General features: G+C 40.4%; 1 protein-coding gene and 1 long non-coding RNA gene across 2 annotated transcripts; both read right to left on the bottom strand.

The window, feature by feature from the left end:
- Positions 1-12,091: 12,091 nt before the first annotated feature.
- Positions 12,092-37,750, bottom strand: LOC140715107 (uncharacterized). Its single transcript, XR_012096061.1, has 2 exons — positions 37,645-37,750; positions 12,092-12,887 (listed from the first exon to the last, which is right to left on the bottom strand). It is a non-coding gene; the product is annotated as an uncharacterized lncRNA (long non-coding RNA).
- A 7,232-nt stretch (positions 37,751-44,982) lies between these two features.
- Positions 44,983-50,885, bottom strand: emx2 (empty spiracles homeobox 2). Its single transcript, XM_073027849.1, has 3 exons — positions 49,741-50,885; positions 48,307-48,491; positions 44,983-46,165 (listed from the first exon to the last, which is right to left on the bottom strand). Exons 1-3 carry the CDS (start codon positions 50,126-50,128, stop codon positions 45,998-46,000), a joined length of 741 nt encoding a protein of 246 aa, XP_072883950.1. The 5' UTR covers positions 50,129-50,885; the 3' UTR covers positions 44,983-45,997.
- Between the last annotated feature and the right edge of the window lie 21,204 nt (positions 50,886-72,089).

The following is a 72,089-nucleotide window of genomic DNA, read 5'->3' as shown; positions in this document are numbered from 1 at the left end:
CATCTAGTCTCTGTGGAACCATTTAAATTGCCTACTCCTGTACCAGGACTAAAGTATAGCCCTCCATATCCCTCTCATCCATGTACTTATCCAAACTTCTCTTAAACATCGAAATTGAGCTTGAATACACCAATTGCATGGCAGCTCGTTCTACATTCTCGCGAGTGAAGAAGTTTCATAGAAACATAGAAAAACCTACTGCACAATATAGGCCCTTCGGCCCACAAGCTGTGCCAAACATGTCCTTACATTAGAACTACCTAGGGTTACCCTTAGCCCTCTATTTTTCTAAGCTCCATGTATCCATCCAGGAGTCTCTTAAAAGACCCTGTCGTTTCTGCCTCCACCACCGACGCTGACAGCCCATTCCACGCACTCATCACTCTCTGCGTAAAAAACTTACCCAACATCTCCTCTGTACCTACTTCCTTGCACCTTAAAACTGTGCCCTCTCGTGCTAGCCAGTTCAGCCCTGGGAAAAAGCCTCTGACTGTCCACATGATCAATGCCTCTCATTATCTTGTACACCTCTATCAGGTCACTTCTCATCCTCTGTTGCTCCAAGGAGAAAAGGCCAAGTTCACTCAACCTATTCTCATAAGGCATGTTCCCCAATCCAGGCAACATCCTTGTAAATCTCCTCTTCACCATTTCTATGGTTTCCATGTCCTTCCTGTAGTGAGGTGACCAGAATTGAGCACAGTACTCCCCTCATGTTCCCCTTAAACTTTTCAGCTTTCACTCTTAACCCTTGGCCCCTATTTGTAATTTCATCCAACCTGGATAATGCAGCATTTTTTAATTTAACTTTGAAACTTCAGATACCTTAATTGCAGGTGCACTTGAATTAACAGCTTGTTTTAAAAAATACCAGCTCATAGAAAGACTTAAAATACTGTCATAAAATTTGGAAGCCACAGTGATAATATTAATTTGTCAACTATGAGAACCAAACCTTCTCTGTCTCATACCATTGTAAGTCATTTTATTTATTCCTAATGAGTATTGGCTCTTCCTGCAAAATGCATGCCTATGTGTTGCAGGATAGATCTGCACTCTTAATTAGATGTCATTTTTTGTAGTATTGATGTACTGTGCACATAAGCACATATATATATAGGTAGGATGCTTCAGACTTTAGCACAATACTGTATTTGTCAACGTGGAAAGCAGAGCGAATTTGTAAATCTGGATGAGCAAGAATGTTGGGAATGGTGAGGGTGGAGGACAACGGGAGGAGTGTGGGATAGTGAGCAGAGAAGGATTGCTATGTGTGAGGGCTAGTGCTGCTGTAGACACACCCAACCAGGCAAGGTCACTTGATTCCAAACTATTGATCATTACGGAATGTCTCTCTTCCCCTTCCCCTTTTCTCAACCATGATTCCCCTCTCCCTGCATCCATCCCACTCTCATCCACAATGGCGACTCAGGTTTCTGGCACCAAGTCTGCCTTTGTGACTCAGAAGAGAAGGGGGAAGAAGAGGCACACTGTGGTGATAGAGGAATGGAAAGGAGATTCTGCAGGTGAGAACAAGATCCCCGATGGGATATTACCTCCCGGTTGCTAAGGTCCGGGATATCTTAGATTGAGTACTCAGCATTCTTAAGCTAGAAGTCGTGGTCCATGTAGGTACCAATGACATGAGTGGGATGAGTAACAAGGTTCTGCTTAGGGAGTTCAGAGAGTTAGGTGCAGGTCCTCCAGGGTTGTGATCTCAGGATTGCTACCCATGCAAGGTGTTAGTAAGGCTAGAACTAGTAAGATAAACACGGCTAAGGAGTTGGTGTAGGAGGGAAAGCATAAGATTTTTGGATAACTGGGCTCTCTTCCAGGGAAGGTAGAACCTGTACAGAAGGGACAGTTTACACCTGAACTAGAGGAAGATTAATATCCTAGCGAGATCTGTTAATGCTGCACGGTGGGGTTTAAACTAGAGTTGCAGGGGGATGGGAACCAGAGTGCCAGAACAGATAGTGGAGAGATTGTGGAGGCAGATGTTGGTAAGAACTCAGACAAAATTAGGAATCAAAAGGTTGAGCATATTGTGACAAAATCGAAAAGGGTGAATACAGAGCTGAAGGTGTTGTATCTGAATGCCCGCTGTATACAGAATAAGGTAGATGAACTTGCAGCACAGTTGCAGATTGGCAGATATGATGTTGTAGGCATTACTGAATCATGGCTGAAAGGTTATAACTAGGAGGTTAATGTCCAAGGATACACATTTAATCGAAAGGATAGGCAGAAAGGCAAAGGGGATGGCATTACTCTGTTGGTAAAAAATGAAGTCAAATCATTAGAAAGAAGTGACATAGGATTGAAAGGTGATGAATTATTGAGGACAGAGATAAGGAACAGCAAGAGTAAAAAGACCCTGATGAGAGTTGTATTCAAACCCCCAAATAGTCATAAGGACGCTGCCTACAAATTACATGGGGAGATAGAAAATGCATGACGAAAGGGCAAGGTTACAATAGTCATGGGGTCTTCAATATGCAGGTAGTTTAGGAAAATCAGGTTGGTGCTAGATCCAGGATGGAGAATTTCTAGATTGCCTACATGATGGCTTTTTAGAGCAGCTTGTGGTTGAGTCCACGAGAGGATCAGCAATTCTAGATTGGTGTTGTGCAATGAATTAGAATTAATTTGCTGATGACACAAAGGTTGGAGGTGTCGTGGATAGTGTGGAGGGCTGTCAGAGGTTACAGTGGAACACTGATAGGATGCAAAACTAGGCTGAGAAGTGGCAGATGGAGTTCAACCCAGATAAGTGTGAAGTGGTTCATTTCGGTAGGTCAAATATGATGGCAGAATATAGTATTAATGGTAAGACTCTTGGCAGTGTGGAGGATCAGAGGGATCTTGGGGACCGAGTCCATAGGACGCTCAAAGCAGCTACATAGGTTGACTCTGTGGTTAAGAAAGTGTATGATGTATTGGCCTTCATCAATCGTGGAATTGAATTTAGGAGCCAAGAGGTAATGTTGCAGTTATATAGGACCCTGGTCAGACCCCACTTGGAGTACTGTGCTTAGTTCTGGTTACCTCACTACAGGAAGGATGTGGAAGCCATAGAAAGGGTGCAGAGGAGATTTACAAGGATGTTGCCTGGATTGGAGAACATGCCTTATGAGAATAGGTTGAGTGAACTCAGCCTTTTTTCCTTGGAGCGACGGAGGATAAGAGGTGACCTGACAGAGGTGTATAAAGTGATGAGAGGTATTGATCATGTGAATAGCTTTTTCCCAAGGCTGAAATGGTTGCCACAAGAGGACACAGGTTTAAGGTGCTGGGGAATAAGTACAGAGGAGATGTCAGGGATAAGTTTTTTACTCAGAGAATGGTGAGTGCATGAAATGGGCTGCTGGCAATGGTGGTGGAGGCAGATACAATAGGATCTTTTAAGAGACTTTTGGATAGGTACATGGAGCTTAGAAAAATAGATGACTTTAGGTAAGTCTAGTAATTTCTAAGTTAAGGACATGTTCGGCACAACTTTGTGGGCCAAAGGGCCTGTATTGTGCTGTAGGTTTTCTATGTTTCTATGCAATGAAAGACTTTAAGGTAACAGAACCCTGAAGGGCAAGTGATCACAATATAATCAAATTCAATCTGAAATTTGAGCAAGAGAAGCTGAAGTCGGATGTATCAGTATTACAGTGGAGTAAATGGAATTACAGAGGTATGAGAGAGGAGTTGTCCAGAACTGACTGGAAAATAAAGGGATGATGGCAAAGTGGCAATGACTGGAATTTCTGGAGGCAATTCAGAAAGCACAGGATATATACATTGCAAAGAGGAAGAAGTATTCTAAAGGAAAGATGACACAACCATGGCTAACAAAAGAAGTCAAGGCCAACATAAAAGCCAAAGAGAGGGCATATAACAGCAAAAATTAGTGAGAAGATAAAAGATTTGGAAGTTTATAAAAACCAATAGAAGACAACAAAAAAAAAATCATTAAGAAAGTAAAGATGGAATGCAAAAGTAAGCTAGTTAATAATATTAAAGAGGATTCCAAAAGTTTCTTCAAGTAGATAAAATGTAAAAGAGGGAAGTGAATAGATATTGGAGTGCTAGAAAACGATGCTGGAGAGGTAGTAATGGGGAACAATGAAATGGCAGATGAACTGAGTAAGTATTTTGCATTAGCCTTCACTGTGGAAGACACTAGCAGTATGGCGTAAGTTTCAGGTGTCGGGTCATGAAGTGTGTGAAGTAATCATAACTAGCCAGAAGGTTATTGGGACTCTAAAAGGTCTGAAGGCAGATAAATCACCTGGACCAAATGTTTTACACCCCTAAGTTCTGAAAGAGGTTTTTGACAAGATCATTGGGGCATTAGTATTGATCTTTCAAGAATCACTAGATTCTGGAATGTTTCCAGAACGGCTTAATTCTACTCCTATGTCTTATGCCACTTGCAAATTTCTACAGATGTACTGTGGAGAGCAAACTAACTGGTTGCATCACCATCTGGCAAGGGGTGAAGGGCACTGTACAGGATCAGAAAAAATATTATGAGAGATACGGTGCAGAATGAGGCTGTTTTGGACCTTCGAACCACACTGCCCCAGCAACCCCCAATTTAACACCAGTCTAATCATGAGACAATTTACACTGACCAATGAACCTTCTAACCAGTATGTCTTTGACCTGTAGAGAAAAACGGAGCACCCAGAGAAAACGCACGCATTCCATGGGGAGATGTACAGATTCCTTACAGATGACATCGGAACTCCGACGATCTGAGTTGTAAAAATATCGCATTAGCTGCTACGTTATTGTGTATCCACTGGAAAAACAAGGACAAGTGATTTGAAATAGTGGAGGGAACTGGAGGAAGACAAAATACTGCGAGACAATCATGTACGTCCAACAATCCAGTCTATACATTTTGTAAATCAGATTCTACTTTTTATGGCAGTAGAGTATTGATCAGATGCATGGCAGGTAATATATTAATTAAACATTAGTCAGTATGTTGCTGTATTGATATTTATCTTTCTGGGTATGTGTACAGCTGCTCATTAATACAAGTACCTAATCAACCAATCATGTGGCAGAACCTCAATGCATAAAAGCATGCAGACATGGTCAAGAGGTTCAGTTGTTGTTCATATCAAACATCAGAATGGGGAAGAAATGTGATTTAAGTGACTTTTGATTGTGGAATGATTGTTGATGATAAATAGGGTGATTCGAATAAATCAGAAACTACTGAAGTCCTGCGATTTTCACGCACAACAGTCTCGAGTGTTTCCAGAGGATGGTGTGAAAAGCAAAAAAAAATCCAGTGAGCGGCAGTTCTGTGACTGAAAACGTCTTCAGAGGGGAATGGCCAGTCTGGTTCAAGTTGACAGCAACTCAAGTAGGCACACTTTATGGTAATGGTGTGCAGAAGGCCATCTCTGAATGCACAAACTATGAACCTTGAAGTGGATGGGCTACAGCAGCAGAAGACTACAAACGTATACTCAGTGTCCACTTCATTACGTACTGAGTGTAAATTTTCTATGCCATGAAGCACTTAAATTATGTCAATTTAAGAAGAACTGGAGAGAGAGCGAGAGCAATACTGAATCAGTTAATGGAATAATTTTAGTAAGATACATCATAAAGTGATGCTGCAGTTAGAAAGATGCAATAAGAAAAATAAAAGCATTGTTTAATTATTGATTAAGACTTTATTCTATAATGGTTTTGCTGATTGATGATCTACTTAACTAAAAAATAGTGAAAGGAATTAATAAATAACAGGAAACAGCAAAACCTAGCAGTGGTATGTATGTAAATAAACACAGATTGATATGCCATCTGTTAATTATAATTTAGTATGCAAGATGAATCAGTTTGCACTGAGAATAGTTATATAGGGAATTAATATATGAACATATAATAGCAGGACAGCCATTGTGTTGGGAATTTGCATGGACAGTGAGATTATCCTGGATGATCGTGCCAGTGAGAAATGTCTATTTGTGAAATTGCTCCCGATTAGGTTCACTGAGCTGAAGGAAGTCATGCCATTAATTAAAAGCAAGAGGAATGCCTGCACGGTTCACACTGTCAGACAGAGAGAGATACAAACAGGAGGAGTCTGTAGCTGGAAGCTGACAAACTAGGAAAAATATACAAAATGTAGTGGTGCGCTTACTACCCACGGGGTTAATGGGAAGGTTTACAGAGGCGATTGCCGCAGTGTTAATCAAAGCACCATGGTGTACAAAGCAGTTTCAGAGCAGGGGGAGGGATTGGACTACAAAGGCTGTCATCCCAGAGGAATGAAGAGGTAGAATAAGAAGGTGAGGTGAGGAAAGGGAGTACAAGCTGGCAGGTGACAGGTGAGTGGAAAAGTGGATGGATGGGAGAGGGGGAAGATGTGAAAAACTGGGAGGTAATAGATGGAAAAATTAAAGGGCTGAAGAAGAAGGAGACTGGACCATGGGAGAAAGAGAAGAAAGAGGGACACCAGGACAAGGTGATAGGCAGGTGAGGAGAGAATAGGGGGTAAGAGTGGAGCCAGAATGTAGAATTGAAAAAAAAGAGAAGTGGAGGAGGAGAAATTACCAAAAGTTAGATAAATCAATATTCACACAGTCAATTCAAAAGATTCAAAGGATTCAAAGTACACCTATTATCAAAGTATGTTTAAATTATACAACCTTGAGATTTGTCTGAATAAAAGCAGCCACAAAGCAAGAAACCCGAAAGAACCCATTTTAAAAAACAAGGACCACTGCCAATGCATGGAGAAAGAGGGGAAAAAACATAAAAGCAAACAACGGCATTCTGAACCAAAGTGAGTCCATAGATCTGAATTCCTGGAACAGCTAGAGTCTCCATTCATCAGAACCTCAGATGGAATATGAGGTGTTTTGCTTAAATTCCTCATTCAATTTCTTCCACTACTTGTTAGCTTTTACTTAACCAAATTCCTTTAGTGGAATTTCATCCTATTAAACCCTTTTCAATTTTGTGATATAAAATAACAATAGGAAAAGGCATCATTTTAGGTTGTTCCAGGGTGATCAAAGTGTGTATCCATTCCATGGTGACTGTGATCAAAATGTGGAAAAGAAAATGGGCCTGAAGCTGGAGAATATCTCGCATAAAGTGACACGTTACTTTAGTTGTAGAGGCATGACTATCAATAGCTTTTGAAACATGTACAGTGTATAACAGGAAAAATGGGAGATGATTATACTGGGAACACCACAGTAGCGTAGCAGTTAGCGCAACACTATTACAGCTCAGGGGGTCGGAGTTCCATCATCCATAAGGAGTGGTCTGCACGTTCTCCCTGTGGAATGTGTGGGGTTCCTCTGGGTACTCCAGTTTCTGCCCACAGTCCAACAACGTACTGACGAGTAGGTTAATTGCTCATTGTAAATTGTCCAGTGATTAGGTTAGAGTTCAGTTAGGGGTTGTTGGGGGTTAACGGACGGTGTGGCTCAAAGGGCTGAGAAAGCATACTCATGCTGTATCTCTAAATAAATGTGTTAATGCAGTTGGAAGCATAACTACTGATGGCTATCAAAAGATATGTATATATATATATAGCTGGAAGCAATGGGAGCTGAGAAAATCTATAATAATAAACTTACTATTGTTTGAAATGAAAGGATTAACATATGAGAATTGGAATCAGCTTTAATATTATGGGCATATATCATGAAATTTGTTGTTTTGTGGCAGAAATACATTGCAATACATAATAATAAAAACTATAACATAGAACACAGAATAGTACAGCACATTACAGGCCCTTCAGCCCACAATGTTGTGCCGACCCTCAAACCCTGCCTTCCATATAAACCCCCACCTTAAATTCCTCCATATACCTGTCTAGTAGTCTCTTAAACTTCACTAGTGTATCTGCCTCCACCACTGATTCAGGCAGTGCATTCCACGCACCAGCCACTCTCTGTGTGAAAAACCTTCCTCTAATATCCCCTTGAACTTCCCTCCCCTTACCTTAAAGCCATGTCCTCTTGTACTGAGCAGTGGTGCCCTGGGGAAGAGGCACTGGCTGTCCACTCTGTCTATTCCTCTTAATATCTTGTATACCTCTATCATGTCTCCTCTCATCCTCCTTCTCTCCAAAGAGTAAAGCCCTAGCTCTCTAAATCTCTGATCATAATCCATACTCTCTAAACCAGGCAGCATCCTGGTAAATCTCCTCTGTACCCTTTCCAATGCTTCCACATCCTTCCTATAGTGAGGCAACCAGAACTGGACACAGTACTCCAAGTGTGGCCTAACTAGAGTTTAAATTACTATAATTTACGTAATAAATGTGCTGAGAGAGTGAGTACAGCAAAGGCCCTTCTGGCATTGGAGAAGGTTCAGAGGAACTTCACCAGAATGATGCTGGGAATGAAAGAGTTAACATATGAGCAGCATTTGATGGCCCTGGGTCTGTACTCTCTGGAGTTTAGAAGAATGAGAGGGGATCTCATTAAAACCTATCAAAATACTGAAAGGCCTAGATAGAATGGATGTGGGGGAGATGTCTCCTATAGTAGAGGAGTCTAGGACCAGAGGGAACAGGCTCAGAATAGAAGGATGTCCTTTTAGAACAGTGATGAGGAGAAACTTTTTTAATCAGAGGGTGGTGATAGCTGAGGAGGCCAAGTCACTGGGTATATTTAAAGCAGAGTTTAACAGGTTCTTGATTAGTCAGGGTGTCAAATGTTACAGGGAGAAGACAGAAGAATGGATTTGAGAGGGATAATAAATCAGCCATGATGACAGAGCAGACTGATGGGCCAAATGGCCTCATTCTACTACTAAGTCCTATGGTCTTATTACTGATGGCATCTAAAAGAAAGACAGCTTCTTAAATAAGATAGATTAGGGAAAGTATAACATGATCAGGGGTCACAAGCACGAGAAATTCTGCAGGTGCTGGAAATCCAGAGCAAAATACATAAAATACTGGAAGAACTCAGTAGGTCAGGCAGCATCTATGGAAAAAAGTACAGTCAATGTTCAGGCTGAGACCTTTCTTCGGGGCTGCTAAGGGAGCTAAAACAGATTACAACAGCTGTATACAAATATTGGAACTAATTGATATGCAGTGGTTATCAGTCACCAATTCAACTCATGAAGCATTGAAGAAGAGGAGATTTTACATTAGATTTGGTACTAACAGCCCAACAGAATGAATTAGTAACATGTAATAAAAGATGTGTTGTTTCTGATTAATTATAAAGTAAGATTTTCTAAAGTAAACTGATGCAAAGTGTAGCAATTCCAATTTATCTAACTTTAGATGGACAAAGTCTTGAGCTGGAAAAAAGTATTGAACAGGATTAAGTGGAGAGTAGTATTAAAAATGTCTCACAACTGTTGAAAAATATGGTTGTTTCCCAAGATTGTTTTTCAAGTATGTGAAAAAGAAGTACTCGATGAGCTGATGTGATAAAGAAAAGGAGCAAGACCAAAACCATAATGACTGAATAGGAAGCATGAAAATAGCCTTGAAGTTAAGCATAATGTTTTAAAAGCATCAAGACAAAAAGTCCTGAAGACTGGGTAGATAAAATGATACGAAAACAAATGTTGGAAGAGATGAATAAAATTCTGATAATCCAGCACCATCCAGACTTATAAAGTAGATAAAGTGATTAGAGAGCTATCTTAAGCTTGAAAAACGTATCTAATAATTCCTTCAAAGATAAATTCAATCAAAACTATCATTGAGAAATGACAAACATGCTAAGTGAGTTCTTTGGATTATTGTTCAAAAGAATACTGTTCAGTATCCAGGCAGGCTGGCTTTGGCTCCTTTGAAAAACACAATTAACGAGAAAGTATGTATTTAGAAGGAAATACAGTGGCATATTTCAGATTGGCATTAATATGATTTAGCTTATCATGTAATCATAAATGCACTTACATGTCAGTCAGGCAGCATGTGTTCATTCTAAATTTATTGTAATAACTTGCATAAATGGATGAAAATGAGCTCTTTGATGAGATAAATAATGTGGTAACAAATAAACGAGGCCAAATGGATATCACGATAAAGATGGCTGAGTAACCATGCTTGATAACAACTGGATGGTTCCTTTCTCAATAATAATCTAAACATATTTTTTGAAATTCAGCTTCCATGGCTTTGTGGTTAACTTACTGGACAAATTCCCAGAGATTTGGGATCTCTATCTTGAGAAATGAGGATATTTGTTTGAATCCCATCACAGTAGTTGGAGCTCAAGGAATATGGTGTCAGTAATGGGCAGCATGAGACATCAGACTGTTTTAAAAGCCCATTATTGTCCTCAATTCACCAGTGCGATCTGGCCTCGGTCTGATATAAAGCAATATGGTTGACTTCTCTTTAAAATGGCCCAGCCAGCCATTTGTATAGAGATGCTTAGTGCTGGGCCAGGAATGTTTGCCAGTCCGAAGCAAATAAAAGCAAAGTGTAAATATCATAGTTAAGCATCAGAGGATTCAGGTATGTGTTACACCACAAGCAGCAGAAGTACACTTTCCCAACCAATTTTTACAGGAGCACCCTTGGGAGTGCCCTGACCAGATGCATCACTGTCAAGTGCAGGAATTGCAAGGCATCTGACCGCAAGTCCCTGCACAGGATTGCATAGGTTGCTGAGAGGAGCAACGGAGTCTCTCGTCCATCCATCAGAGATATTCATCAGGAGAACTCATAAGCAAAGTTCCTGGTGTTGCAATGATTCCTCCCATCTGTCCATCAATCTCTTTGACTCTCCACCGTCAGACAGGAGGTAGCATAACACGAGGCCAAGAACTGTTCAGATGAGAAACACCTTCTTCTCCCAGGCTGTAAGGCTATTAAACTCCCTGCCAACACCCAGGTCTCATCATGTATGAAGTACCAGTACTGTTAGACTGTTTATTGTTTAACCTGTATTATATACACAGCTTATTATTTGTTAATTCATTTGTGGTAATATTACTTTGTGCTATGTGTGTAACTTATATGTACTGTGTTGTACACCTTTGTCCGGAGGAACTTTCTAAAATATGGAATACATACTTTTAAATGAGCTATCTTCCAATACAATGCAGGTTTCTGTAAATATTGTCTATGGTGTGCATCACTGAGTAGTGTAACCAATATCCACTTATAAATAATTCATATCCGTGTCTGTATTCCGTATTTGAAACTGGTGTCCATAAATTTTGTTCCCTGTCATCCGTTTCCAGTGACCTTACACTTCTGTTCTCATGGTCAGTTAACATTATCATTGAAATAAGGTTCTCAATTTGGCCACCAATAAATTATTTGTTCATTACTGAGTATATATTCAACTGGGAAGAGGTCAATGATATGGCTTTTGGCGAGAGGACTTAAAAGCAGTCACCATATAATGGTCTTCAGAAAGATGTTTTCTGACTAAGGGAAAGTTTCTTCTATCTCATGGTGGGCCTTCTCTTGAAGGGTTTACAACAACAATGATGATCTTCCAGGCTGTAACTAGTGGTCAATTCAGCCACAAGAGTGCTGGCAATACTCTTAAACCTCCAAAGTAGGCAAGTTTTGCTTCATAAAGCACTGTGCTAGTGACCAGACAACTAATATGCAATTAGATTGAGCAATATTAGCAAACTGAGATGTTTGCCTGCCTACTGTGATTCTTGCATTTATTTGAAACCAATAATTTTCTTCCATCCTACTCTGATGTATTCCAGAACCACCATTATTTATTTGAAGCTCCCACTACAAGTTCTTCCACAAATAATTGTTCAAGGATGTGCATTGACTAATTTAATTTTTTTCCAGGTTTGTCATCTTGTGCTCTTCTCATACATTTCACTGACATTTCATGTGCTAATGGAAATCTTATAAATACAAAAGATTCTGCAGAAGCTGGAAGTCGGAGTAAAACACACAAAATGCAGGAGGTATGCAGCAGGTCAGGCATGGAGAGGAATGAAGAGCCGCTGTTTCAGGGTCTCAGCCTGAACCATCAGCTCTTTATTCCTCTCCGTAGATGCTGCCTGACCTGCTGCATACTTCCAGCATTCTGTGTGTGCTAATCTTGTGCAACTTGCCTGTTCAATTGACTGGATATGATCACGATAGATTCTTAAATATTTTGAAAATGTAGTGTTTAATTTCAACATAAATATTCAGAGCAGTGCATTTATGTCATTTAAACTCACCATAATTATTGCAATGTTCTTCCATGTATGTATATTGTTTTGTATATAACATTCTGGGGTCACCTATTGTGACCAGTACTTCTGATGCGGCCTCTTGTATATTGGTGAGACCCATCATAAATTAGGGGGCTGCTTGTCAAGCACCTCTACTCTATCCACCAAAAGCAGGACATCCCAGTGGCCAAACATCATAATTCCAATTCCCATTCCCATTCTAACATGGTCCATCCTGAGTGCTCCTCTTCCACTAGGAGTTGTCATGGACCAGTGGCTTCCAAAAGGTAGCAATAATAATAATAACAACTGTATTTACAGAGCACTTATCATACAGATGATGTCATTCAAAGCACTTTACAATGGGATAAAAGTACAAACATGAAAATAAAAGACATTAGTTTAGATTTTACAAGGGGAGCCAAGTTCCCAAGTTTATCAAGAGCTTTATCACTCTTGGCTTTGAAACCAATCAAAAGTATTTCATTTGGTGGGGATGTTACATTTCTTCAAGGAGACTTTGAGCATCATCTTGAACTTCTTTCTCCATTTGTGTGATAACCTCTTGCGATGACAGAGCTTGACATAGAGTCTAGTCTAGGCATATGAACCATGGGCTGATGCAAAGATTTAAAGATTAGCTTTATTTCAAATGCGAGAAAATCTGCAGAAGCTGGAAATCCAAACAACACACACAAAATGCTGGAGGAACACAGCAGGCCAGGCAGCATCTATGGAAAAGAGTAAACAGTCAATGTTTTAGGCCAAAACCCTTAATCAGGATATCATTTGTTGCATGTATATTGAAACATACAGTGAAATGCATCATTTGCTTCAATGACCAACACAGTCCGAGAATGTGCTGTGGACAACCTGCAAGTGCTTCTGGCGGCAACAAAGCATGCCCACAACTTACTAATCCATATTTCTTTGGAAAGTGGGAGGAAACCCACATAGTCACATGGTCACTGTCCCTTTACAGACAATGATGGGAATTGAAGCCATTCTACCCTGGTTCCCCAAATACAGAGGGAGCAGGGATTACTGCTGCCTGGTAAACCATAGGTTGTGTGCCAGCTCTGAGGCGGTATTATGAACCTTTTTCTCAATCAGGTTATTAAGAAGGCAAATGCAATGTTGGCCTTCATTGCTAGAGGAATTGCATTCAAGAGCAGGGAAGTCATGCTGCAACTATACAGGATACTGGTGAGGCCACACCTGGAGTACTGTGTGTAGTTCTGATCTCCATACTTGAGGAAAGATATACTGGCTTTGGAGGCGGTGCAGAGGAGGTTCACCAGGTTAATTCCAGGGATGAAGGGGTTAACCTGTGAGGAGAGATTGAGTCGCCTGGGACTATACTCTCTGGAGTTCAGAAGAATGAGAGGGGATCTTCTAGAAACATACAAAATTTTGAAAGGGATAGATAAGATAGAAGCAGGAAAGTTGTTTCCATTGGAAGGTGAGATTAGAACTAGGGGACATTACCTCAAGATTCAGGGGAGAAGATTTCGGACGGAGATGAGGAGAAACTGTTTTCCCCAGAGAGTGGTAAATCTGTGGAATTCTCTTCCCAGGGAAGCAGTTGAGGAGTTCTCACTAAATATATTTAAGAAACAGTTAGATAGGTTTTTACATAGTAAGGGAATTAAGGGTTATGGGGAAAAGGCAGGTAGATGGAGCTGAGTTTACGGACAGGTCATCAATGATCTTATTGAATGGCAGGGCAGACTCAATGGGCCGGATGGCCTGCGCCTGCTCCTATTTCTTATGTTCTTAATCAACCAAATTCATAACACAGTGACAGGAGCTCACTTCCTAAAGCTGGAACAGTACTGGTTTTGGATAGGTGATGCAACTACCTTGGTGACTCCACATATAAGAATCATAAAATTCTGAGAGATGTTCTTTAGTTAGTCTTGTGAGACCATGGATTTGTGCCTTGGAAGATTTCAGGACGCAGGCCTGGGCAGGGTTGTATGGAAGATCTGCAGTTGCCCAAGCCTTCCCCACCACCACACTTCGTCCACACCACCGATATTGTCCAAGGGAAGGGCATTAGGACTCATACAGCTTGGCACTGGTGTCGTCGCAAAGCAATGTGTTGTTAAGTGCCTTGCTCAAGGACACAAACACACTGCCTCAGCTGAGGCTCGAACCAGGGACCTTCAGATTACTAGTCCGATGCCTTATCCACTAGGCCACACGCCAACACAGGCAACCCCAAAATTACAAACTGATCATTTTATTCCAAACAGTATCATAAGCATCTTGCACCCATAAGGCTCAAACTTCCAGAGCGTTCTGGGCTTTCTTAAGACTATTCCAATGGTTTCTTTATTTGCTAATAAAATATATAGTAGCTTGAAAAAGTATTCAGCCCCCAACCCTTTGTTCACATAAATGAATATTACTGCTGAGGATTTTGATTGATTTAATTGAAGATTTTTATTTGTGAATCATATGCTCCATTTTATTCACAGTAGAACACAAAAAAAGGAAATTATAAAGTATGAAAAACTAAAAATTCATAAACCGAAATGTCAGCAGTTCAAAAGTATTCATCCCCTTTTGCTCAGTTCTTAGTTGAACCACCTCTTGCAACTATTATAGCCAATAGTCTTTTTGGACAAGTCTCTATTAGCTTTGTGTAACGTGATGGAGCAGGGTTTGTCCATTCCTCCTTGCAAAATTGCTCAAGCTGTGCCAGGTTGGTTGGGGAACAGTGATGGACAGCAGTCTTGAGGTCTTGTCAGAGAAGTCCAGTCGGGTTGTCAGGACTCTGGTGAGGCCACTCAAGGATATCAATTTTCTTCACTTGAAGCCACTCCATGGTTGATCTGACAGCATGCTTTAGTTGTTGTCCCACTGAAAGACAAACTTCTAGCCAATTTAAGATTTCTGACAGAGGCTAGCAGGTTCTTATCCAGGATCTCTCTGTATTTAGTAGCATTCATCTCCCCATCAACCCTGACCAGATTTCCAGTCCCTAATGCTGAAAAGCATCCCATAGCATGATGCTACCTCTGCCATACTTTACAGTAGGGATGGTGCCTGATGTGCAGTATTGGATTTACACCACATGTGACACTAGAAAAAAAGCATATCCTTCCTGTAAAGTCTTTGCAAAGTGTCACTTAGAAGACACTGTAAAGATGCGGAAGGTCTTGTGGTTGGATGAGACATGGCAGAAATCTAATACTTGTAATTTGTAAAAGCTAACATTAGATGCGCAGTCTGGAGAAGTGACCCAAAGGCACTTTGCTTAAGGTACCCACATAAACTTTGGGGAAAATAAATGTGGCGTCTTGATTATGCCTTCAGAACATGTAATAATTCCCTTTGGACAAATTTCGGCGCTTTTGGATAGTTACACAACAGAACCTGAGACAGCTCACAGGATGGCAAGAGAACATTGATATAAATACTCTGGGTAACCCACTCCAGAGACTGAAAGGCTGCAGAAATTACTATACCATTTTGGTAAAGTTATGTTCTTTCATAAATTTCTGTTGTCCCCTCGCCATCCAAGCCGAAATAAAATTCCAGGAATTTCAGAGCTAAAGGTCTTGAAATGTTTTTAGTTGGTGTTTACATGGGAGAAGTCATTGGGTGAAACAGAATTAAAAATAATTGGCTTGTGGGTGTAATTTGTTTTCAATATGAAAGGTGTCAGTCTGCCTCCATTATCAGCTCCTGGCCACATATGACATGAAAGAGATGCTCAGATGGTATTTTCCTCCCAGGTGCCAGAGTCAAGGTCATCTCAGTTCAGACCCACAGCATTCTAAAGGGAGATGTTGAGCAGTCTTGGTACATAATGGAACCAATGACATAGGTAGGAAAAGGGAGGAGGTCCTAAAGAAAAAGAATTTAGGGAGTTAGGTTGAAAGCTGATAGTGGTAATCTCTGGATTCCTGCCCACGGCATGCGTCAGTAAGGGTAAGAATAGGATGATTTGGCAGGTGACTGAGTCGCTGAGGAGCTGGTGCAAGAGGCAGGTTTATGGATCTCCTCTAGGAGGTACGACCTGTAATAAAGGGATGGGTTACAGTTGAACCCAAGGGCAACCAATATCCTGTCAGCATGATTTCTAAAGTTGTTGGAGGTGGGGGTTAAACTAATTTAGTAAGGGGATGGGAATCAGAGTGATAGGGCTGAGGATGTGGCAGTTGGTATACAACTAGATGCAGTGTGTAGTGAGACTGTGAGGAAGGTCAGGCAGATGATAGGGCAAAATTGCAGTCAACAGGATGAGTTGCAATGTAACTGAGACAAAATCAAAAAGGGTGAATACAGGACTGAAGGTGTTATAGTCGAACGTGTGCAGTAGACAGACTAAGGTAGATGAACTTGTATTACAGTTACAGATGGGCAGGTATAACATTATGAGCATCACCGAATTGTGGCCAAAAGAAGATCATAGCTGGGAGCTTAAGATCTAAGGATATACAATGTATCAAAAGGACAGGCAGATGGGCTGAGGGAGTGGGGTGGTTCTGAAGTGGTAAAAAAATGAAATAAAATCCTTAGGAAGAGGTGACATAGGATCGGAATCATTGTGGGTAGAGTTAAGAAACTGCAAGGGAGTTATATACTGAACAGGAGCCAGGATGAGAGCTACAAACCAAAACAGGAGATAGAAAATGCACATCAAAAGGGCAATGTTACAAAAGTCATGGGGGATTTCAATATGCAGGTAAATTGAGAAAATTAGGTTGGTGCTGGATCCCAAGAGAGAGAACTTGTAGAGTGCCTACAAGATGCCTTTTTAGAGCAGCTAGTGGTCAAGCCCACTAGGAAAGGGCTATTCTAGTTTGGGTGTTGTGTAATGACCTGGATGTTATCAGGGAGCTAAGGTCCTTAATAACCCTTAGGAGACAATAATCATAATATGATAGATTTCACCCTGCAATTTAAGAGGGAGAAACTGAAGTCAGAAGTATCAGTGGAGTAAAGGGAATGAGAAAGGGGCTGGCCAAAGTCAATTGGAAGAGGACAACAGCAGGGATGGTGGCAGAATGGTGGTTGGAGTTTATGGGAGAAATTCAGAAGACTTAGGATAGATGTATTCCAATGAAGAAGTATTCTGAAGGTAGAATGATGCATGTTCGTTGAACAGGTCCATGGTTTTTCTTTGTTTCATGGCTGTCTGTGGAAAGATGAATCTCAGGGTTGTATACTGCATACATATTTTGATAATAAATGTACTTTGAATCTTTGAAAATGGATCAGCCTTGATGAAATGGAGGAGCAAACTCGATGGAGCGAATGGCCTAATTCTGCTCTTAACTCTTAAGGACTATGGTATTGGAACCTGCATGTAAATATTACACTGTGATTACCCAAAATGCAGCAGAAAGATAACACTGATATATTGAGTTTTCACCATAATTATTAACAGCAAATCGAAAGGTTGGTAGAAAAAAGAGATACAAACAGAGATTTTAATTCACTCTGCTCCACAGAAATGGGTGATAGTGAAGTCATAAAAGATTTCTGGATCATTGGGACCTCTTTTGGGGTAGGCGCAACCTGTACAAAAAAGACAGGTTGCACTTGAATCCCAAGAGGACCAATATCCTGGCAGGGATGTTTGCTAAGGCTATTGGGGAGAGTTTAAACTAAAATTGCTTGGGGGTGGGAACCGAATTGAAGAGACAGAGGAAGCGGCAGTTGGCTCACAAATAAAGAAAGCTTGGAGACAGTGCAAGAGGGAGAATAGACAGGTGATAGAGAAGTGATATGCTCAGATCGATGGTTTGAGATGTGTTGCTTTTAATGCAAGAAGCATCATGAACAAAGCGGATGAACTTAGAGCGTGGCTCAGTACTTGGAGCTATGATGTTGTGGCCATTACAGAGACTTGGATGGCTCAGGGGCAGGAATGGTGATAGACTGCCAGACTTTAGATGTTTCAGAAAGGACAGGGAGGGAGGCAAAAGAGGTGGGGTGTGGCACTGCTGATCAGAGATAGTGTCATGGCTGCAGGAAAGGAGGAAGTCATGGAGGGATTGTCTACTGAGTCTCTGAGTGGAAGTTAGAAACAGGAAGAGGTCAATAACTCTACTGGGTGTTTTTTATAGACCACCCAATAGTAACAGGGATATCAAGGAGCAAATAGGGAGACAAATTCTGGAAAGGTGTAATAATAAAAGGGTTGTCGTGGTGGGAAACTTTAATTTCCCAAATATTGTTTGGCGTCTCCTTAGAGCAAAGGGTTTAGATGGACTTGAGTTTGTTAGGTGTTCAGGAAGGTTTCCTGACACAATATGTAGATAAGCCTACAAGAGGAGAGGCTGTACTTGAACTGGTACATGAGTCAGGCCTCTCAGTGGGAGAGCATTTTGGAGATAGTGATCTCAATTCTCTCCCCTTTACTATAGCATTGGAGAGGAATTGGAACAGACAAGTTAGGGAAACGTTTAATTGGAGTAAGGGGAAATGTGAAGCTATCAGGCAGGAACTTGGAAGCATAAACTGGGAACAGATGTTCTCAGGGAAATGTACGACAGAAATGTGGCAAATTTTCAGGGGGTATTTGTGTGGCATTCTGCATAGGTACATTCCAATGAGACAGGGAAAGGATGGTAGGGTACAAGAACCGTGGTGTAGAAAGGCTGTTGAAAATCTAGTCACAAAGAAAAGCTTATGAAAGATTCAAAAAACTAGGTAAAGATAGAGATCTAGAAGATTATAAAGCTAGCCAAAAGAATGAAATTAGGAGAGCCAGAAGGGGTCATGAGAAGGCTTTGGTGAGCTGGATTAAAGAAAACCCCAAGGCATTCTACAAGTATGTGAAGAGCAAGAGGACAAGACATGAGAGAATAGGACCAATCCAGTGTGACAGTGGAAACGTGTGTATGGAACCAGAGGAGATAGCAGAGGTACTTAATGAATACTTTGCTTCAGTATTCACTATGGAAAAGGATCTTGGTGATTGTAGGGATGACTTACAGTGGATTGAAAAGCTTGAGCATATAGACATTAAGAAGGAGGATGTGCTGAAGCTTTTGGAAAGCATCATAAGTCTCCAGGACTGAACAAGGTGTACCCTAGGCTACTGTTGGAGGTGAGGGAGGAGATCGCTGTGCCTCTGGCAATGATCTTTGCATCATCAATGAGGACGGGAGAGGTTCCAGAGGATTGGAGGGTTGCAGATGTTGTTTCGTTGTTCAAGAAAGGGAGTAGAGATAACCCAGGAAATTATAAACCAGTGAGTCTTACTTCAGTGGTTGGTAAGCTGATGGAAAAGATCCTGAGAGGCAGGATTTATGAACATTCGAAGAGGCATAATATGATTAGGAGTAGTCAGCATGGCTTTGTCAAAGGCAGGTCATGCCTTATGAGCCTGATAGAATTTTTTGAGGATGTGACTAAACATATTGATGAAGGTGGAGCAGTAGATGTAGTGTATATGGATTTCAGCAAGGCATTTGATAAGGTACCCATGCATGGCTTATTGAGAAAGTAAGGAGACATGGGATCTATCGGGATCTTGCTTTGTGGATCCAGAACTGGCTTGCCTACAGAAGGCAAAGAGTGGTTGTAGATGGGACATATTCTGCATGGAGGTCGGTGACCAGTGGTGTGCCTCACAGATCTGTTCTGGGTCCCCTTCTCTTTGTGTTTTTTATAAATGACTTGCATGAGGAAGTGGAGGGATGGGGTAGTAAATTCACTGATGACACAAAGGTTGGGGGTGTTGTGGATAGTGTGGAGGGCTGTCAGAGATTACAATGGGACATTGATAGGATGCAAAACTGGGCTGAGAAGTGACAAATGGAGTTCAACCCAGATAAGTGTGAGGTGGTTCATTTTGGTAGGTGAAATATGATGACAGAATATCATATTGACAGTAAGACTCTTGGCAGTGTGGAGGATCAGAGGGATCTTGGGGTCTGAGTCCATAGGACTCTCAAAGCTGCTGTGCAGGTTGACTCTGGTTAAGAATGCATACAGTGCATTGGCCTTCATCAATCGTGGGATTGAGTTTATGAGCTGAGAGGTAATGTTACAGCTATATAGGATCCTGGTCAGACCCCACTTGGAGTACTGTGCTCATTTCTGGTCACCGCACTACAGGAAGGATGTGGAAACTATAGAAAGGGTGCAAAGGAGATTTACAAGGATGTTGCCTGGATTGGGGAGATGCCTTATGAGAATAGGTTGAGTGAACTTGGCCTTTTCTCCTTTGAACAGCAGAGGATGAGACGTGACGTGATAGAGGTGTTTAGGATGATGAGAGGCATTGATTGTGTGGATAGTCAGAGGCTTTTTCCCGGGCTGAAATGACTAACATGAGAGGGCACAGTTTTAAGGTGCTTGGAAGTAGGTATAGAGGAGATGTCAGGAGTAAGTTTTTTATGCAGTAAGTGGTCAGTGCTTGGAATGGGTTCCGGAGGCAGTGGTGGAGGCTGATACGATAGGGTATTTTAACAGACTCCTGGATAGGTACATGGAGCTCAGAAAAATAGAAGGCTATGGGTAATTTCTAATTTCTAAAGTAAGGACATGTTCGGCACGGCATTGTGGGCTGAAGGGCCTGTATTGTGCTGTAGGTTTTCTATGTTTCTATGTTTTCTATGTTGAACTACTTCTTCATAAACTCTCAGCAATTTATAAACACAAGAGATTCTGTAGTCGCTGGTATCCAGAGCCACACACAAACAACTGGAGGAACTCAGCAGGTCAGGCAGCATCCGTGGAAAGGAATGTACAGTCATCAGGATCTCTCCAAAACGTTGACTGTTCATCCACTTCCACAGATGTTGCCTAACCTGTTGAGTTCCTCCAGCATTTTGTGCGTGTTGCTCCCAACAATTTTCCTCCAGACTATTGCTGGGAGAATGGGAAGAGGGTAGTGGGAACATAAAACAGTACAGTGTAGTGCATTCCTTCCAACCCAAAATATTGTGCTGTCCATTTAACCTAATTTAAGTTCAAGCTAACACTTCTGTCTGACATAGCCCATAACCCTCCATTTTTCTTTCATCTAAGAGTGTAATTGTGGGATGTGGGCTCATAGGGTCAGAATGGCCAATTCATGTGCTGTATCTCTAAATAAATAAAAAGAATCTCAAAATATATTTTAAAAATACAGTCATTCCAACGGCATCGGAGGATACTTTTGGAATAAGAGGTTATTCACCTAAGCAACTGTGTAATACAGGATTTTATGTCCTAAATTCCTCATTATAGAAAGGATGTGTAGAGAGATTTACTAGGATGCTGGCTGGATTACCCAACAGATTTCACGGAGAAATGTTGAGGGAGCTAGAGCTTTCCTCTTTGCAGCAAAGGAGGATGAGAAGTGACTTGATAGAAGTGTAAAAGATGATAAAAGACATAGATAAAGTGGACATCTAGCACCTTTATCCCAGGGCAACGTTGGCTAATTCCTTTTAAGGGTGATTTGAAGAAAGTATAGGGGAGATATCAGAGGTAGCTTTTTTACACTAAGTAGGAAATATCTGGTGGTAAAGGCTGATACATTATAGAATCTACATTAGGGACTTTTCACCACTGTTTGTGAGGAGTTTGTACATTCTCCCTGTGGCTGTGTGAGTTTCCTCTGGGTGCTTCTGTTTCCTTCCATGTTCCAAAGACGCACCAGTTAGTAGGTGCACAGGTGTACCTAATAAAGTGGCCACTGCATGTAATGGTTTAGTGCACCAAAGTCCAATTCTTTACAATCACTTTGATGAAGCTATTCTACAACTCTGGGAATGGTGCTGAAAACAATAAGGAAATTCAAGGTGATGACTTCGGATTTCTTTGATTTATGTACTAAATTCAAATTCATAACTTAAACATGAACTTATTATTAGGTCTCACATAAAACAAATTGCTGGAATTTCAGGAAGCCAAGGAAATATTGCAATCACTGATGCCTGCAAGCTGAATAAGGCTGAAAATAGAATTGTGCAGAACCTACATGTTTGCTTTTGATAATGTTGGAACCCTTGGCAGAGAGCAATCAGTTCCACAGTTTGTTTTCATTGCTCTTGAGGTTTGGTTGATTTTCATTTTTGGCTACTTCTGAGAGTGGAAGAAATGTACTAATGAGTGAATGAGCAACACACATTGAGCTGGAAAATGTAAATGTGATGCTAATTCCTTGCAAAAAATTCATGTCTCTTTCTTAAATACTTAATGTTCAATAGTAAAATTGGTGATAAAACCGTAAACCATGGAAACATAAATTGGAAATAAACTTGAATTTAACAATTTTTGCTCAACAGCTACTTCCATCAATTTAGCTATTTGACAAACATTGTGCTACCAAATGGCTTTTTGATATCTAAAGTAGATCAGAAGCTGTATACTGTGATATTAAATGTGCATCATCATAAAACAGAAATTCCAAAGTGATTGGGTTAATGGTGTAATTGCACAATAATTCTTCAATCAGTACCTAAACTTTTTAAAAAAACTTATTACATATTTTACAAAATTTTTGACCTTTATCTAGGTCCTAAGTAATTGCAGTTTAACAATACTTTAACAAGCTATAACAAACATTGCATTTACATTGGTTCCTGCTTTGCAATGCCCAGCAGAGCATTGATTTCTTACAGCATTCTTGGGCTAGTTTGAACACTCAAAGGGTAGCATAAGCAGCTGTTCCACAGATAAGGACATTTGCTCACATTGCTTTGTGCTGAGGTGCCGGGAACCTGGTGTAAACCCTTGAACTCCACAGGGATATGCATCACTCACTGTTCCTGTGGAGAAGCTGCCCATGAGGGCTGGTGTTGGATTGGTGGAATTGAGCAGAGTGGTCATTCAGCACTGAGATGGGCAGCTGGGTACTGTGGTGAATTTGAGCCATTGCTTGTGGTGCCAACTGGTCTTCTACACATTGACAGACAACTTCAAAGCCTGTGAAACATTAGCTCTCACAGGCAGACTCTCCACACTGTGCCACATGGCACCATGTTTTAGACCAAAACCCTTTATCTGAAACATCATCTGTTTACTCCTCTCCACAGATGCTACCTCACCTGCTGAGTTCCTCCAGCATTTTGTGTTTGTTCCTCTGGATTTCCAGCATCTGCAGAATCTTGTGCTTATGGTTTGGTTTTAAAATCAATGGGTCATAATTTCACGCAAGGTCAAGTGCTGAAACCGAGGAATTCTTTTTATGATGCTCAATTCATTTAATCAACAGCATACTGCTCACACAGACCTATCAACCAATGTTAAAACAGTGTAATCACAAAAAAATAATTTCAGAACTTGAATCTGAAGGTTTAAATTGCATTAGACTTGTATTATAAGTATTTAGTACCAACTCAAGATAAAGGCATTTATAAACTAACCATAACTTGGATTCAACATTGAGTTTACTCTAACTGTCTTCTAATCTCATTGATGTTTGATCCACATTTTTTGCATTGAATCCCTGACTCAGGCATAAACTTAAGATCTTGACCCAAAGAGAAGCATATTTGCCAATTATCTGTTTTGCATTGGTCTCCCATTGAATCTAGCCAGTCCCATAACTGTTGCAGAACATTTAAAATTTTACTTAGTGAAATGACTTCCTGTAGCTATTGTTTGTGTCTTTTTGCAGAATAAAAGATTGCATGTACCACGATATAAACATGTGCTATTTTTTGTTTGCTCATATGACTCCTGCACTCATCAAGATCAGGCACGTCTGCACTTGGAGTGAACCCTTTCTCATCCAAGATTTAAGGCTTCAATGTGCTGTTAGGGGAATATACTTTAATCCTATCGTCAGATAGCCTATGTTGTAATGAAGATACTAATTTAGCAACCTGTACTAGGGATCTCAATTCAAAGCCTAAACTGAAAACTATTGAAGTGCCAACTAAACAATAACATTTGTTAGAAAAGTAATTACAGATTTATCAAAATTATTTTCCATTCACTTTTCAAATCTAATCATGTCCACACAAAGCACAGAAAAACTACAATTGTTCCAAGAGTAAGGTTCCAGTGTGTTCAGAAAGCATTATAAATATAGGTGTTGTTGACTTACTGAACACTACCACTAAACTGGCTATGGTAAACTTGCTCTTACTGAAGGTCAAATGATTGATAAAAACAGATAATAAACAGCTAATGTGTGTCTGCAGGAAAATTATAACAAGAAGTAGGAAAACCAAAATAATCCCATGAATATTAAACAGTTCTTTCTATCATAAATACATCCAGTGCCTCACCAGATCCTCAGTTGTGTGCGTAGGCTCTAAAAAGGAGATGGCAAGAAAGGCAATTAAAGAAATAGAACATAGGACATAGAATAGTACAGCACAGTACAGGCCCTTCAGCCCACAATGTTGTGCTGACCCTTAAATCCTGCCTCCCATATAACCCCCCACCTTAAATTCCTCCATATACCTGTCTAGTAGTCTTTTAAATTTCACTAGTGTATCTACCACCACCACTGACTTAGGCAGTGCATTCCACGCACCAACAACTCTCTGAGTAAAAACCCTTCCTTTAATATCCTCCTTGAACTTCCCACCCCTTACCTTAAAGCCATGTCCTCTTGTATTGAGCAGTGGTGCCCTGGGGAAGAGGCACTGACTGTCCACTCTATCTATTCTTCTTAATATCTTGTATAACACTATCATATCTCCTCTCGTCCTCCTTCTCTCCAAAGAGTAAAGCCCTAGCTCCCTAAATCTCTGATCATAATGCATACTCTCTAAACCAGGCAGCATGCTGGTAAATTTCCTCTGTACCCTTTCCAATGCTTCCACATCCTTCCTATAGTGAGGCAACCAGAACTGTGCATCATTACCTCGCGACTCTTAAACTCTATCCCTCTAATTATGAAAGCTAACACCCCATAAGCTTTCTTAACTACCCTATCTACCTGTGAGGCAACTTTCAGGGATCTGTGGACATGTACCCCCAGATCCCTCTGCTCCTCCACACTACCAAGTATTCTGCCATTTACTTTGTACTCTGTCTTGGAGTTTGTCCTTCCAAAATGTACCACTTCACACTTCTCCGGGTTGAACTCTATCTGCCACTTCTCAGCCCACTTCTGCATCCTATCAATGTCTCTCTGCAATCTTCAACAATCCTCTACACTATCCACAACACCACCAACCTTTGTGTCGTCTGCAAACTTGTCAATCCACCATTCTACCCCCAAATCCAGGTCATTAATAAAAATCACGAAAAGTAGAGGTCCCAGAACCAATCCTTGTCAGACACTAGTCACAACCCTCCAATCTGAATGTACTCCCACCACCACAACCCACTGCCTTCTGCAGGTAAGCCAATTCTGAATCCATCTGGGCAAACGTCCCTGGATCCGATGCCTTCTGACTTTCTGAATAAGCCTACTGTGTAGAACCTTGTCAAATGTGCCATTGATGAGCCATTGTTTACAGTGCAACATGTCAGAAATGGTAAAATTACTTGAATGTGCATGTTTTAGAATGTATTTAGTGCCAGTGTATTGCTTGTACAAGGTGCAATTCAAATTACTGATCCAGACAGACAGACATACTTTATTGATCCCGAGGGAAATTGGGTTTCGTTACAGTCACACAAACCAAGAATAGTGTAGAAATATAGCAATATAAAACCATAAATAATTAAATAATAATAAGTAAATCATGCCAAGTGGAAATTAGTCCAGGACCAGCCTATTGGCTCAGGGTGCCTGACACTCCGAGGGAGGGGTTGTAAAGTTTGATGGCCACAGGCGGGAATGACTTCCTATGATGCTCAGTGTTACATCTTGGTGGAATGAGTCTCTGGCTGAATGTACTCCTGTGCCTAACCAGTACATTATGGAGTGGATGGGAGTCATTGTCCAAAATGGCATGCAACTTGGACAGCATCCTCTTTTCAGACACCACCGTCAGAGAGTCCAGTTCCACCCCACAACATCACTGGCCTTATGAATGAGTTTGTTGATTCTGTTGGTGTCTGCTACCCTCAGCCTGCTGCCCCAGCACACAACAGCAAACATGATAGCACTGGCCATCACAGCCTCCATATCCATTGATATCACTGAGGCAATGAAATCTGTTTTTATTGCCAGGCACTTAGAGATGTTTGTTAATAAGTCTTATATGACTCAAATTTAAACTTAACTCTAGCTGATGTGATTTGAGCTTTTATTTAATATATGGAGAGAGTTTGCTAGCATTGGATGGGGGTAGGCAGCACTGACTGGTTGGGCTGAATGTTCTGTTTCTGTGTTATACTTTTCTATGACTCTATGAAGCTTTTAAGAATAGGAAGAATGTCAAGCCTGCACAGGCAGGCAGCTCCCAGTTTCCAGCCAGCTAACAGGAGTCACCCACCACTCGTTTCCAACTCGTCACCTGCAGCCTAATTAAACCCAATTCTCATTCATAGTTCTTATTAACTCATCAAACCAGCCAGCCTCAACAAGTTGCTCCTAGCCTTCCATTACCTTGTTGCTTGATATGTTAAGTAGTTATTCACTCTTGTCTTGTGGCCCATCGTGGTATGTTATTTTGCAGTTTATTATTAAAATTATTGCTCTCTGCTAATCCATCTCCACTGTTCTGTGTTTGGGTCAAGCCCCTTTTACATCCCCTGATAAAATTCAGTAAGAGTTTTCAATCCTAATTGCCATCTAATGACCATCTAGTGCCAGAGATCTGGATTCACTGTAATGACCGTCAAATTTACATGTTCTTCCCATTTTGATTAATGAGAGTCACATATTCAGAGTTCATTTCTGGCTCCATCTGTAATGGTGTTCATACAATCTCCTGATGAGTGCGTAGATTTCCTCTGGGTGTTCCAGTTTCCTCCCACATACGAAGATTTACCGGTTAGTAGGTTAATCAGTCATTGTAAATTGTCCTGTGATTGAGCAAGTGCTAAATAGGTAAGATTGCTGGATGGTGCAACTCTTTGGGCTGAAAGGCCCAGTTCTATGCCATATCGCTAAATAAATAAATAAAGGAGAAAACAGGAAAATGGTGCATATGTAATAACCCTTCTTCCAATGCATGATTGCTTTCTGTCTTATCCCTGCTCCTAGCATCATCTTAATTGAAAATGTTTCAGAATGGTAATGGGATGGGAAGGTGTCATTAAAATCTCTCCTGATATTTTACTAAGCAGTTACAATCAAACTATATCTAAATGAATATTTTAAGATCTGTGCTTTATTGAGAAGCTAAACTGAGGCAATGTAGCATAGCAGTAACATAACACTTATGGCTCAGGACATCGGAGTTCATTTCCAACATCATCTGTAAGGTGTGTGTACGTGCTCCCACGGTCCAAAGACGTACCAGCTAGTAGTTAATTGGTCATTGTAAATTGTCCTACGATTAGGCTAAGGTTAAATCAGAATTTACTGGGTGGTGTGGCTCAAGATGCCAGAAGAGCCAGTTTTGTGCTGATTCTCAATAAATAAACTTAGTATGGATTGATAAATGTTTCTAAGAAGTTGTTTTCTTGATGCCCTTAGCAATGAGAATCATGAAAACTGGAAATGTAATGTGTCATTCAACATACAGCAGAATATGTGAAATTAATCACCAGGAAATAATAGTATTGACACCATCCTTGTGACCGGTTTCCTCAGACCCGCTTTGCATATCATCAGTGCTAAAAAGCCACACACTAAAGCCATCTGTAAGATGGGAAGCTAAGACTACAGTGGAATAAATTCAAAACACAAGGCATTCTGCAGATGCTGGGAGTATTGAGCAACGTACACAAAATGCTGGAGGAACTTTCACGAGGAAATCTGCAGATGCTGGAAATTCAAACAACAACATACACAAAATCCTGGTGGAACACAGCAGGCCAGGGAGCATCTATAGGGAGAAGCACAGCACTTCTCCCTATAGATGCTGCCTGGCCTGGAGGAACTTTGCAAGCCAGGAAGAATCTACGGAGGGAATAAACAGTTAACATTTTGGGCCAAGACCCTTCATCAGGACTGGAAAGAAAGGGGGTAGAAGCCAGATAAACTTTTGGCCTCAAAATCCTAAAACAAAAATTGGTTATATTATAATGTGATATATTTCCGAGATGAATTTTATCACAATATTACTTTGGAAAAACAACTTTGCAAAAATGCTTAATTTTGCAACTTGTGCAAAAAAGTCACTTTTGCAAACCATCAATATCACAGTTATAAAGACACGTCACCAATAACTCCGACCAACTTCTATAGATGCACATTGGAGAGTATGACTGCATACTGACTGCATTATGGCCTGGTATAGAAGCACCAATGCCCAGCAATGGTCAAAACTACAGAAAATGGTGCATACAGCCCAGTCCATCACAGGAAAAGCCTTCCCTTCCATTGTGGACACTTATAAGGAAAACCACCACAAGAAACCAGCCTCCATTGTCAGAAACCCCCACTAACCAGACTATGCCCTCTTCCCACTCCTACCATCATGCAGGAGGTACAGAAACCTTAGGTCCCACACCGCCAGGTTCAGGAACAGTTATACCCTACAATCATCAGGCTCCTAAACCAAGGTGGGTAGCTTCACAACCTACAGACTCACTTTCAAGGACTCATTACAATTCATGTTTTTGATATTATTTTTTGATGTTCTTTGCACAGTGGTTATTTGTCAGTCTTCGTTCACATATAGTTTTTTTCATAAATTCTATTGAATTTCTTTATTTTCCTGTAAATGCCTACAAAAGAAAGGAATCTTAAGGTCATATCTGGTACATACTTCAATAATAAAATTTACTTAGATCAAAAGGATTTTTTTATTATAACAACAAGGTCAGTGAACTATTGTTGCAGGAAATAGAACAATGAAACAGTGCATGCAGAAAAAGAATGATAATAATAATAAATAAATAAGCAATAAATATCAAGACATGCATTTGAAAGTGAGTCCATAGGTTAGGGGAACATTTCAATGATGGGGCAAGCAAAATTGAGTGAGGTTATCCCTTATGGTTTAAGAGTCTTATGGTTGAGAGATGAGGGATGATAACTGTTCCTGAACCTGGTGGTGTGGGTTCTGAGGCTGCTGTACTTTCTTCCTGGTGGCAGCAATGAGAGGACAGCATAGCTGAATAGTGAAGGTCCATGACGGATGCTGGATTTTTGCGACACAACCTAATCAAATGTGAAACTCCTCATCTTCTCTTACCTCTTCCTCTGTCACACCAGAACCATGGGTAATGCAGAACGGTGAGCTGACTGCCTTGTCCATGTTTCTGTAATAATGGTGACAACATTATCTCAAACACCAATCCATGCTCTGACTCATACATATTACCTATAAGGGTTTTTGCAGAAAAGCAAGGAAAAGCAAAACAAATGTTCCTATTAATTTTCTAATTTCTGGTCAGTAATGAATCCGCAAAACATCAACTATGGTTGAATTTTTAATGATCATGGAGCAGGAGCTGATTACACTTTCACCTGTTGGAGATGCTCATTGCCTAGTTCATGTACAGTACAAATGTTTCTTGACACATCAAGCCATGGCTGAAAGTCATCCAGTCCATCCTAAAGCTGTCTACTTTATGCTCTGAATAGATAGAAATGGAGATGAATAAAATGCAGTCATGAAATAATATCTGAGCTTGTCATTTTATGAGGGACTGAAGATTCAAGTTCAGGTTCAGGTTATTGTCATTGAATTATACACATTTATACAGGCAAATGAAACAATGTCCCTCCAGACCAAGGTGCACAACACAGTACATATAGCTCACACACAAAACACATAAAGTAATATTACCACAAATAGATTAACAAATAGTAAGGTTCATATGCGATGCCAGCTAAAAATTAAAGTAAATAGTATAACACTACTGGTCCTTCATGCGTGATTAGACCTGAGCACAGTAGGGAGTTCAGCAGTCTTACGGCCTGGGGAAAAAAGCTGTTTTCCATCTTTACTGTGATTTATAGATTTTAATGACTGTATATTGCAACATACTGGTGCTGCAAAACAACAAATTTCACAACTTATGCCAGTGATATAATATCTGATTCTAATTCTGATTATTGATAAAGCAGATTAAGTTCCTAGAGTCGGGGACATTAATCATAAAAAATCCTGCAGTGACCATCACCTCCCACAATCTCATCCTAGAATGTTGATAATGATAGTAAGACCATGAGACCATAAGATACAGCAGCAGAATTAGACTATTTAGCCCATCAAGTCTGCTCCACCATTTCATTATGGCTGACCTATTTTCCCTTTTAGCCCCAATCTCCTGCCTTCTCCCTGTATCCCTTCAAGCCCTGACAAATCAAGAATCTATCAGCCTCTGCCTTAGATATACACATCTGCCTGTGGCAACAAATTCCACAGATTCACCACTCTCTGGCTAAAGAAATTCTCCCTCATCTCCATTCTAAAAGGATGCCTCTCTATCCTGAGGTTGTGTCCTCCAGTCTTAGATTTTCCCACCATAGGATACATCCTCTCCACATCCACTCCATCAAGGCCTTCCAACATTTGATAATTTTCAATTAGGTTAACCTTCATTCTTCTGAATTCTAGTGATACAGACCCAGAGTTATCAAATGTTCTTCATATGACAAGCCATTCAATCCTGGAATCATTTTTGTGAACCTCCTTTGAACTCTCTCCAGTTTCAGCACATCTTTTCTAAGATATAGGGCTTAAACTGCTCGCAATACTCCAAGCAAGGCCTCACTAGCACTTTATAAAGTCTCAATATTACATCCTTGCTTTTATATTCAAGTCCTCTTGAAATTAATGTTAACATTTGCCTTCCTCACCACAGACTCAACCTGCAAATTAACCTTTAGGGAATCCTGAACAAGAGCGCCCAAGTCCTTCGCATCTCAGATTTTCGTATTTTCTCTCCATTTAGAAAATAGTCAACCCTTTAATTTCTTCTACTAAAGTGCATGAACCTGCCTGACAATGTATTCCATCTGTCACTTCTTTGCCCATTCTCCTAAGTCCTTCTGTAGCCTTTCTAATTCCTCAAAACTACCTGCCTCTCCACCTTTCTTTGTATCGACAGCAAACTTTATAACAACGCCATCAATTCCATCATCCAAATCATTGACATATAGCATAAAAAGAAACGACCCTAACACAGACCCCTGTGAAACACCACTAGTCACTGGCAGCCAACCAGAAAATGCTCCCTTTATTCCCACTCTTTGCCTCCTGCCAATCAGCCATTGCTTTATCCATGGTAGAATCATTCCTGTAATACCATGGGATCATAGCTTGTTAAGCAGCTTCATGTGTGGCACCTTGTCAGAGACCTTCAGAAAATCCAAGTACACATCAACTGATTCTCCTTTGTCTATTCTGCTTGTTATTTCTTTAAAGAATTCCAACAGATTTGTCAAGCAAATTTCTCCCTTAAGGAAATCATGCTGGGTATAGCCTATTTTATACGTGTCTTCATGTACCCCAAAGCCACATCCTTTACAATTGACCCCAACATTTTCCCAACCACTGAAGTTAGACTAACTGGCCTATAATTTCCTTTTCTCTGCCTCTCTCCCTTTTCTAAGAGTGGAGTGACATCTGCAATTTTCCAGTCTTCCAGAATCATTCCAGAGTCTAGTGATTCTTGAAAGGTTATTACGCATGCCTCTACAATCTCTTCAGCCACCTCTTTCAGAACCCTGGTGTGTACATCATCTGGTGACTTATCTACCTTCAGACCTTTCTATTTCTCAAGAACCTTCTCCCTAGTAAATGGTAACTTCACACACTTCATGACCCCTGATACCTGGAACTTCCACCGTACTGCTAGTGTCTTCCACAATGAAGACTGATGCAAAATACTGATTCAGTCTGTCCACCATTTCATTGTACCTTATAACCACCTCTCCAGCGTCACTTTCAAGCAGTCCAATGTCCACTCTCTTCTCCCTTTTACACTTTATAGATTTGAAGAAACTGATGGTATACTGTCATTGAGATTGATACTAAGATGGAAAATGATGCTGGTGAGGTAATAATGGGGGACAAAGAAGTGGCAGATAAACTTAATGTACTTTGCATCAATCTTCACTGTGGAAGACACAAACAGTGTCTCAGAGGTCTTTAAGTGTCAGGGAGCAGGAGTGAGTGTCATTGCTATTACAAAGGAAAAGGTGCTAGGCAAACTGAAAGGTCTTAAGGTGGATAAGTCACCTGGACCAGGTGGACTACATCAAAGAGTTCTGAAAGAAGTTGCTGGAGAGACAGCAGATGCATTGGTCATCTTTGAAGAATCACTTGATTCTGGCATGGTTCTGAAGGACTGGAAAATTCCAAATGTCAATCCACTCTTTAAGAAGAGTGGAACGCAAATAAGTGAAATTATAGGCCAATTAGTCTAACCTCAGTGAGTGGGAAATTGTTGAAGTCTATTATTAAGGATGAGATTTTGGTCTACTTGGAGACCAATGATAAAATAATTCAAAGTCAGCATTGTTTCTGTAAAGGAAAATCTTGCCTGACAAATCTGTTAGAGTTCTTCCAGGAAGTAACAAACATGGTAGACAAAGGAGAGACAATAGATGTCATTTACCTGGATTTTCCGAAGGCGTTTGATAAGCTGCCATGAGGCTGCTTAACAAGTCCCATGGAATTATAGGAAAGAAGCTGGGATGTATAGAGCAATGGCTGACAGTCAGGAGGCAGTGGGTGGGAATTAAGTGAGGCCTTTTCTGGTTGACTGCCAGTGATTAGTGGGGTTCCTCAGGGGTCAGTATTAGAATCGCTACTTTTCACATAGTACGTCAATAGCTTAGTTAATGGAATTGATGGCTTTGTGGCAAAGTTTGCAGATGCTACAAAACTAGGTGGAGGGGTAGGTACTGCTGAGGAAGTGTTGCAATTGTAGAAGGACTTAGATAAATTGGAAAAATGGACAAAAAAGTGTCAGATGGAATACAGTGTTGGGAAATGTATGATAATGCATTTTGGTAAAAGGAACAAAAGTGTGAACTATTATCTAAATAGGGAGAAAATTCAAAGAGAACTTGGAGTGTTCGTGCAAGACTCCCAGAACGTTAATTTACAGGTTGAGCCTATGGTAAAGAAGGCAAATGCAATGTTGGCATTTATTTCAAGTAGAATAAAATATTTAAACAAGGATATCACGCTGAGGCTTTATAAGACACTAGTCAGGCTGCACTTGGAGTATTGTCAACAGTTTTGCACCCTTTATCTCAGAAATGGTGTGTTGATATTGTAGAGAGTACAAAGGAGGTTCACTAGGATGAATCAGGGAATGGAGGGGTTAATATATGAGGAGCGTTTGGCAGCTTTGGTTCCTTACGGACTGGAATTTAGAAGAACACGGGGGGATCTCATTGAAACCTGCCAAATGTTGAAAGGACAAGATAATATGGATGAGGAGAGAATGTTTCCAGTGCTGGGGTGTCTGGAACTAGAGGGCACAGGCTCAAAATTGCCCGGGGATGACTCTTTATAACTAAGATAAGGAGGAATTTACTCAGCCAGAGAGTAGTGAATCTATGGAATGCTCTGCAATAGACTGTGGTGGAGGCCAAGACCATGGCTAAGTGAAAATCGATAGTTTCCTGATTAGTCAATGGTAATGGTGAGAAGGCAGGTGTATGAGGTTGAGTGAGATCCAGGATCAGCTATGATAAAATGGTGGAGCAGACTCACTGGTCTGCAGAGCCTGCTTCTGCTCCTATATCTTATGATCTTATGGTCTTACGATGAATCTTTCCTAGATTGGAGACAGTCATAATCTGCCACTTCAGTAGTATAAATGTTATTTGTTGTTCACAAGCCAATAATCAGTGTTACCCAGATCTTATTGGAATTGTGTAGCACAATCCTTCTCAGTGGTACGGCCCCACTTCCAACTTCCAAAGTGATTAAAGATCTGCAATGAAGCACTTGAAATACTTCTCTAGAAATATCATTTGACTGAGATGACTAGCCTCAATAAGCAGGCCAATCCTTCACATGATGTTGCATGTGGTCAAATTTTCCTGAAAGATTGAGGTTACTCATTTGATGATAAAACAATTGCTGCTGAACACAACTCTAAACCTAGGGATTGCTGTTAATGAACTTCATATGTAAACATAATTTCAAAATTTCCTTTGAATTAAAACAGTTCTGCAAATAATCATTGCAAAATAAGTACTTTGATATCGGCCAGATTGTTTGGAAAGGACAGATTATGAGCAACACATCCAGATTTCAAATAAATAGTTTAAAATAACTATTGACAATAATGCAATGAGGTTAGATTTTATAAATCATTCCCAAGGCATTCTTAGTGAGTACACTAATAAATTACATTTAAGAATTAATGCTCCTTCCTATTTGTAAGATACTTTTACTCAGTTTCTTCATAGTGGCAAAGGCAGTAATTCACTTGTCTGCTCCTTGCTGCATATCCAGACCAAGACCGCATTCAAGACAAGAGCCCGATCATCCTAAATCAAGTATGTATGAGGCTAGTTGAGTGAAATTTATTGTCATCTGCAAAAGTACATGAAAAACTTAGAGGCAGCAACATCAGGGGCACCAAGTATTATGGGTAGAGTGTCATAGAAACACTACAGCACAGAAACAGGCCCTTTGGCCCATCTAGTCCATGCTGAACTATTAATCTGTCTATTCCCTTCAACCTGCACCTAGCCCCTAGCCCTTCATGCCCCTCCCATCTATGCACCTATCCAAATTTCTCTTAAGTGTTTAAATCGATCCCACTCCATCACTTCCACAAGCAGCTCATTCCACACTCTCACCGCCCTCTGAGTGAAGAAGTTTCCACTCACGTTCACCTTTCTCCTGTAATCCATAACCTCTAGTTGTAGTCACACCCAACCTCAGTGGAAAAAGCCTGCTTGCATTTACCCTATCTATATCCCTCATAATTTTGTATACCTCTATCGAATTTCCCCTCGGTCTTCAACAGTCTGGGGAATAAAGGCCTAACTTACTCAGCCTATAACTCAGGTCCTCAAGTCCCAGTAAATTTTCTCTGCACTCTGTCAATCTTATTTACATCTTTTCTGTAGGCAGGTGACCAAAACTGGACACAATATTCAAAATCAGGCCTCACCAATATCTTATACAATTTCAACATAACATCCCAGGTCCTGTGTTCAATACATCGATTTGAGTATCATATAAATAGCATTCATAAGAAGAACATAAACACTATTTTCAATGAAATTGTATGAAAACACAATTGGAATGGAAAAAGCAAAGTCCAGTTTAGTGCAAAGCTGTCATAGTGTAGCTAAAATGTAGTGACTGCAGTCTGCTTGTTGGTTGAAGGGATGGAGCTCATCTTGGTGGAGTGTGTCTTCAGGCTTCTCTATCTTTTGCCTGACGGTAGCTGTGAGAATATGGCATGACCCATATGGTGGAGATCTAATGATGGATGTTACCTTCATGTAGATAGTACTGATGGTGGGAAAGAGTGTATTGGACAGAGCCCACTACCTTATGCCATTTCTCAGGCCACTACGCATCGGAACCTAACCAGACCATGATGCAACCAGTCATGAAACTTTTAATAGTATGTTGGTAGAAACTTGTTAGATTGTTTGGTGACAAGCCAAATCTCCTTAACTAACTAAGAAAGTATAGACACTGGCAGGCTGTCCTTGGCATTACGTCTATGTGCAGGGTCCAGGATAGGTCATCTGATATATTACCACACAACTTCAAACTGCGGATTCTCTGCATTGCAGAATCCTGATGCAGACGAGTACATGTTCACGCTCCGTGCTCTTCCTGAAGGCAACAATCAGCTATTTGATTTTCCTGAAGTTAGCAAGATGCTGTTGTTGCGGAACCGCTCAACCGGCCGTCCTATCTCGCTTAGATAAGCTGATTCATCACCACCAAAATCCGTCCAACAACAGTGGTGTTGTCAGCAAATGTCAGATTATAGGCGAGAAAGCGATGAAATTTGTTTTCTATAATTAGACGGTCCTACTTTGAAGGAACCGATATTTGGATGGGATTGAAGACCGTTAAGTTATGGTGCACTATGCGCTACCGATCCCTGGACAAATTTTGAGGTGCACGAGTCTCGAGATAATACAATTGACCAGTCTTTGACTACATTCCTGAAGGAGAGTGATTCGATCAAAACTAGCCAAGATGAATTTGCTTTGAAGATATTTTTTTCTTGTGAATGGCTCTCCACATGGGGAGACAATGTAACTTTGCTCAAACCTCCCTACAGTGGCTCTCCAAGCGTGAGATAACTCGCTCAATATCAGCTAATCAGCCGGTCCACCATTTGCCGCTTAGTCACGCGCGTAAATGTTTCTGTGCTCTCAGGGCCACTCTCTTTCTGAATATGGTAATAAATGTACGCGTCACGAAGATGCTGCCATTTAATTATTTACGCATTCCTTTGTTAATAACTATTTACCTGTGTGGCCCCTTTCATTCTAGAACCTACAGAACGAAAGAACAGAATATAGATTTCAACTAGGTACGTAACCAGACACAAGTACGGGAGATCAGTGAACCTCTGTGGGTAGTGATGAAGTAGGGACAGCGGCTGAGGGAAAATCATTCTCTCTGTTCCAGACGCATTTAGACGTGAAAGAATACTAGCTGTGCGTTTTACTACCTTTCGGCCAGTTTTGTTCTGCGTGACCGCGCCTCTCTGTGCACACCAACACGTCCCGCTGTAAACAACGGGGGAGGGGTGGGGGTTCCAATAACTGAGACTGAGGTTGACATCCGGGACCACTGAACGTTCTCCACATTGTAAACGGAGTGTTTCTTCCACCATTAGGTGTTCATTTAAGGGCATATCATCATTGCACAATGTTGCCGAAGTTAATTAAAAATACATTTTAAACCTTTCAGGATTTCAAAGCCCGACTGATGGCTGACAGTGAATTTCGTTGCTTATTGATACTAAGCGGTCCTTGCTAAGCCGTTTTATATTGGCAAAATGTCTTGAGGAAGACAACAGATGCCTAGCGTGCTCTCGCTCACCTGTATGTCGCCTCGTTTCAGCCGGGCTTTCTGTTTGACGGAGCTGACGTGTCACCTACAAGCAGAACCTCAGAAACCTGTAGTAGGTACGGTGCTTGTACAGACCTGATCTGACGGGTTATACATTTCAGAGTAAAACTTTCTGTGAAAGTTATTGCTTCAAAACTCTTGCAAAGAAACATTGTGATTTGATTATGTCGATTGCGGTTTTAGTTCTGTACAAAGGGAAGCATTTAAACTCGAACTGAATAATAGCTACTATTCACACCCAACCTATAGATTGGTTCTGCAATTGAGGAACTTGGTTGCAATTTCCGCGACGATTCCTCCAATCATTGCCATCACCATATCGGATCATGCATCTTTCCCCCGAAGCAAAGAAACTCTTTACTTCTCAAGCGCTTATCTCGCAGGTATTTTACTCTAACTTTGTGTTTCTATTACGCGCTTCTTCTCCTTCCCTCCCCCCCCCCCCCCCCCCCAATGCTTGGTGTATTGCACTGTGCCGTTAAATGAAATATTTATCGCCCTGTCTGAATGTTGGCAAATATTTCTCACTTACTGAACAGAAATCCGTCATCAGCGTTCTTCAACCAGTGTGTTTAAACAGGCAGTGTCGCAGGATGAATGTGCTGAATTTAAACAGTCCTCTCCACCAGATACCATCAACAGAGCAACATTCTGCAATTTGAGGCAAACAGTAGCAGGAGGTTATGCGCCATAATCGGGTTCCATCTTTAATGCGGGCCGTACAATTACATCGGGGCCACTCAGGACTGCCTGGCAGGGATTTCTAGCGAGTTATATGCGGCTCTAACTGCAAGAAGTTAATCCTAATGATGAGAAAACGGTGCGCGATATTACTGCAGCACTGGGCTTCTTGATCATATGTCGACGTTGTCCGTTCGAAACTACGACCAAAATTTTGACAGCCAGCATACGACAAAACTGAGCTGAATTCAGTTTTGTATACTTCACCATCACCCCCAAAACGTATGCAGCCGTGCACATACACGCAAGAGTATGCTCTATATTGGCAGGTATAATCTATAGGTCAACAGATATGAAACAATCTTTGACCTATACCTATATGAAAACATCCGCGAACGCATGCATTGTAGGGCCAATTCCATTCAACTCATTCCTTACGGCTACACTTTACATTCTATGGACACATACCTGTGTACGTCCATGGACATTCTTATGTGTGCATGCGCGTCCTCAGAAAAATAAACTATGGGGGATATTGAAGTTTTATGTTTTAAAGTAATTAGAACCTAATTACTTTAAAGGTGCTTAAAAGCCAGGAGAATAATCCCAAGCCCATCTACAAAGTTTACCTTTTTTTTTATTTTAAGAAGTGAACATTCTAAGCATGTCACTATAACTTAACATACCTGCAACGTATTGAGTAATGTTTTCTAAGCGAAGAGAGAAATGGCGAATAGGGAAAGGTTTGCGAAATTATTCTATAATGAAACATGTATAATTCAGCAAACATCTTATCGTATGTGCGTGGTAATCTACATGCAATGCGGTAAACAGGTCAAAAATGAAGGGAAGGAAAAACAACTTGCCACTCAACGCTTCGTAGTATCGGAGCCTATCGACTCTGATCACACGTTCAAAGATGAGATCCCATCTATAGATCTAGAAGTACAATCAGCGTACTTCTTCCGATGCGGAGCATTGAATGGATACACACACACACACACACACACACACACACACACACACACACACACACACACACACACACACAAATGCACACACTCGTATACATACACTCACATACATACAAACGCATACATCACACACATACACTCATACACACACCAACGCACAGCCACACACATACACTCATACGCACACAAACGCACACACAAAGGCATACACAATCACACGTTTCAGAAGTATCGCAGTTTTCAAAGCTAGATTAATGCGTGCCTAACAAGTCAAACGCAGACGACCGCTACAGAGAACTTCAATAGTTGTGTCGTCATTATATTACAGCGGGTTAGTTTATCTCTACATATGCATAAATTAAATGCCAGAATTATTCATGTTTATCATTACAATGCTCAAAAGAATTCTAACTCTACAATAATTGTAGCCAGTAATATACGCTGATCTCAAATAATTTTTACAGAAATATGCTTTGGAGCGGGACAAATTAATGGCTGAATGCTTGCAACAATCCTTTAAAATGCGACTTTGACGCTTCTTAAATAGTTTTGAATCGCTCAGTTTTCCTGGCGTTTTTGAGCATTAAAACCAATCGAGTTTAAATATTCATTAACTCTATACCGTTATCCATTATTCCGATAGGAGGAACTATCGTCAAATGTTCCGTATTTTCACTTGAGATTGCGGTATTAAAGATATTAATCTGATAAAATAATTGCCAAGTTAACAACTATGTATTAGATCAAAGCGTTTAGATCGGTAGTACGATTACATTCCTATTAGGAATAATTTTGTTGCTGATTGCCAAGAATAAGGGGATATTTTTTGGACGGAGTCAAAATGCGATCATTTTCGTCTAAAAGGTGAAGCAGTGAGCCCATTGAAATAATCCGAGCCTGTGGATCTTTGTCTCTTTTTGCACAGGTTAGCTAAACAAAACGAACGGCACATCTCATGAGGAATCTTTGACATTGGTGTAGGTGTAAGATCACATTGACCACATTCTATTCATTGTTGCTAATATCTCTGAGAAGGGTCAAGAACAGAGAATCTACATTAACCTGTTCCTTCAGTGAGTTGCATCGTGCTGGCTAAAACAATCTATGGAGATGCCCAAACCATTTGCCCCCGCCTCCTACAAGATGTATACGAGCTCTGTCACGTATCCGGTTGTTTGCTGATATTATAAAATATGGCTCCCGGCAGCCATTAATTGAACAGCTTTCAGAAACTTCTTTAATAATTAAGCCGCTGACCATACATTATGCTCCATCTTGTGTCTGTTTCACATTTCATTCATTTTCGGCGGCTGCACGCAATCCTGTTTTTTCTTAATCTGTAAATATGACAGTAGGAGCCTTACATGCCCCAGTATGACTCATGACAACTGTCTGATTTTAGCCGTTGACGAAAGAGCAGAGGAACAATGCACAACACAGGTAAACGCGTGTAAGTCTTGGTCCTTTGTTAAACCGCTATTGTCTGGTAGTCTACCTCTACAATTTATGTCAAAGTGACTACTCTCTCGTTTTGGAGACAACATTGGAATCTGAAGACAATGGTGCTCCCATTGTAAATGATTCATCCCATGGAGTCAACAACCTTATTCATCTTAAAATATAATCACTGGATCAGAGAAAAATATTTAGAGACAAACATTTATTACATAACTCCCCGATGACGAAACTTGAATAACCTTACTTTAAAATATATAAACTTTAGTATACCAATACTGTAAAGAGACAAGTATATATATATATATATATACACACATGAAATCATATTACCCTTACTGTTCCAGTAAGCAATGCGAATTTCTGTTTTTCTGTTCTTTAGTCATCTTTGTTAACTATTTTATGAAATAAATGGCATTAATACGACTAAAAATGTGATGCCTTCCAATTAATTTAGAGGCAGCCTCAGAATATCTCGGTGATTCCAGACAGTCTATACGTCTTTTGCCAAATGAAAAACCATACAATTGAATTTATAATGACACTCTGATCAGAAAAGTCCCCATATAATTCGATATTTTTGTGCTTTCAGTGGCTAGCCTTCGTAAATAATATACAAAGTAAGGAAACATAATCCAGCAAGCTGGAATGTTTAATTCATCATTATGCAAGCTAATTGGAAGGTGATTATATGGTAATTGCTCATTAGCGGTGTATATTTATCGCTGTACCTTATGTCAAGGCCATGGGAATTGTGTAGAGCGTGTACTCTCATTTCAGGGATCACTTTCAGAGGCAATTCGTGAGACTGGATGGATCAAATTCTTCCTGACGTCAGTCTATCAACGGCGATAGGAGCCGCGGTATAAATGATGGCTGCAGAGTGAACGCGAAAGTTTTTTTAGCCTTGCTTTATAACTGCTGCAAGGAAAACGTGAGGCTGAGGATTTGAAATTAGATATTTGGGCAAAATACTGTAAATTTGGTGCTTGTAGTAACAGGGTTGCTGAAATAACAAAGCGCAGTGGCTGGAAAATCGCAAGATGCGCTGCTACTCTGGTCTTCCGTGTTTTCAGCTGTCATTTGTCGTAGATACAACAATCGGATGATATACTCACCAATTCAAAAAATAAGAACACAAAGTTAAATTTATAATCTCAAATACGCCGAAAGAGAAAAATATGAAAATGATTGTGAAATTATTCTTCGGTGTGAGTAAAAGAGAAACACACGTATTTAACAATAGTTTTGAAATACTGCAAAGAAAGAACATTTTACAATGCAATACTTCAGCATGTGAAGAAGTTAGGATCGGTAATGAGATTGCATTGTATATGATTAGCTGCTAAATATGGAAGTCATTTTTAAATGCTCATTTTTTGTGAGATTAGGAAGTCAATTAATGGGTATTCTTGCAGTCATGCCTGTCATATATTAATGACTCACTCTGGTGGATTGCTGGAATAATTGCAATTGATCGATTAAATAAGGGAAAAAAAGATTGATTTATTGGGTTTTTTTGATGTTGCTTGAAACCGTGACATTAAAGTGTTTCACTCCTCGGCTGTCCCACCACGACCAGGTATCATGCAGATTAAGGTTAGTGCCTGGGTCACTGGGTTCTCAAAACTCCCACTTGCAAATCGCAGCGGGCTTGTTTTCTTTAAGTAAATCAATTGATCTATGAGGTCTAAGTAGTTCCTAAAACAGTGATACTGATCAGAGAATACAACAGGGAAAGCCAGCAGTGCTGTTAAACAAGCTTTGGGTTTCTGACTCAAGGCAGAAGGGGTATCAGACTGACGCTCGTATATCAGGGAAATTGCTTTCTGTAGAACCGCTTTTCATGAACAAGTTTCACGGTACCTTTCCCTGGTTTATAGTCATGTTGCTAATTTCCGCTAAGTTTTACAGAGCGGGCCGGATATAAATTAAAGCTTGAGACGCTTGGCTACAATTAGCAAAGGAAACGAGAACCAGGGAGTCAGGAGATTGAAAACTAAACGGTAAACCAGATCAATTTTTAGAAGTTTTAATTCATCATATAAACAATTTACATCCAATTTGAGAAGCAGTATCTCGCTCCACACTCCCATTATAATAGGCAGCGAATATAGAGGAACCCTTACCTTCACCATTAGCAAATACGACAAGGCGAATTTCTTAGTCAATCTTAAGTAGATAGTAATATAACAGTCGTGTTTTCATGAACTTTAATATCTCGCCCAGTTCACTCTTGAATTCGGTAAATAGACCTTTAGTACATTACTGCAAACTGGAGCATTCTCGCTTAGACCCTCAAATGGACATCTAATGCAATAAAGAAACCACCTGGATAAACGAAAAGGACGCACTCTAGGGAGCAGGTACAGAATTAATACAGGTATGCTGCCGACTGAGCGGCAGTTTATGGACACATACAGATCGATAAAGATATAGATGCATTTTTAAAAATCTCGCCTCTCACTTCTACCGTAACTATAGTGAAATTTCTGCCGTTCGATTAACAACCCCAACCAGACCAATTCTTTTTCTTTGATATTTTAATGAAAATATTAATCCTATGTCTGCACAATAAAAGATGGGTTTAACACAACAACACACAATGAACAATACCAGGGGGATTAAGAATTACGGCCTTTTATTACCAAGAGTTTCTCTGTGCAATGAATTTCACAGTCTGAAACACACGGGAAATAATGACCAGGAAAGGTATATTGGTAACATTTTAATTTTTGAAAAATCTAAATCACGGTGTATAATTAGTACACAGTTTTATTTTGAGAGAGGTTGTTCTTTTTGAATGAGTAAATGGAATCAGCCGTGCAAGGTAGAGAAACTTCTAATGAGATAACTGCCCTGTGACTGTTTGATGCTTAGGAAAAGTGCGCCGAATTTGGTTCCAAGGATCAAGGCGAGCCGCCTATCCTCCAGTTATTTATCTTAATTCCGACTTGAAAAGATATAATTATCTAGTTTGAACAGACCTGGTATAAAATCCTTCTTTAGCCGGTCAGGGAAAGCTCATGTGTATTCAGCGGCAGTTGGGTCCTCAGCGCCGCTTGGTGTACGCTGAGATAGTGGGTAATGAAGTTGTGTAGTCCTGCGATACAAAGGGCATTAACCTCATTAGCATGAAACCTTTTCTTCTAAGTATTGTGGAACCTTTTCAGCCTCCTAATCCCCTATTTTCAAAGATCGGTTTGTAATAAAGCTTTTAGGTTTTTCAAAGCTAATGGTATTCTCAAAAGATTTATTGCTGTTTCTGCGCAGGACGCTTTACGTTCTTCCTGCTAAGTATATGTACAGCGCAAGACGGAGCTCTTTTTTGCCCGATCCAGATGGGAAACCATTTCGAAAAACGACCACGCTGTTAGGTGCGAAGCTTTATACTAAAGAACTATAGAATTATTGGCATATTGCTGATCAAAACGGTTCAACGATAAGGACATATCATAGCGTTATATCAGCGGCTAGAAACTTGGCATTAAATAAACGGAAAATAAATATTAGATAAACATGCGGGGAAACACGTATCACGAGCCACAAAGCTATTCGGATACATATTTGGAACAGTGCTATGAACTCCAGTGCAAACGGGCAGCTCCCATGGACAAACTTTTAACAATATATTACATTTTATTATATATTTTATTTAAAGATAGTTTAAACAGTGTCCTCAATGTGTAAAGATATCTTATTTCATGTTGGTCATCCTTTAACGTTACTGCATTTTATTACCTCCCCTAGCACTCGAGAGCATGCATTGCTATCAGTTTCTACGAACCCTGTTTCCCCATTGCGAAGACGCGTGTGGACAGTAATTAATTGTGCAATTTAAAGACACGAGTTAAAACAAAGCTCTTATTTTTCCTGTGCTTTGTAAATGCGCCGTATCACAGTGTGACGACTAGTGAGATTGTCCGCAGTTATGTCAAACTATTCCCCTATTCATGGATTAAGAGATTAAACGAGCCAATAGCACCGCGTCCGCTTTCCTCATATTCCTGGTATGATAATTGCTTAAACTGATTTGCACTTTCACAAAAGATTTTAGGACTCTTTGTAGCTATACAGGGCAGACGAGGTTTCTGTGAATGGAAATAAAACTGATTAATGCAGCCTATCAGGATGAAAGGTAAATGAACCATGAAAAACATTGCCTGCCTCAGAAACCCGTTTTGTAGTCAAGAGCTGGTTACAAACAGTTCAAATGCTACAGTATTAATTGCTATTTCAATTAAATTAATAAAATTCTATTCTCTCTCTTGCACGGTACAGTTTCGAGCATGTCAAGCGCCGACAAATTAATTTGTTCGTGCACCTCTATCTTTTCTGATATGATGACAGAAAAAGCATGAACAGGAAAAAATGTCAAAACAATGAAAAGTTGGAACCAACCAATCATGTAGACATTGATTTAATAACTTAATCGCCAGAAAACCCTTCAAATTTTCTATTTAAAATATACAATTTCACTTCTCAACACATGCAAATCAAAATAATAGCAACTAATTATCTAGCATCAGCCGCACTAATTGGTCTCTTAATATAATATCTAGCACGATAGGGATTGCATCTTTGCGAATGTAATTGGTGGGAAGAAAGGCCCGCGTTCTGAAATGGGTCAGAAACTGAGAATTCAAAGGGTTAATTGATTCAATAATGTCAATCGAGTTAAATAGATTACAAAACACTGACAATATTATGGGCAGAGTTGGGTCATTTTGATTCGAACAAAACCCATACATGTCCACTAATTTGATTATTCTGAGCAGCGAATGGATAAATCTTTATTGACAATATATGACAATGACATACTTCTTGGAAGTATAATGTGTTAGAATTGCAACAAACTCAACGAACACAAGTATTTACATTCGATAGAAGACATTACAGAGACATCTTTCACTTTAGTGTCGCAATACACACGCATTAACAGGCTCAGTGCTTCGTTGACCACAGCCGCCCAGAGATGGATAATGATTTTACTCCTAATCTTCTGTAGCAACTTGCAAGCAAGCTCAGCCAAACCAGGTCACCTCACGGGAATTCTCATTTCGCTTCAGACTGATGAACAAAGAAAACTCGGGAATTCTCTTTTAATTAAAAAAAAGTTTTCTTATTTTAAATAAAGTACTGAAATTGTGATCAAAATGGTTGTTTTTGTTTTGTTAATCCAAAGATGTCTAACTTTGTTTATTGGTTTTGTGAACATTAAAACGCAGCACTTCTACCTGAAAGCTGTACACAATCACATCGACGCCAGAAGGTATAATTATTTAACAGGGATTTTTTTAACAGCAATTTTTCTCTGTAAAAAGCACACAGCTGACAGAACCTTTCTTAAAGCAAATAAGAAAAAATAAAAAAAATTAGTCCCGCATTTTTGAATTTATAATAATCCATCTTTTCACGATCGGCTCACATGCAATTCAAGTTTGTGAAACAGGTGTGGATTTTAGATATTTTGTTCCATTCAGTTCTTTATAATTTGAATTCGGAAGTGCAAAAAGTCCGGAATTGGATTAGGAGTTCGCGTAAAAGCGAACTGCCTTACATTAAAGTCCGCTTGTCAATCATCTTGCCCGGAGTTGATTGATCGCTGCCTCTGGACAGCGCGTAGTGCCACCTCTTGGACCTCTCCTTACCTCAGCTGCCTCGTCACAGGAATTGCATTTTGGATGAAGTATTTTTATTTTCCCATTTTCTACATCAGCAACTCTGCTGTTTTGAAAGTAACACTATAGTTTGACATAGGTTTTGTTTCCAGTTCTAATCGTCCGAGGTGACATCGATCTCCTCAGGACTGGCCTGTTTAGTCGCAAGTCTCCATCGATTGACATGGTGGGTCCCCTTCTTCTTCTGCTGTGCATCTGTCCCCTCCTCTTCCAACTTCTGCCGTTTAAATTTCGTTCTTCTGTTCTGGAACCATACTTTTACCTGAAAAAGTCCCAGAAGTTTCCAATGAATTTAACAATAAAAAGCTAATTGTGTTTTGCATATTATTTTTAGAAATACTGTGTTAGAACTTGATTGTCTGCGATTCACACTTTCTCTGCGTTCATCAATTAAACAAACGTTACCTTCTTTAATAGGAACGCGATATCTTTGATTATTATTGATTTGCTTGTAATTTCACGGGTTAGAGATTTTTCTTATTTTCCGTATTAATTGATGCAAGGATCATTCATGTCCCGTGTATGTACACGTGCCCCAAAATTAAACTTGAGTGAAAAGAAATGCGTTTAGGCCAAGTGCTCAACAGCAACGTAATCTGTGTAGTTGTTTACTGTAATAATTCTCTCGGTGAAGATATGTCAGGAAAGTTTAGATTTGGTTTATTTCATTAAATAAACTAACATATACTATTCTCCAAATCAAACTGTGACCTTCGCGCCCTTTCCTTTGTTACCCCTACCAATCCTACTGCCACCTCATCCCCTATTGCGGTTTTACGCCAATAGAAAATTCGGACAAACACCTTTTTTAACGTTTTGCGACATCGCCACACATTTTGTAAGGCACACACTGACTGGGAATTTCTTGACAAAACAAAAATCAAAACAATTCTAATTCCATTCTCTGTCTTCTGAAGCTAACAGCTCGACTCAATGACTTGGACTTCACAAAGTTGCGCACGAGTGTCTCGGAGGGAAGAGGGCCGCACGCTGCAGCCAAACTACTTTACAGACACACACACACAATACCTCTAGATCAATGTTTCCGCTTTGAAACGAGTTGTACTTGCCCATCATTAAAAAATACAAAATTACCACAAATTTCTTTGCTAAAATCTATGTGCATGTTTCACTGAGAGCGTTGTGCACAATGCTAAAATTCGGGAAAAATGAATGATACTAATTGCCTCTGCAAGTGCATACGTGATGCAAACACATTTCATACATTATTAAAACCCTGAACATAAGGGTGCCAGATTAATGAATAAATTGTATATTAAAGCACTCAAACGCGTCTATGGGTTTGCGCTGGGAATCTCTTGTCCGTTAGTTGTCGCACGATAAACAACTCTGTCCCTCTCCTTCACCCTTTCCCTCTCCCTCCCTCCCTCTCTCTCTCTCTTCCCTAATTGAGGGGGAGTCTGCTGGTCTCCAAAGGGATCTCGCGTGTTCAGGCCAAGCCCGTCAGCCAGACAAAAGCACCCAGCCAGCATCGATTCGCATCACACAAAGCCACCTTAAAGAACACATTAAATAGGAAATTAAGCCTGACCGCTCCCTTGTTCGTCAGGCAAATGGAGAAGGCGACCTATTTGTTCCCGCTCAATGTTTTGCCCGAGACGAATTTGAAAAGCACAAAGCTTTCTAAAATGGAGCATGTCCACAGACCTTTACGGTGTATGTGCCCGCGTTATGCTATTTCCTACTCTAAATCTCTTCCACCCCTTTTCTTGTGTACCTGCATATACTCCACTTTCAATCGTCATTAAGAATTCGCGGCTGTAAGGAACTCGCTGACAGAAATGGTCTGATGCAAATATTCAACGGGACTTGAAATGTCAGATGTCATCAGTACTTCTTGGTGACTCCTTTCTCAAAGCGGCATGGCTGAAGATCTTAAACGTCGTTCCTATCTAACCAAACCCAACGGCTAAAGAGAGCGGCTCTTAATATTCGTGACTGCAATTAGCAACAGCGTGGATCCCGAACATATTCAATGCTAAACCATCATACAATCACATATATTATATCTGATCAAGTTGTAGAAAATTACACAATTCCTCATTATTTTAATAAATATTTAACGAGTACTTTTGGAAAATTTTAAATCAGCATATCAATCCATAGAAAGTCTTCGAAATTGTCCAGGATCTTTCCTGTGCCAATATATTTGACCAGAACGCACTTCTAATATTTAATATAAACTCTATTGACTTTTAAAACAACCCGCTAAAAATGTATCAAAATTTGACTGAAAATTCACCGAGGAGTATTACATTAAACGCGATTGCTGCTATGCCTTAGAAACAAGTTTTATTTCCATGTAAGTTCACCGGCACACTTATTTTGTGTAAAAAAAATGTCGTCAACAATAAGAGAGAGAGAGAAGCGAGTTTTTCCCACCTGAGTTTCTGTTAAGCTAAGACTGTGGGCCAGTTGTTTCCGTTCTGCTCCCACTACGTAGTGATTTTTCTCGAAGGCGTGCTCCAGCCTTAGCAACTGAGACGGCGAGAAGGCCGTTCGGATGCGCTTGGGCTTTCTGGCGAGTGCATTGTGCAATAAAAAACTCTCTGGGCTCGTCTCGTTTCCTGAGAATCACACAAGAAGTCAACAAATAGAGTGCAGGGCCGTCTTGTAACGCCACCGAAACCTTGCCTCTGATGGCAGCTCTGAAAATCATTTTCCTTTTCCAGAATTCAGTTTGTACTGAAGTTAGTCACAATCACCGAAACGGCAATGTTAACGCTGAAGCCTACGTGTTGTGGCCGGTCCCTTCCTAACGTCTCAACAGAGCCGTTTGTCAATTTAATTTACAGAATTCGTTCAATATAATATATTTTAAAAACATAGTGTACAATTGAAATAAATAGAAGCAGCGAGGATTATGCACCACTGCCTATTAAGCTGAACGAACACAAATCCAAAATACTAAATATATTTATCTCTGCACAACCAAAACTCAACACCAAGATATAATTGTCAATTTATTGAGCGTATATTTCAAAAATAACACTTCAATCGCCACAGGAGGGGTAAAATGCCAATTTAAAAATAGTTTACTCGTAAATGCATTGAGTTCATTTAGAAAATGTCCAGTCTAAAAAATTGCCTTAACGTTCTTAGCCCACTCGTCTCGGTTCCATTTAGTAGAACACATTGGAATTTTATATAATCCACTTGGATAGTGGCCACGTATATAAAGGGGGGAAAGATGCAAAAATGGCGAGACCTCCAGAGTTACAGAAATCCGCAGATTTTCCCTGACGGAAGCACTGAGCAGAGACCGCCGTCGGCCTCTGGTCGTTCTACACCCATTTACGGGACTGACTGAGAAACGAAATGAAAATCGCATGCGAGTATATTTCTAATGCCGGCCGAATGCGCTACATTACAGTGCCTGTATTGGGGGGATCGCCGGCCATAGCAAAATCTATTAATTCGTGCAAAAAGCCAATAATTTGAACCCCTTTCTATGAGGCCGCTCCTGTAAGGTCGTTTCGCCGTTTGCCACGCACAGCTTCTGAATTTTGGGAATTAGAAACAGTGTCTCCTAACCCCCCGACCCCCCCCCCCCCCCCCACCGCCACTCTCACCCCGACTTCCACTACTCTCAAAGCAGAACAACTCTCTGCCAAACTCTGCAAAAGGGCCGGGCAGCAAACTCTCGTATCAAACTTTCGGTCTCCTTCACTGGACAATAAGTCAGAGTGGTGTTACACAGAAAGCGGTAAGTATAGATCTGTCACGGCGGAAATGGGAGAGCATAAAATGCTTCTACTGTGCATTGCAGACATTAAGAAATAAAATCAAATATCTGTGGATTAAAATTGGACGTACCTTGAAACCTGTGTCCCAGATATCTGTACCTGTGTATTAGCCATGGATAGAAACTCGAAGGGTCTCTTTGTTGCGATGCAAATAAGGGATGTGGAGAATGGGACGACTGCAGAGGGTGAGCTGCTAAAGCATGTGGAGGGACTGGGTGAACCGGTACCGCCGAGTTGGTTTGGTGAGAGACCGCGTCAGCGAACACCAGCTCCGGATTGGAGTAGATCGCTCTGCCGCTGGTAGGAAAGCCGTTCAGGAATGGATTCACGGGGCTAGAGTTCGCATAGCTGAGGGCGGCTGGCCTTATAGGTTCCTCTGATCTCGATGCAGGCAGTGGACTGTCCTTGGCTACCAGAGATTCAATGGTAAAACATCGCTTAGGTGTAGGCTGAAACATGGTTTTTTGCCAGTCAGTATATCCTCAGTGCAAGAGAGTGAGAGAAAGAGAAACGGGCAGTTGTGCGACACTCCCCCCAAAAAAGAAAAGTATTACTGCTGAGATTAAGGACGCGTACATTAAAAGTTGGTCCGCGAACACTTTAGAAACGATGTGGCCACATAGTCCAGGGACAATCCATCTATGCGGTCACTTTATCACACGGCTGGAAAGTTGTGCAAACGATTTGTTAGTTCATGAGCTAATTAGAGCTGATATCACATAAACAGCTTCCAGTGAAGCCCTGTAATGGCTTGATGATTGGTCGCTATTACTCGCCTTGAGGTTGAGCGGAGACTCTTAAGTGCGTCAAATACTCTTTAAACCCGGAGAGGTGGATTCAATCCGTACGGAATGGAGCGAGGCACCGGGCAATAAAACCTCGGCGACCACTCACAGCTTCATCTTCCGGCGGGGGATAGGTGTTAGGCAGAAATCCCAATTCGATTTGCCAAAGGCCCTTCTGAATAAAAACTTCTTGCAAAAGTAGAACGGAAAGTTCTGCGGAGGCAAATCTGCAAACGTGGATTTCTGATCTGTTCCTTGAATTTTCTCCTACTCACGTCGTAACGTTCTTTAAATTTACTCCGCATCGCACAATATATAACAGTAACGCGGGATTAGAGAGGGGGGTTAGAAATGATTCCTAAAACAACAAAGTCTAAATCGCTATCGAATGAAAAGCGCGCAGTCTCTCTTAATGTCGGCTCGCTCCTGAGTTTAGTTGCTGCCTCGCATCCCGGGACTTTGTTCGGACCGAATCCCTATATTTCTATTGGTCAGGTAGGGGAATTATGCTATTAGATAATTATATCGACTCTGCGCAGTCTGTGTGGTTCCTGAGTGCTTTAATATCCCTTTCTCTTGCTTCGTGTTAATAGTTCGGGCTGTATTAAGTAAATAATCTTTAAAAAGCCTCTGTGTATCACTCGCGATCATTCAAGAGAATCCTGTAAACAGGTATTTGCCAAATTCATTTAGACTGAAAGATTAAATTGGGAAACATCTTGTTAATCGCCGATTTTATTTTCTCTCTCTCTTTCCCACTGTATTTGCGGGGATTGACATTTAAAGGGGAGTTCCTCCTTATGGACAGTTACACATGCTTTTGGGGAGAAAACGGATGTTCAATAGCACCTCTTATCAGATGCCAGCAGAAATATTGAACGCTAGCAATTAGAATTTTGCCGTGCATCCATTGTAATGTGAATCGCTTATCACTACTGCCGCGTGTGCACTGTGATGCCAAACATCAGTTCAAAGTAGCAAAGTATCTTTCACCGTGCCCCATTGTGATTGCGTTACGGCAACGGCTCTTACCATTCATGGGACCGCTGCAATTAAAGGCCTAATGTTTTAAATATCGCGGTGTTTTATTCTTAAGAGCTATTAGCGCTGCGAGAGTGACGTCAAGGAGATTATTTCCATATTATTAATACTCGAAACCATAATGAATTCTATATTGGATCTCAGAGGTGAATCGGGCCCTAGCAAAATTCCTGGCCTACCATAGCCATGTATCCTTCACTGAGAAGTTAAAATCCTTTTTATATTTGTATGTAAATAAATATAAAGAAATAATACAAATCTGAGCAGTTTGTTTATTACAGACCTTAACTGTAAAATGTTTTTGTCTTGTAAAGATACACACAGTCTATATGAATGGGCCTTTTTTGAATGCCGTTACAATGGAATCACTGTTAGTGGTTAAATATAATCTAAACCAGTGATTCAGTTAATCTTATATTTCAATTTTTTTCAGTCGGAAAATATTTCCCTTATTTTAGGGTTAGACTTTCAGTTCTTACTCAATATTTAGAGTGACCGGGTCGCTACATCATAATCTTTTCTAGATCTGTGGTGGGGTACGGTTTTAAGTTCTAGGTATTACAAACCTCACTAGTTTCCAGTTTAATCTCACGACGAAGTTGCCTTTGTCCAAATAAAGAACCGCAGATTTACTGAGCGCTGAGGAAGTGATGCTTTATTCCGTCCCACGGTGGATAATATGAGTTACAGTGAATTGCTTTGAATTATTCGTGTATTGTGGTTGATCTCAGCCGCTGTTAGAATTGAAGTACAGTATTTATTCCACGAACCTAAGTGCTACCTAATTGCTGCAGTTTGTAATATTATCAGAAATTAATCCAAAATGGTGTTAGCTGGATACTCAGCAATATCCAGGCGGTTCTGATCATTATATAAACTCTTTGTGTTAACAGTTCTCTCCCCACCAACCGGCAAGTGTCACTCTTTATGCACCGAGATCTAGAACAAATCTGAAAACAACACAAATCCTAAAGGAAATGTTGCCCGTATTACCGGAATGCGGTCCCCTCTCACGTTCTGAATGAATCATTTATAAAATTTAGATTTCGACTATCACCAGCAATACTTTTTCCATAATAATCATCAGAGTTAAACAAGGTGCGGTTATGTTTATTAATGGGGAGAGGATGTTTATTAATATTGCCCCTTCTACATGACTGGGGATTTTCATTTCTTTAAATGAGCATAACCTGGTGTAACTAGGTATAAAGTGGGGTAAATCACTTTCTTGCTCTGTCAGTGATAATAAACTTGATTCTGATTATGACAATCTATTTCAAATTTATCACATAATTACATCACCAAACATTTCTCGCTATAAAGGGATTTCCTGTGAAATCAAGTGAACACTTTACATCCTTTAATTAGATAAGAATATTAATTAGTATTAACGTTTCACAGAAACAATCTAATTGTAATTATAATTTTTAAATTACGTTTAAAAACGAGCTTCAAAAATTACTTTCTTAAATCTGAACTGAAATCTAATACCGCAAGTAAAGATCAAGATAAATGGAAAGCGGGAGCGTTGGATGTGTTGGGAAGTTTTACGGTGTGGGGGTTTGTTTGCTCTCTAGCTTCAAGTTCATTTTGGTCTTAATTTAATATTGTTTTAAAATCCATCATCAAAATAAACTCAATGATTCACAGGTATATAGAACAGAGTTTGTGGAATACTTGGTTATATATACACGTTAATGCAATTCTGTATTTGTTTGCATTTATTGCTACAGCGTGTGAAAACCATTGTCTATATTAGAATTGCGTATACATATTAAAACTATCCCTATCGGCTTGTACAGTTGATGTCATTTTAATTGCTGCAAGAAGTATGGAGAGACTTCATAATGGAGACACTCGGATAAATATGAATACACTGTTAAATTTCAAATGGAATTCCCCCCCCCCCCCGCCAAAATCCGTGCTTATTTATTCGCTTCTAATTCATTCCCTCTCCTCTCTTTCCTCTATCTCCACCTCCTGCAACCTCCGACCACCCCACAAACGTCGCACCTCTTCTCACGCACGTTCTTTCTGAATTTTGGGTTGTTGATTAAATTCTATTTATGATTAAGATAGACCAGACCGAGTACGTTTAACAAAATGTACTGATCGTGTCATACTCTTTTACTCTCGAGTGCTTGTATCTTCAAAGAAACCTTTTTAAGAACAGTAGTTTTGTAAAGTTATTCAAAGCGATTGTCCAACCTCAATAGTTATGTGGAGATATTAACAGCAATATTCACAAATAATAGTCAGGAAAGTCAATTAATGGGTATTCATAGTGACCTGAGTCAAGAATTGGATTGTTGTTCTCATAAATCATCAGTGCAACTTCATTTGAAGGCGCCGGTAGTATTTTATGTTCTTAATTCCTTCAAATTGCCATCAACCTGGAACTACTGAAAAAGTAATCGTTGAGTAAATCAATCTTGTTGCTACCAAGGGAAAATAAAGAGTTTTGCTCGACTTACTTAGGAAAGGTTGAAATTGTATCTAATTTTCTGCCATGTCTATCTAGCTTTGCCGTTAAGCCCAATTCTTGTAAAATAAGGAAGGTTATTTTAAAACGTTAGCTTTAATAGCATACAAATTAGTGGCATTCGGGATACAATTAGGTGCTTTTACATATATAGAACTTAATGAAGTACACGACCACTGAATAGTGACAAATAGATTGTAGTATTCGGTGAAAAGCGTTCTAGCCGATGTTGTCAAATACGTGTTTAATTCATACAACTAAACCAAAACCTTATCAAAATGTAGCATGTACCATATTTTATATGTCTTTGAATAAAATGGAGTTGTAATTATAAATGGAAATGCCGTGAGCGAGCGGATTCCAAGCCGCACCTAGTTCGGCTATTCTATATCCAGTTTCAATAACCACGCCAACTAGTCTATCTGAATTATTTATTTATTTATTTTACATGCTTACAATTTATCTTACTGAATCGTTCACAGTTGAATATACATATATAAAACACAAGCATTTAGAATAATCTTCGTATTATTAAATATTTACATGTTAATGGATAAAGTCAGATCTATGAGGCGTTCGTTCACTCAGGCATACAGATACACAAGTGAATGATGGTGTTTTTATGCTTATAGGTATCTCACCAGGTATCTCATGGGTGTCCAACCGGCTGCTTGATTGCCACTATTTTGTCAGCCGTGAGATTACAACAACATGAAAAGTGTGAATTTTGGAAGAGAATCAGAATCAGAATTAGATTTAATATCACCTGCGTGTGGCGTGGTAACTTTGCGCCTGCGGTACAATGCAATACAGGATCATCTTTAAAAATCGCGAATTACACTGAAAGAATATATATATGTGTGTGTGTGTGTGTGTGTGTGTGTGTGTGTGTGTGTGTGTGTGTGTGTGTGTGTGTGTGTGTGTGTGTGTGTGTGTGTGTGTGTGTGTGTGTGTGTGTGTGTGTGTGTGTGTGTGTGTGTAGTTACATTTATATAAGTAGTGCAAAAACAGAAATAAAAGAAGTAGCGAGGTGCTGTTCAAGGGTTCAATGTCCATTTAGGAATTGGAAGACAGAGGGGAAGAAGCTGTTCCTGAATCACTGAGTGTGTGCCTTCAGGCTTCTGTTCCTCCTTGCTGATGGTAACAATAAGAGGGCATGTTCTGGGTGGTGGGGTCCTTAATGAAGTACGCTGCTTATCTTGAGGCACCGTTCCTTGAAGATGTCTTGGATACTACGGAGGCTCGTGCCCCTCATAGAGCTGACTACTTTTACAACTAACCGGTTGTTTCAATCATAACCATGAAGTTGTAAAATGCACATATTCTTTATCGCTGGATGTACAAGTTTAACACCCAGCTGTTTAGGTACATCATTTTAAATCTGCAGAAATCTATTGATAGTACGTAACTGAACCCTTTTCAGTGATTTTGCGGCATTTTGATCGAATTGACACAAAAATGTCAAATTTATTCTTATAAGCACTGTATGGCTATTTTGAAAATTAAAAATTAAATAGGGGATTACAAAGATTCTGCTTTTACTTTCCGAAAACGGGAAGGTGGGCATTGTCATCGACTGGACATTCTAATTTTACAATTGTGATTAAAATTGAAGTCAAGAAATAGATTCAAGAGTTGTTTTGAACCGCCATTTCTGCTGATGCAGGTGGTGCTAATCCGAGTGAGTTAAAGGCACTAATGTTGACCGTGATAGTAGTGAAAAATACGTGTCCGTTCCAATGGAGCTACTTATTATTTGCTGCTTAAGAAAGTTGTTAGTGGTGAGGAAAAATATTTTAATTCAAAGAAGCCTGTTATAGAGCTACCGGAAATGTATAGCACAGATAGAGGCCGCCCGCTCAGTGTTTCAGTGCTGGTCGGAATAGAACTACCCAACCTAATCCCAGTTTCCAGAACTCTGCGGGTTACTACTGCTCCTCCACAATGCGTCTTAAATCTTCTTTGATTTTCGACCCATCTGCTAACAAAGACAGCGTTTCTTTCATTTATAAGCGATTCTGCAGATCCTAGAAATCTAGAAAAATCCTTCAGTTTATTTGACCTAGGCCTCTGATTATATTATACACCTCCGTCCAAGCTCCCCAAACGTCGACTGTTCCATTGCCTCTATAGATGCCATTTTAGTCCGGATTCCAGCAGATGCAGTCTCTTATATCTCAAACCAATCTTCCATTAGCCTTCTATTCTCCGAAGAAAATCAGCTCAGGCTTTCTTTTTTTTCGTAGCGAATAATTCTCTAATCCTGGCAACATCCTCTATACCTCTTCTTCAGAGCCAGACGGTGATACGAACGATATGCAGAGCTTGCGCGGTGGGTCTAACCATTGTCTACATTTCAAGTATAACCTCCTTGCTCTTAAAGTTATAAGAAGCATCCCATATACCCTTTACATCATCTTATCGTCCTGACTTGTCAGCTTTAGAGATCTATGGACACCGTTTCTAAAGACCTTACGCTCCGCAACATCATCCTCGAAGAAATGAAATCAACAACGCTTAAACGCAAGGAAAAATTCTGTTAGTCAAATTATATAGACAAAAGTCCAATACAATGCGATTTTACTGTTTAAATAATTATTAGCAGTGGAAACTAGCTATTGCCACAGTCATCACTACAGATATCATCTGTGCTATCTAAACATTAAATTACGTTGCGGAGGAAATTATTGATTTTTACCTAATATTTTTCAGGCATAGTATTGCGTCAATGAAGTAAGGAAGTAGTTTTGATAATTATTATTGTCGAGGAAAAACACATTTCCAAGCCACATTGTATTCATATTGCCCAATTCATTAGTGTCATACCTTTAGTCTTAAGGTTACATATTTTGTACTGTGTGGAAGATGTGTGATTGTCGGTCTATAGCAAAATAACTGAAATCCTTTTATATCTACTCAACTGGATGCCTTCTCTGCTAATATATTTGTACAGATCGCCACCTAGTGGTTGATTATTTTACATGCCGATAGCAATTATCAATCAACACATATTTGTTACTGTCACATAAAAATTGTTATAAGATGAAATGAAAACACTTCAGTTGTTAATAAATGTTAACATATACTGCCGAACCCAGAAATAGGTTAACGTTTTCACAATGTCATTCTGTCTGGAACTCCTGTATCTTTAATGGTCAGACTACACGTGCCGGCAGTAGACGATACAGCATATTAATCAAAAAGTGCGGTTTACTTATTTTGTTAATTACTTTAGTGAGCTGAGAATCATACTAAATTGATGATCGATTTGGGGGGAAAAACAATATCGCTTATTTCTCTAATTTTTTTGCCCCGTGTCTGTCACTCGCTTTTACGATCATCTTTATCACGGGTGATATTCGGTTCTGTTTCTCTGAAACGCCATTTAGTTGCAATTCGCGCTGTGTTGCATTGTGCAACCTTAATGGAAATATTTTCATGATCGTCTTCCTCAACTCTATTGCGCGTTGCGTTTGTGATAACACAGAAATTTGTGCTGAGACTCGTAAATCATTTTTATTGAAAGGATGGAAATTGATGATATTTGAAAAGATCAGGAAAAATTTAAGATTTGTCACGAATATGTAAGTAAACCGTGTGCAGTTCATACAAAATCTAGAGGCGAACAACAGTTAACATTTCCAAGGCGAAGACATCCGTTGAGTGTTAAGAGCAAACACGAGGAAATCTGCAGATGCTGGAAATTCAAACAACAACACACACAAAATGCTGGTGGAACACAGCAGGCCAGGCAGCATCTATAGGGAGAAGCGCTGTCGATGTTTCGGGCCGAGACCCTTCGTCAGGGGCCCGAAACGTCGACAGCGCTTCTCCCTATAGATGCTGCCTGACCTGCTGTGTTCCACCAGCATTTTGTGTGTGTTGTTCGTTGAGTGTTAAGAGTACTTTCTGTTTAGGTTGAGTATTGTATTTTATAAGGACCTTCATTAATCTATAAACCAAATATTTTCGGTGCACAATTTAATAATTCTTCAAGGAAGAGTAGATTTAATGTTTCACTTCGTAAAATAAAATCTTTTACATAATCTCTTTCAAAGTGTCAATAGTTTATTTCTTTATGGGTAGGTACTACTTACAGTGGTTGCCTGATTACTTGTCTGATTACATTCCATCACGACAACGTGCCAAGTACTACGTATATTTGTCACATTAGCCAGAGAAACAAAAGTTTGTTCTAGACTCTTAGCATTCTAATAAAAAAAACATTGGTGAAATAGTTTCCAACCAGATTTCTGATACACTTTTTTGGGTTAATCCAGTTGCGACGTCTCCAGTGTTTCCAAAGAAAGTGTTGCTGAAGAAACAGCATATTCGGCATATTTTAATGCTTGTGACTCCCAGGTGTGGTCCTAACTACCTGTGTGTGTGTGTGTGTGTGTGTGTGTGTGTGTGTGTGTGTGTGTGTGTGTGTGTGTGTGTGTGTGTGTGTGTGTGTGTGTGTGTGTGTGTGTGTGCGCGCGCGCCCTGCGATCGGTAAATAAATAAACTTACTTCTATATACGCAACGCTTTGCGGTAGGGTCGGGTGAATAAAATCAGAGGTGGTTTGCAATGTCAAATCGTGAACATAACGTGCAAGAAACGGCGTTTGTTTTACCATATAATTAAACCCGCTAAACAATTAGAGGAGAATAACGCCACAGAACTCTTCCAAACTTGCAATTTCAAAAGGAGTTCATTGCCGACTTCACAGATGTCAATGCATGTCTGTGAAAAGGCCAACGACAGTCATGTTTAGAATCACCAGTCCGATCAGTGCGCACTTTTTATCATAATTAGTATGCACAGTTCTCCAGTTGACTGGGACATTACGCAAGTAACCATTTTGACTGGCAATGCAGCATAAAAATCAGTAAAGATCTGTATGGCTGCACTTAGGCCGAATTAAACATGACACCATACTCATATTGGTAGGACCTGTACAAGGCGGTGCTGAAAGGTGACAAATACCTCCAGTTCTTCAACTGAACACCTGTGCCATCGACTACAGCCAGAGCAAGATATTACACTGAACAGCACATTAAGCTAAATATCCTGCGATTTTTATAGCTGGATATTACTGGTTATCCATCTATATTAACAGTGTAACTGTGCTTTAGAAATATTTTAAAACTGAAGGAATGTTCACACTCGAGAATTTTTTGAGATGGCCAATATTATATAGCATTATATTTATTTGTCTGTCTGTCTGTTTGTTTGTTGGGATACAGCATGGAGTACCTCGCAGCCCAGCAACCTCCGACAACCCTCGATTTAACCCTAGCTTAATTACGGGACAATTTACAATTAACCAGTAGGTCTTTGGACTGTGGGAGGAAACTGGAGCGCCCCGGAGGAAACCACGCGCTCACGGGGAGAACGTACAAACTCCTTAAGACGGGTCGGAATTGAATTCCGAGCTCCGACGCCCCGAGCTGTAATAGCGTCGCACTAACCGTTACGCCGCAGTGGCGATGGAACCTTCTTGGGAAAGTTTGTTTTTATTTGTACCTGATTGGATAATGTGATAGTTTAGGAACTCCGCTTAATGCAGAGATGGAACTTCAATCTTCTACAAAGTTTAACTCGTCTCTCACTTCTTCTGAAAGATTTATCTACCTTACCTTGTTAGGGAAGTTCTCAGAGGTACCTCCCAAACTGAGGGCCGATTTAATTATGAATTAAAAGTTTTAAAATGCTTCTTCAGTACTCAACAGGTAGAGTTGTACGAAGAGCGACTGCATATCAGTCTCGAAGACGCATGGCGGAGGGACGGAACGTGTTCACTTTAAAAGCTGTATCTGCAGATCTGAGCAGCACGTTAAAAACCAACCTTTTCCCGATCTTAAAGCTGTCGGTTTGCTTTCTAGGGCTTTTAATATCCCGCCTAACAGTTAGAAACCCTTCGCGAGGTGGGCCTAGAAAGTAAAGCGTTTTTAACACCGACCTTACAAGCTAGCGCTGGGGACTTTGTCAATTCGCCTTTTTAAAAACAGCACGTTGTTTTAAGTTAACTTAGGCAGAACTTCTGTCTCAACTTGCAACATATGTGTTTAAGACCAACTTCAATGCATGCCATAAATATCGTGCAACTATGGACCAGCACCAATCAATCCCACTTGCAGCGAATCTGCTAAGTTCGACAATATGAACTAAAGTGCTAATGTTTAAGTAAAACAAAACTATAGCCTTTCGGAGAAGTCTAATTATTCCAGGTTAGCTAGTTCTTCTGTCAATAGTGATAACAAATTCCTGTATTTAGAATCAAATTGCACGTTTTAACTAAAGACTTAAATAATATCGATAGATTATCCAGCATTGTTTTGAATACTGAGTGACTTGGAAAGGGATTTCAACTAGCCGAAAGCACGGGTAACGGTGGCGTTATCTCGCACTATAGCTCGCGTACAATGTTGAGTGTGATAACAATCAAACCTGCACGCACTTATCAATCTACTTAGTATTGCCGAAACCCTGCTTAAAATATCAAAATATGTGTTTTCACAGCCGTGGGATGAAAATACATCTCGGTGCTTTAGGAATATAGAAAAAGCCCAGTTTTTGTTAAATGTCGCCTCTCCTGACTTAAGAATCTCCCAGAGAACATTATAGCTAATGAAATAAATCAGTAATCCAGCAAACAGGCCCTTTTCTTTCTACTTGGTTTAATCAATGCCTTTTCCACTTCTTACATCGATTATTAATGTGATTTCTAACTATTCTGGTCATGTCAAAGGGAACCTGCTCGCAGCTGTGGGCTACTTAGTAGAACCGTTTCATCCGGTACAGATGATCAGTGTCTCTTTCTATCGTCGTTACTTGTTCCCTTCCCCCATGTGGCTGGTGAAGAGATGTCCACAAATCATTTGGGGATCCTGAAGGTAACCTTTCCTGGAATGCCCTGGGTTCACATACCATTTCCCATAGATTTATGACATTATTCCGACTGCTTTCCGAAAAGGACATTTGGATGTAGGTGGAGATAGACTGAAATATTAACACAATGAAAGCTTCAGTGTACGATTCCAGGATTAGCTGTCTGAATAAATAAAACTTCACAAAACTTGTCCATTGCACCTGTCTTTAATGAATAAAGTTTCTTTCAGCATAAATGTTCCTTTAAAAAATCCACCAGAATCATTTAGGCATAGTTGGACACGTTTATTACTTGAAATACCATGATTTCTATATCTCTTCCAAACACGCTAATAGTTTACCCGACCTTTTCCTGTCTCGCCACGTGATTAAATACATCGTTGAACCCGCCTGGTCAGGACTGGAATCAGAATTAGTATCAGGTTTGACATCACTGGCAGATGTTGTGAAATTTGTGCCTTTGCGGCAGTAGTACAGTGCAAGGCATAAAATAAGGGACATTTTACAAAATAAATAAATAATGCAAAAGACAAGTAACGAGGAGTATTAACATGGGACGTTTAGAAATCTGATGGCAGAGGGGAAGCGGCTGTTCTTAAAAAGTTGAGTGTGTGTCTTCAGGCTCCCGTATCTCCCCGATGGCAACGCGAAGACAGCATGTCCCGGACGGTGAGGTCTTTAATGATGCATACCGCCTTTTGACATCTAACCATCCCTACATAAGCACGTTATTTCAATCTTCTAGAAAATTGCCACACTTATATTTTTAATAAATTCGCCATGCACAGAGTAAATACCAGTTTCGATTGCAGTTTAATGGTTACCATGGATATGGTGGCTTCTATAAATATTATTCAGGACACGGTATTTGTGACATAAAGTCTTTGCTTCCTCGGCCAGAAAGGTGCGAGGAATTGTTTCCGACAGAACATTGTCCTGATTCTCTGCTCTGTTTATGAAGTAATTCAAACGATAACTCACAACGACCGCGCCTTTTGAACAATGTCTGTCGGGAAATAATGTTTGTTTTAGTTTTTTAAAGTGGAGTATTTGTTCTTTTATCTGTGTCGTATTGTTACATTAAAGCAACATTTCCAATTGTTGTCATGGTTCTAATTGTGTCTACTTTTTCACCTTAGCTTTAAGATACCTGGATGGTGACAATAACGAGAGACCTTGACGTGAAACTTAAGTGTAGATCAGGGGCCTTCCAAGCTCCCTGTGATGTGAGGCTAAAAACGATTCTGTTGTTGTGTGGTTGGTGCAAAAGATTAGGCCAATTCTTTTGTCAAATCATTAAAAAAAAGTGCCCCTGCACCACAAAGATTGTTGTTACACGCAACACAAGTTGATGTTCAGCTGAGAGCCGTGCTGAATATTCAGTATTTCCTCGCCTGCTCTTTAATAATAATCATCATCAGTATTAATCTAATAGTCCGTGGAATTAATTGTAAGATCAACCCAACGGAATGAGCTCAAAGGAGTACAACTTAGGTCATTTTCAAACGACAACTAGTAAATGACTGATTAATTTTGCGTAGAACATTTCATGGGCAAATTTTATTTGAAAATCTGTTTATCCAAATGAAACAAAGAATCATATGTTACTTTCCGAAATATATGGACAAGTTGAGTTGTGGGCACATGTAATCTGCAAGGCGGTATGAGCATGATTGTCAGCTACCTGTGCACAATCCGTGACATTGCTGTAATATTCTCCGTGTGCCCGATCCGCGCTGTGCGATGAAATGTAAATGTACATAGAAGTTTTGTGCATTCGTTTAAATAACAAGATGGTTGTAAGTACGATGCACATGTGCGTTTGTATCATCGCGCGTTTGTATATATGTGTGACTTTCATTATAACTCTGTGAGGATAGGAAGACTGCATTCTAACTAGCTACATATGGAGGGGCCACTGCACAGTATCGGGAAAAGCAGCAGGAAGTTATAAACTCAGTCAGCTCCATCATGGGCGCTAGCCACCCCAGCATCAAGGACATCTTCAAAAGGCGATGCCTCAAAAAGGCGGCATGCATCATTAAGGACCCCGATCACCGAGGACATGTCCGCTTCTCATTGTTACCACAAAAAGGAGGTACAGAAGCCTAAAGACACACACTTAACGTTTCAGGAACAGCTCATCCGCACCGCCATCAGATTTCTGAATGGACAATGAACTCCTGAACATTTCTTCAGTGCTTTTGCTCCATTTTTGTATTATTTGATTAATTTAATATAATATATGTATATATGTTATTGTAATTTATAGTTGCTTTTTTAATTATCATGTACTGCTGTCAAAACAGCAAATTTAACGACATATGCTAGTGATATTAAACCTGATTCTGATTCCGATCCTTATTCTGACTGTATCCAAGCTGTTACTCACACCGAGTGCCTGAATCTCTTTGGGTGGCATTGAAGATAGATTTAATGAAGTAATTTTAATCAGTCACATCCTTTCATAGATTTTAAAAAGATTATTTTCATGCTAATTTTAGATGAAACTGTCATCACAAGTGACTAATTAACAGGCCGTTTTCGCTATGCTTTACTGTAAGAAATATTATGTAGATACCACTTATTGTCAATTAAAATACTTCGTAAAATGTTGATCACCTTTGTGCCCTTTAATTAACTCATTATACCTACAGATAAATATTGCAGCACGTATTACAGAAACAAATAGCAATTAATTTCACCAGAACTAGTGAGAAGTTGAATAAGTTTGCAGCAATGATTAAAAATATTCAGATGGTGTCCACAGACTGCATTTGATTCTCGCTAATTATTTATTGTTCAATATTAACTGGGGAATACAAACTGCAGATAAATGTCAGCGGCTTTGCACCCTAAATGGTACGGAATTGAAGGCGAGAATAAAAAGTGCTAACGTCTCCTGCCAAAACCAATACAGTCCTGCACTTTGAATGAACGAGCGGCATTTGAGGCTCTGTGAAACTGATCTCCAGAAACTGGGTCAATTTCATTCCAACTCTTGGTCAATGTTACTGTTCAATTAGGCCACCCCTGATATCTGCACCTGCCACCCCTACAAGGGCAACGGCAAAATATTCGTAATAAGATGATGAGTGGATAGCTCGCGGAGTAAGTATTCGCGCGAGCCAATGTCCGTAACAATTAAAACGATCGTTTCAAATGCACATCTATCATATTCGAGGCGTTAACCTAGGACGAGGAATTCTGCGAGTTTTACAGCTGGGAGTAGAGCGCTTACAGGCGGCACTAACGTTGTCCGGTAAAATGACTAGCTGCTTGACTTGCAGCTAACGAGGTAATGAGCGCAGTTCATCCAACGCAGCTTTCCGTGATTAACATCCATCTTGCACTCCGCACTGTGTTATTGAATGCAAAAGACCCATAGAAAGCTTTTTCCATAATCGAATGCAAATTTGGGCCGCCACATTCCAATGATTTCCCACATGTCTGAACTCTACAGAAATATGTAGAACGTTTTTTTTATATATTGGAACACCTCCCAAAAATGTACTAACCTCAGGAAGGACCTCTAACCTCCTTTACTTTACTCGTCCCCTATCATGTATCATAACTACTCCACCTACACTGGTGACCCTACTCCAAATCACTTGGGACATTTTGGAATGCAATTGAGGTTAGTGGTACGTATACTGAGTTCTTTCTGTATTGCTGGCGCCTATTTCAAGAGGGGTTACGTATAAATTGGGTCGCATTAATTGTTATTTCATCTTCATCTCGGGATATGTTTGTCAGTCAATATTCACCAGACATTCGCGCCAAGTGCACATATTTATTTGCTATTTTTATATAGTGGAAAAACAGCGCGGAACAGCCCCTTCCGACCCTCCGAGCCGCGCCACCCAGCAACACCCGATTGAACCCTAGCCTAATCACGGGCCAGTTTACAATAACCAATTAACCTCCTCATCGGTGCGTCTTTGGACTGTGAGGGGAAACCGGAACACTCGGACAAAACCCACACATTGCACAGGGAGCACGTACAGGCTCCTTACTGAAGGTGTCGGAATTGAACTCCGAACTCCGACGTCCTGTCGCGCTAACGGTCCAGGGGTTCCCAGCCTGGAGCCCACGGACCCCCTCGGTTAATGGTAAGGCTCTTTAGCATAAAAATGTTGGGAACCTCTGCAATCGTAGCACTGATATCTATCCATCATGCACAGCCCCATTCCACTCGCCAATGTACCCAACTGAAATTAATGGCGACTGGAGGGCAAGGTACTGACGGGGACATTTAAAAGTGCGAGTGAAATAAGTCCCTATACCTCATGATGAACGTAGGCACCGCAGACAAACTCTCCTCACAATAAACGTTGTCTTACACACCAGGGACCTTTATGGGAATGCAGATATAAGCTATAACTACTGGGCAGGCAAGAAAAACTCCTGTATGGTAAGGAAAAAATGCGAGATCCTATTGCGGGGAGAGAGACCGAATACTGATGCAAACGTGAGCAAGCTCCAATTCACGGAATCGTTGAACCCTGGAAGGACTTTGCTCGGTCGCCATGTGTGCAAACTACTTTCTGTTTTATTTTCGTCACATACCTCTGAGCGGGTTTTACTTTGTATGGTCTGTGGCGTGTCACACACATAAGCCCCTCTACACTTTACATGTACAGTAATTATTAACATATGTGCTCAAACCTCGTTGCCTGGAGTTGAAAGAGCGTTTCTTTAACCGCATTGCTACATTTCCTGTTATCAGAATCAGAATTAAATTTAATATCACCGGCATATGTCACGAAATTTGTTGTTCTGCGGCAGCAGTACATTGCAATACATAATAATAACTATAAATTCCAATAAGGAATATAAATTAAAGTAGTAGTGCAGAAAGAGAGGGAAAATACCGAGATACTGTTCATGGGTTCATTCAGAAATCTAATGGTAGTGAGGGATTCCCCCTGACTCTCTGGGTTTAATTTAACATTCAATCCACAGTAACCTCGTCATTTATTTGAAATGGGATTGCCCTAAGCGGACACTTCCAATATTGTGATTTGCAAATGTAGGACAACAGGATAAACATTTAACATGAAAAGCGTGTGTCAATATATTCGACTTCTTTTTTGTACGTATTCTAGCATGGCGGGGGGGGGGGGGGGGGGGTTACAGGAGCCTGAAGACACTTACTGTTTCGGGAAGTTTTTTACCCCTCCGCCATCAAATTTCTGAATGGACAATGAACACATGAACACTACCTCACTATTTTCCCTCTCTTTTTGCGCTACTTGCCATGCGCAATAGAATTACACTGAGGGGTGTATTTAGGCAGCATACCTGGATACCTGGGATTAACATGCAAACTTATATGAGAGCAATTGAGGATAAAATGAGGCATCTCGGCTTTCTCGGAAAATAGTGCCGCAACCAAATACTGGAGGCATCCTATCGATTTCAATCATTTCATCCCATGCCATCATTTCCAATCCTTTCATCACAACGTTTCCAACCAACTGATTAACAACCCGTTGTTAACCAGTTAGTTGGAAATGAATTTATTTCTACATTTTTAAAATTTCACACAGATAATTATGTTGGCAACTCCAACACCTCTCACTATTCTGACGTTACAATCATTTTGAGAAGGCAGGTGTCAACATGAGAGCGAGAAAGAACATGCCCAGGTGTGCGTGAATGTCTATTAGCAAGCATGGATGTGAGAACCAGTAATGAGGGAATTCGGAACAACTCCGAATTTTGTAAATACTCAGCAGGTCAAGCAGCATCTGTAGAGAGTCGATGTATAAACGCATCAACTGTAAAATTATTCAGTTGTTAGCACTTACAGTTTATTCAAAGTACAAATGCAATGGAAATTTTTAGCTGCGGGTTATACTCAAGGAAGCTTGAAGATGAATCAAGCCTTTTTTTCACGTCACTCAAATTGTGCTTTACTTGCACGCGGAATGCAAGGTTCGAGTGCCCTCTGTGTGTATTTGTAACTCTGCGTGTGAATGTGCGTTCACGTCGCTCCAGTCTTAACTGTGTATGTGTGTGTGTGTGTATGTGCATGTGTGTGTCTGTGTCTGAGAGACAGAGAGAAAGGGGGTAGAGAGAGGGAGAGAGGGGAGAGAGAGAATGAGGGAGGGATGGAGGGAGGGGGAGAGAAAGGGAGAGAGAAGGAAAGTGCCTTGCTGTCTTTCTTACACGAGTGTAGCGATTACATTGCGCTCAGAAACACGGGGTCAATAGCCCTGACCAATTTGAACAAGGGGCCATGCTGACACTAAAAGTAGCGCCGACTCTCCTGTAGTGGCGGCATTCGTTAAACAGCGAAATAAAAACATGTAGTTGCAGGAAGAATAACAAACATTTGAAAAGCAATTCAGCGTGCGACTCCGACAACCTTTTTCGTTGTCTTCAACATTCTACAGCATTTAACAATAAATAATCACCGGCTAGTTTCTGTATTTAAAACAAGGCAGAACTCCAGATTTGAATTAGCCTTGTGATTTCTACCTTGCCGATAACGCTTTCCCTTCTCATTGGTGCGGATCGACCACAAAGGACTGGCTGCCGCGAACTACCTCTGATCTTCGCTGTGAAAGAAATTCTCAGCGCTTGTTCTAAATCAGCTGCGGAACAATTTGCATCACTTTAATAAATCACGTTTACTTGGAAGTATAAAGTGCCTTAACGAGCAAAAGTGGGTCATCGTGGCACACTGTAACTTAATGTCGCAATGAAAGTCAGCAAGAAACTAGAGAAAAAAGATCAAAGATAAACGCAAAACAAATTACACTCGGGAAACGGCGCATTTCGTTCATCTACAAAGTTAATCGCATGCTCCAATCTTCATGTCAGCTTTTCTTCATCACAACTATTGGAAAAGTTCACGAGCAGCGAAATGAATCAAAATATGAAAGCACAGCCTAACGGCAAAGAAGAATGCTGCCGCTTTTTTCCGACCGAATTTCCATTTAGAATCACGGGGCTTCTGAGGAACTTCCCAGCCCCTCGTCGGAATTGCGCTTTCTCCTGAGCTGTGATGCTTCTGATAATCGGAAAGCTAAAGAATTCCAGAAAGCTTATTTTCAAAATCTTGGACCAGTTTTCGCACTGAGTTTGCTCACTACACGCGTAGCGCTTGCAGAATTACCGCCAGAGTCTCCTTTCTGTTATTCGGAGCCTCCGGTTGATTCCCTTCCCGGAACTCTCACGGCCCGCCGAAAGATTTCTAATAACTCTTTCCAACTGTGACACAAGGTAACAAATTCCCTCTGTTTTATTTTTGGACTCCTGTTCAGCAAAAGCAAACCAGGCTTTAGGAAGCCGCGGCGCACAGATGACACAGGTTTTTGCGTCTAAAATATAACTGTGCTTGCGTTAGATTCTCCCGAAAGTTTAAACAAGGGATGCACCAAAATATTCTGGTAAGTGTATTTAATGCAGAGAGTCCGGACAGGCCATCCCGCACGCCCCACCAAAGATTTGGGGGGAAAAAAGTATTTCTTCATTGCACACAATGTAAAGTTCCTGGGGACTTTGCGCACTGTTGTTGTATTAGGAAAGTATTTCCTACTGGGCCTAATCATTTAACGAAATTGGTTTGTGTGCGTGTCTCCAAAATAAGTGAAAAGCAAAGTGGAACGCGCGGCATCTTTGGGGTAGGAGTTGTGAGGGTTGGAAGTGAAGTGAGGAGAAGTTTGAACCCGCGAATGTAGTGACATTTACACAACGCCGGGCACATATTGCAGACTGAAATAACTAATTGGTAAGAAAATAGGAAATAAGAGAAATCTGACTCCTCTCCTCCGTTTCTCCCATTCAGTAAGGTCAAGGTTAATCATTTACTTCAATACCACTTTCTGCGCTAACCCCAGACTATCCAGAAAATCTATAAGTCATGAATATTTTGGTAATTATTCTGTTGTTACAAAGCCTCAGCGTGATTTTTGGTATAAAGTATGTATTTTCAACTTGAATCATTTTTTTCTCGACATTATTAAGGTGAGGATATTAGGTATCCACGACTCAATGGAGAATGCATAGCTGTGACCAGGCAAGTCTATGGTTCCTCAAGAAGGGTTTTGATCTCACCCCCTACCGCCGCCATTGTCGCACCTTTATCCAGAGATCGGGCTACAGTATACGTGCAGCATAAATAACCCCTTCCCGAGTGACGACCTTCTCCTTAGGGAAACAAACATTTTTTACTATATTTTCTACGTTTTTTTAAATTGAGCGTCTGTATGTCAAAGACACGATTTACGATCGGTAAGTCCGCGCATTTGTTCCTTTACTAAAAGTATCGAGGGAGAGAAGACTTGCAGTTCCAACTGTCAAATCTTTAGCGAAAACTTTCAAAAAGAGCAGCTTGTAATAAGATTTTTCTTATTCAGAGCTGCTAATATGTGTTTCCCATATAAGAATTTTAGACGAGAAAATGGTTGCATTTCCAGCACCGTTCGCCCCCCCCCAACCCCCGCTTCCTATTTTTTTTTGTTTTCTAAGGAAATATGCCAAGATTTTTAAGAATTGTGTCCGAGTCTCAGCACAAATGGAATGCAGGATTCTGCGTTTGCCCACAGCATTACTGAAGTGGACAATGTTTATGCGGTTGCACGCGGAGTTTGTTTCATTTGTTGATTGGAGCTGGCGGGGGGGGGGTACATAATCAATTCTTAACTAATAATATTAACAATTATGCCTCAGATCGGCGCTCGGCAGGGGTCTGTTTTATATATATTAAAAATCTGATAATCACAGCAAAATAAGTATTTATGTTTCCGAACACGGATACAATAAACTATCTCAACAGCAATAAGATAGCGTGGTATTATGTGAAATTCTTATAAAGTCGTTGATAATTCATTTGAACACCATGGCGGTGAATTGTAGTAATCCAAATCTTACACGGGGGACGTTGCAAACTATCAATAAATGTATTGATTTTGAAAGAAGCATCTGAAAATCAAGCCCACACATAATGGAAATGAATAGCAACAAGAGGTAACACATAAAGTGTCGAGCCATTAGATCTAGCATTAGTTTTGTCACAAATGCACGATAGCAGAAAATTATAAATATATATAACGCACAGATATGTCTTTTGAGCAGTGGTGCATATGATCTTCATTGGGACAGGTCCACACGAGGCCATTATGTGAGCATTTTCTAATGCAGAATGAAGTCGTTAACCTTTTTATTCAATTTCATTTAATTGGAATCCATTTTTATAATCTAAATAGTTTGCACTGTTTCGGGGAACCTCTATTTTATTAGAAAGGGACTAGTTAATCTCATTTGAAAGAGTTCTTATATAAAGTACTGGAAATACATATTCGAATTGGTGGAACATAGTGTCTGAGATATTGTCAAATGAAGAAAAACCTGAATTTCATTTTTCTGTTCTCTGAAATTAAATGGCAGATCAGAAAATTGGCCATTTTAATTCCTCGATGTTTCCTTATAATATATTTTTGTATACAATTACTTAATAAATACATTTAAAGAAAGGCTCCTACGCATATGGAAACTGCGACCAAAACGTAAAGAACGTGCAGTAGCTGAAATAGCTATTCCCTATATTTACCGTCGCAACTCAGATAAGATGATATCTTTAAAATTTTTAATAATATTTGAGGTACTGTTTAAATTGGCGAAATAAAATTTGTCGAATCTCCAGGATAAGAGCAGAGCTTCATCCGGTAAACACGCGCAACTCTAAGCTGATACTCTTTACGACTAAACCGAAAATAATTGACGACTGGATCTTATTTCACGCGGAGTAGGCTTGACAAAAACGCTGCAAAAAGTGAAGACGAGAATTCTAGAATAGAGGCAATCCAACCGAAAGATTCATTTACTCAAATGGTTTGCAAATTTTCAGCATAACAAGTAATTCTAAGATTCTCCTCTTAAAAAGAACTTAATACGCGACGCCCTCAGAACCAAGGGGCATTCGCCTGGGCTTCTCTGCTATTATTTCAGGTTGCAACTGATTTTCAAATACATGGCGCGCGGGCATCGCCGGCAAGCTATAGTTTCGCGTTCATTGCCCTGCTTCTTCAGCAAATTGTGAATCGAAGCAGCAAAAAATCTTCATTAACACACATGAAATGTTGGAGGAACTCAGCAGGTCAGGCAGCATCTCTGGAAATGAATGAATGTTTCGGGCCGAGACCCTTCATCAGGACCGGAAAGGAAGGGGGGGGGGGATGAAGGGAAAGGGGGTCAGCTAGAAGGTGATAGGTGAAACCAGGTTGGTTGGAAAGATAAAGGGCTGGAGAGGAAAGGAATTTGGTGGGAGAAGAGAATAGACCAGAGGAGAAAGGGAAGGTGACAAGGCATGTGGGAGGGGGAGGGGGGAGTGATGGGCAGAGTGAGGAATAGAAGCGGGGAAGGGGGAATCGATATTCACGCTATCCGTTTGGAGGCTACCCAGAGGGAATATAAGTTGTTGCTCTTCCGTCTCGAGGGTGAACTCATCGTGGGACAAGACGAGGCCGTGGACCGACTTGTCGGAACGGGTATGGGAAGCGGAATTAGAATATTTAGCCACCGGGAAGTTTTGATTTTGGCGGATGGAACAGAGGCAGTCCCCAATTTACCACGGTGCTCGGCAATGTACAGGAGGCCGCATCGGGCGCGCCGCATACAATAGGCGACCCCAACAGATTTACAGGTGAAGTGTGAGGACTGTTTGAGGTTCTAAATGGAGGTGAGGGATATGGCAGGTGTACACAGCACCTTGGCCACGTGCAGGGAGAAGTGCTGGGAGGCACGGGTGGACAAAGGGTCACGGAGGGAGAGATCCCAGCAGAAAATGGAGAGTGGGAGAGGGGTGGTGCGGTAAAGATGTGGTGTTATTATCCCTTTGGAGATGGCCGAGGTTGCGGAGAATGATGTGTTAGATGTGGAGGCTCACGGGGTCGTATCTAAGGACAAAGAGATCTATACCACTATTGCAGCGGCGGGAAAATAGAGCAGTCACCTGTTCGGGGAATGGCTGAGATTCGGGGGAGAGCAACGTCAATGGGGGAGGAAGGGAAATCTCGTTCTTTGAAGGACATCTCTGGCGTCCTGGAAAGGAAAACCTCAGCATGAGAACAGAAGCAGCGGAGACGAAGGAGCTCAGATAAGGTCCATTTCTAACACCTCCCTCCACTTTCCCGATCTCTGGAAACAAGCTGTCGACCGACATCTTTTATAAACCTACTAATTCCCACAGCTGTCTTGACTCTATACCTCTTCCCACCCTGTCTCC

This window comes from Hemitrygon akajei, chromosome 23 (assembly GCF_048418815.1).
Source record: "Hemitrygon akajei chromosome 23, sHemAka1.3, whole genome shotgun sequence".
NCBI classification, from domain to species: domain Eukaryota; kingdom Metazoa; phylum Chordata; class Chondrichthyes; order Myliobatiformes; family Dasyatidae; genus Hemitrygon; species Hemitrygon akajei.
This window is presented reverse-complemented; position numbering and strand designations above follow the sequence as displayed.

Bases quoted from the DNA above. Each gene is read 5' to 3' on its own strand.
- emx2 (XM_073027849.1), bottom strand. From the start codon at position 50,128: ATGTTTCAGCCTACACCTAAGCGATGTTTTACCATTGAATCTCTGGTA. The intron at 48,492-49,740 runs GTACGTCCAATT...TGTGATTCTCAG, and splicing joins TCTGGGACACAGGTTTCAAG to GAAACGAGACGAGCCCAGAG. The intron at 46,166-48,306 runs GTGGGAAAAACT...GGACTTTTTCAG, and splicing joins TTAGCTTAACAGAAACTCAG to GTAAAAGTATGGTTCCAGAA.